Source organism: Gadus morhua, chromosome 23, assembly GCF_902167405.1.
Source record: "Gadus morhua chromosome 23, gadMor3.0, whole genome shotgun sequence".
NCBI classification, from domain to species: domain Eukaryota; kingdom Metazoa; phylum Chordata; class Actinopteri; order Gadiformes; family Gadidae; genus Gadus; species Gadus morhua.
The window spans coordinates 6,958,578-7,010,427 of record NC_044070.1 but is presented as its reverse complement, the minus strand read 5'-3'; the positions used below and the strand labels follow the sequence as shown (position 1 = coordinate 7,010,427).

At 42.5% G+C, this 51,850-nt stretch overlaps 1 protein-coding gene across 1 annotated transcript; it reads left to right on the top strand.

Annotated features, from left to right (window-relative positions):
* The first annotated feature begins 2,736 nt into the window (after positions 1-2,736).
* Positions 2,737-36,474, top strand: LOC115537184 (toll-like receptor 13). Its single transcript, XM_030348900.1, has 4 exons — positions 2,737-2,883; positions 21,683-24,314; positions 35,360-35,477; positions 36,064-36,474. The coding sequence occupies exons 2-4, from the start codon at positions 21,821-21,823 to the stop codon at positions 36,332-36,334; spliced, it is 2,883 nt and encodes a 960-aa protein (XP_030204760.1). The 5' UTR covers positions 2,737-2,883; positions 21,683-21,820; the 3' UTR covers positions 36,335-36,474.
* Positions 36,475-51,850: the final 15,376 nt, after the last annotated feature.

Sequence of the window (51,850 nt, the reverse complement as noted above, 5' to 3'; positions counted from 1 at the left end):
GATAAGCGAGCTCCATGCGGTGTCCGACCACAGGGACTGCTGTACTTTTTCTCCGTAAGGGTTGAAGGTGGTTCTTCTCCCCAACCAAGCCTTCTTGCCAAGGTGCTGTCTGATTTCCAACTGTCCCTGACCATAGAGCCGCAGTTCCTTCCTGTCTCAGCAGTGGACCAGCTAGCACTCTGCCCTGTAAGGGCCCTGTCAGAGTGTATCAGCGCACTAAGCCGCTAAGAAAGTCAGACCAGCTCTTTGTATGTTTTCACACTAGTTGTTTGGGTTCTTTCTCACCGAGTTGTGGACACCCTCCAGCAAGGTTACACCCTTTCGGGCGCTCCTGCCTCCTCCAGGAATCAAGCACAATCCCGCAGCGTGTCGACCTTTTGGGCTTTGTGGCGGGGAGCCTCTTTTGCCATCATATGCTTGGCAGCCACTTGGTCCTCCCACTCCACGTTCACCAGATTTTACCGTCTGAATGTGGCAGCGGGACCCTCCTTCGCGGAGCAGGTACTTGGCGTGGCTAGGACTCAGAGGTAACTCTGAGCCCTAAATTGGTCAGCCTTGCGTCTTGCGGGCTGACCTGGACTGCTTATCTGCACAGAGTTGGCCCTTGCACCTGGCGGGGCTATACCTGTGTTCCGGGGTTGGGTCTTGGATCTGGCAGACCCGCCGAAGCAGCCTTCTGCCTTTCAGGCTTGGCCTTTGCGCCTTGCGGGGCATCATCCCAATTGGCATGTAAATAGTGTACATTTGTAAATAGCTCTTTGGGTTCACATGGTGTTGGGTATGCTTCACATCCGCTGTGTTGCGCTTTCAAAATAAAAACATCCGATATTTTGCGGTATAATTTTTGGGTGGGACAAATCTGCCTGTCTCGAAAATTGGTGGGGACACGTCCCCTCCGTCCCCCCCGGTTCCTACGCCCTTGCAAGTGGGTTCCCCGTACAGTAGGGTCATCAGACGTCCTCTTTTGCCCGACATGTCCTCTTTTTGAGACCTAAAAATGTGTCCGGGCGGAATTTCAAAATTGTCCGGGATTTATTAAAACCTCATACATGTTCACATTGAATTTGTGTTGCGTTTCTCTGGGTCGTTCACAAACTAGTTAGGCTACGCCCTCGATCCCGTACTCAGTTATATTGGTTTTGCATTGGTGGAAGTGAGAAGGGGGAGTGGTGAAGAAGAGCCTTCGGATTGCATGGTTTGATTGTAGAGTTATCCTCATGTTTTGTATTTCTTTTTTTTGTGTTATTGTTTCATAGGGACAAACATTAACACATTTCTCAAGAGAGTCCTGGCCAAGAAGGCAGCATACAAACATTTAAAGTTTCACATTAAAAACAACAAAAACACAAAATTTCACACTAAAAACAAGACACAAAACACAATAAAAAGTCACAAAGCATCTATCTAATTGGCAGTAAGTAAATGGACTGCATTTATATAGCGCTTTTCTAACCATTGGCCACTCAAAGCGCTTTACAATATTGCCTCACATTCACCATTCACGCACACATTCACGCACCGACGGCGGGGTCAACAATGCAAGGCGACAGCCAGCTCGTCGGGAGCTAACAGTCAGGGTTAGGTGCCTTGCTCAAGGACAACAGACACTCAGCTAGGAGGAGCCGGGGATCGAACCAACAACCTTCAGGTTACCAGCCAACCCGCTCTACCTCCTGAGCTACTGCCGCCCGCATATTCCTCTACTGGTGTTACTTCGGCCAATAGCCTATGCAGCGTTGTTTCGGGCCAATAAAGCACATTATTATACATTAGTCACCATGTCTGTTGACACATTTGTATCATACCCCCCCCCCCCAATCAGGTCACCCTAATTTATCATATCAGACCCCCGTCACAACCCTAACCAAACCCCTGCCGCCGCTCTCGCCAACAAAATATCACTCTGAACTCAGTTCTAAACCCGAGAGCCCTGGAAATATGATCTGAGGTTCTTGGACGCAGTGAAATAATCGGGTAATATCATTAGTTATGATACATTTAATTAATATCTCATAATGCATTATGAACACTGCTTCTGAGGATAACGCTTGTTCTCAAGTGAGTATAAGAATTATTATAATTCCTATTAAATCTTTCCAAATTTGGTACATCCAATTTCATAATTTCAGCAGTAAATACATGATTGTTCTTAAGAAACCCTTATTAACCTGTATCTTCCAAGCATAATTGGATTGATGTGGTAAAGTATGGATCGACCTTTTCCTGGTATGTGAGTGTTGTAAGTCATCCAGCCTGCAACTAGAGAAGCTAGCCTATGAGGTGAGAGGAAAGCCAAATAAGTTTAGTAAGATATGGGATAATTCGTGCAATTTCCAGAAAGTAATCAAGAAAAGAAAGAGTCATAGAATAAGTGACTGTAGAAAGGAAAATCCGATGGTTCACATTGATGTGAAAAATATGAGCCGTCCTTTTTACATAATAAAATGTCCGAGAATTAAAAGGAGAAATTATTGTTTGAAAAAAGTTAAGCAGAACTCAGTGAGTGATGTTCTCTAAAGTTGACCAATAGGTCAACTAAAGTTGTCTGGTCGCAAATCCTGGGGATGTGAAACACTATGGTGTGTGTGTGTGTGTGTGTGTGTGTGTGTGTGTGTGTGTGTGTGTGTGTGTGTGTGTGTGTGTGTGTGTGTGTGTCGAAAAAAAGGCAGAAGTTAAAACAAGAAGAGACCGTTCCCAGTGAGGTAATTACCCTTTTCTAACATAACTACTAGCGTTTGCTTCCTCATTTCTAACCCAATGGATCACATACAAAGGTCATTTCCAGCCAGCTTTTGGCAAAAACATCTTATTTTGAGTTCCCATATGCATCGGGAAGGAGACAACAATGAGAAACATTTGTTTTTGCGGAATTTGGTTTGTTGGGTAAGTACATTATAATACACTTCTAAATGCTAATTTCTGTGTGTTTATTATATTATATTTCTGTGTGTTTATTATAGGCCGATATATTATATTTAGTGTGTTTATTATATTAACATATTACACTAAATAATGTTTTTTCTTCATTGTGTATCTGGATTTGTTTATTGTGTTAACAACAAGCAATTACAAGTATTTTGTCGATTGTTAACAGTCAAGGTATAGGGCTGGGCGATTTTTTCGGTTTAATCGATTAATTTGCATTTTTTCTTTCCTACGGTTTGTGAAATGGCTGAACCGAAAAATCGCGATTTAAAAACAGTTCCAGACTCTTCCGATTTGTTTTGCTGAATAGACTCCGTATAGCCTCCTCTCTCACTTTCCAGAACGCGCGCAAAACTCAGCCTACTGCAATCACATTCACCTCGCCCCCGACAGACTTGGGGGAGAGCCGGGTCGATTGAAACACTTTTCAGTTAAACGTCTTTTGCAAAGATGACGTTATGTATACAAATAATTTGTGATCAACAACTCACATGTGTGTTCTCTTAGTTACAAGCAGTGGTGTAGTCTACGTGATACGCAGGTATACGCCGTATACCCACTAGGAACGCACCAGGATTTGCGTATACCCACTTAAAAATGTGCACGGATACGTATCAATCGTCTTGTGACAGATCTTTCACTTCTGTGTTTATTTTTCGGAAATATCGGTTGGGTATAACTGCAATAAAATACTTTAAGCAGGGGAAGTTATCTCCTACATTCACCATTCATAAAATTCCCGCTGCGTGCTCGCGCTCTGCCCTATCTCTGTTACGAAGCGCGAAGCTGCCCCTGCATCTCTGCACGTTAGTTGGCGGGCCGAGCCCCTCCTTCTCGCGTGTGTGTGCGTGCGTGCGTGCGTGCGTGCGTGTGTGTCCAGTCCTCCCATATTAATGTGTAAACCACATAATAAGTAGTCAACAGAAGACAATGTTTTAATCCCACTTTATATCTCCTTGTTACTTTTAGATGAGAACCCCTGACCAGCCTTTCAGACTGGGTGTCAGGCTAGGGAATTTAAAAACAGGCATCCTTGGTTAGAGTGGAGGGAAAAAAAGTTATAGGTAAATGTCAGCCAACATACAGTTGGTATACACAATTGAAATTCATAATGTTAATCACTATGCAAATGAGAGTATAGCTAATCATGGTCATTTTTAAGGTGCAGTAATTTCACACTTTTACACAATTCAATTACTGTATGGTATGTTAGATAACAACAGTAAGAGCTCAAATTAGAGCAATTGAAAGAGTGAAACATTAGTCTCCTGTCATCTCCTTCTCATGCACTGGTTAGCCATGGATGTAAACAGTTCATTCAATTATTTTGAGTAGATTTTGTCCTTGTTTAGCATGTGCTATTGCTACTATAGATATACAAAGGACAACTTGTCATTTTTGTGTTCTATTTGTTCATACTGTTATTAAAACTGATAAACCTACTCAGCTTTCCATGATTGTTGATAATCGTTATACTCTTAAATCAGCGGGTTGTAGACCCCTGCGTTGGTGAGTGTGGTGCGACACCCCATAAGCGCCACACACGTACATGGGTTTCAATGGAATTTGTTTACAGAAAAACAGAAAAAAAAAGAGGTTTAAATCGAAAATCGTCCATTAGTTAGAAAAAATCGAGATTTTATTTTTAGGCCAAATCGCCCAGCCCTAAGTCAAGGGAACTCGCAGGGCATTATACATATAGCATGCATCCACACATTGGTTTTGAACAAAATGTGCTGAACACAGTTGGAACACTGGTACATCAACCAGGGACTCGCGATCAGTGTTGGTCAAGTTACTTGGATAAGTAATTAGTTACTGATTACTGATTACTTATCCAAGAAAGTAATCCAGTTACTTTACTGATTACTTATTTTCTAATTACTAATAATTTTACTAATTACTTTACTTGGTTACCTTTCAAAAACAAACTAGCTATACACAACCTGAATACGCTTTTTTAAAACTTGTTTTTAGTCTCAATCTTTTTAACTATGCACATTGCGAACAAAAAAAATAATTAAATGCAACAGTCTCATTTGAATAAAATCGTTTTGGTGTATACACACACCTTCATTCGAATAGATGTAAATAAAATATAGCAATAAAATAATTAAAACCAAAGTCTCTATTAACATTTACATCTTTTAACAGTTGCAGTGCAGAGAGGAGTAATGCGTTTACCAAAACAGAAAATGCTGTTGCATGCCACATGTCAAAGAGTATGTGTTTGAACTGTGTGTGTGTGGAAGGATGTGTTTCTCTGAGTGTCTGGATGTGAATGTCACTGTGTTTGTGTGTATGGAGGGGACTGCCTCTATGTTTTTGTGGGATTGAGGTTTGCTTCTACGTGTATGTGATCTGTGTGTATGTATGTAGAGCAGGGGTGCCCAACCAGTCGATCGCGGTCTACCAGTAGACCGCCGACAGATCCCAAGTCGACCGCGAGGGGTGAAGAAGAAAAAGAAAAAAGTTTTCTTTTTTAATAAAATAAAAAAAAATTAAATAAAATGTTCACCCTGAGTGGGAGGAAGATTATTGATTATTGTTGAGAAGGTGCCGTGCGCAGACGGAATGGAACCCCCACTGAAGTCCGTATGTTCACGATACAACCCCCCCCCCCCCCCCCCCCCCCCCCCGCTTGAAGGTAGGTTTGCAATGTTGACACTAGGCTGGTAGATCTCGGGAGGTTGGCTACTTGAAAAGTAGATCTTGGGTCAAAAAAGGTTGGGCACCCCTGATGTATACGGAAAAAAAAAAGGGGTCGTGTAACCGTTTACAATTTTTTGTAACCGTTCACACCCCTAGTCCATATGATGAATGAATTTCTTCGATCTCTGCTTCAATTACATCCTAGGTGTGCCTGCCTCTAATTCTCTTACATGCTAGCGCAGCCTTGTAGCGCTGTAAAGTGGAATTAATCCAGTGAACCGTCACTCCCATAAAACGTATATCATTCTTCGTCCAAATGTCAGCAGTAGTGGAAACAAAGTCTACATCTCCGAGTGCAGCCTTCAAATGACCTTCCATCATGTTGTATTCTCTCTCAAGGTATACTACAAATGACTTTCTCTGCGGCAGCTTGACACCGCTTTTGGTTGGTATTTTTTCTACGATGCGTCGTAATGAATCAGAGTCTACAGTGGAAATGGGCAACATCTCCTCGACGATATAGCCAGCAACAAGCTTCTTCAGTTTGCTGACACTGTTAAGTCTATTTTCACCTGTAAGCAGGAGAGGGTCCCTCTGTTGCTGCAGCGGTCATGTCGGGATTTCGGGGGTGTCTCAGTGAGTTTCACATTCTTGTGCCGGCTTGCTAGGTGCTTGCTCAGATTTGAGGTGGAATTTTTCGCTGTAGACAAAATCTTTCTTCCCACGCAGAGTGTACAGCGGACGTTAATGTTTTTTACATCTTTTACCGAGTCAAACTCAATGTAATGTCTGAACTTCCTTGAATTACTATAAATGCTCCATGTTCGCTCTCTCTTCCGCACGCCATGTCTTGCACACACGTGTCCAGGCCTCGACATTAACGGTTGCCCGCTTGCCCGGGGCATCCAGCCAGTCCCCGACCAGTCCCAGGCTGAAGGGCCAGGAGGAGCGACTTCATCTGCTCCATGTCAGATGCCAATTGGTCCACCTTGGAGGACAGCCCGTCCCTCGCCTTCTTTCTTGGGGGGGCACCTTTAGCGGCAGCTCCGCTGTGCCGGAGCTGAGCGCGACCGGGCAGATGTTGGGGGAGCCCCGTTAAGACAGAGGGGTCGTCGGCTATCGCCCGCTGCTCCACCCCTGCTAGCCTAGCCAGTCTAAGTGCCCACGCAAGGGGGCTGCAATTCATGCAGGCACTGGCAGTGAGGCCAGCACTTCCCAGTGAACGGAATCAATTAGCCCGAGCATGAGCGCTGCTGCTAAAAGTAACAGAAAAGCCAAAAAGAGGCAGCGTTACCGGGAGTGAGAACACTGCCTTCACCAGTAACTAACAACTCGTAATCAGCTTGAGCGTAAGCACTGCTGCTAAAACGGAAGAAACAAAACCAAATAAAACGTTACCGGGAGCGGGGGCGAGAGCGCTGCCTTCACCGGTAAGTTCTGAAAAGTAGATGGTGGTTAGAAAAGCAACACACCAGACAATAACTGTACGTCGTCCACACCAGAAGCGAATTGAGCTACCAAATCGCCGGAAGTCATTCACTTTCTATGGGCAAGAGCGACCAAAGTGACCAAAGCGACCAACGCTACCAGCGGCCAAAGTTGAGCGACCAGAGCGTCCAAAAAAAGTTGAAAACTGTTGAACTTTATGCAAATTACTATGACGCGTTTCAGCGGCCAGACACTGACAGCCAATCGTAATGTAGACGCTCTTCGCTTGCGTGGATCCCAGGGAACACTGAACACCGGCACTTTGGTTCCTATACCTACTGTTTTGGTTCCTACTTACTACAAAATGCCGACGGAAAAAATAATCGCGGCTGTAACTGGGCACCTGGTGTTGTACGATCCGAGCCTTTTTCATTTCAGAGATTGCAACAAAAAGGCTCTGGCCTGGGCGGAGGTGTCACAAGTGGTTGGTTGGTCTGTATGTGAGTTAATGAAACGTTTGAGATTATTGTAAAATAGGCGCGATACATATGTAACCGAGATCCTATCATACTAATCTCCCTTGCTCTGAATGGGACGATATCGTTTTCAAATATCGAAAATACATACGTTGTGCAAAGGAATAATACTTGTGCAAAGGAATAATGCACGCATAATGCAATAATAATGCAAATGAATGAAGTGTCACTTCAATGCAGTTTAATAGAGGATAGACAGCTGACAAATGACCATTTAGCAGACGCTTTTATCCAAAGCGACTTGCAATAAGTACATTTGTCATAAGAAGTGAAACGATATATATCGCTGTCAGTGACAGTGATAATGACAGCTGTGTTTTCTGTTTTGTGTTCAATAGTTAATGAGTGCAACATCCATAGTGATTTTTAGGGATGCACGATATATCGGCAATGTTATTGTCATCGGCCGATGTTAGTAATTTTTAACATATCGGCATCGGCTCGATAAGTAAAACTGGTCCGATATTAACAGCCGATAATTATTTCAGTCTAGTTGCCGTTGTTTGTTTTTTGCACATGCGCAGCTTGTTTGGTCATGTGACAATGTCAGTGATGCAGCCAGCAGAGACGCACGAGGAGAGGCATACAGGCGTGTTTGTTCCCTGTGTTTTGTTAACTGAAAATAATCTGAAAGAAATTAAGTAGAAAAAAGAATCAATGTCGGCCGTTTGGACATTTTTTACGGTATCAAACGAAGACACTCGAATTGCAGTATGCAATACGTGCAAAGCCCAAGTAATGCGCAGAGAATGCCGTGTGAAATCATTCAACACCACCAATTTAATGAGTCATTTGAAAACCCGCCATCCAAAAGTTCACATACAATGCCAGGGAGCTAAAGTTGCTAGCAAGCAGCCCAAAACGAAAACCACAGCAGCCGCAGTTGGGAGCCCAATACAGCAAGCATTCGACCAATCAAAGAAATTTGCCAAGGACAGCGCGAAGGCCAAGTCAATCATGAACAAGGTAATGGAAATGATGGCTCTTGACGACCAGCCATTTTCCATAGTGGAGGACCGAGGCTTTCGTCAGCTGATGGAGCACATTGAACCCCGCTACAGCCTTCCAAGTCGCCGTTACTTTTCAGACGTTTCCCTCCCTGCTTTGTACGAAGTGGTAGCCACTAGGGATGGGCCGATAGTCGATTCTATCGACTATCGACGATAGATAGATTCCATCGTCGATCGTCTCAAGTAGCCGATAAAAAGGCGATAATTATATTTTAATAATTAATTTGTAAGCGCTGTGGTAGCTATTTTTTCAACTTAAAAAGCCCTGCAAATTGTAATTGAAATTAACTGGCACCGGTGGAAAACATACTATGTAGCGCTGACCTGCCGTATTCACTCACTGCTGTGAGAGGAGAGGGGAGGGGCTCGAAACCTACCGGTCTGCTCGCACGGCGAAATAACATCACACCCCGCTGCACCATTTCCGGGTCACAGCTGTGGTACATGAGCTGTGTTCGAAATCGTTCCCTATTCACTCACTCACTATTCCCTATAGTGTTCATGATATAGTGCACTACATAGGGAACGAACAAACGAGAATTCGGACACTACGCTGAACATTTCTAAACGTCATTTGCGTCAGTAAATGCGCCGGGTATTTGTGTGACGCAGACAGATGCGCCCAGATCATGTAAACAAACCGGGCACTCTCGAGGAAAGCTGGAGGTTGTATCGATGTTGAATGTTACATTTCCTTGAATAAGGTTTTTCTTATTAATTTTGAATGTTTCATTTTCTTGTTAAATCCCAAATAAATTGTTGATATTTCTAAACGAAAGCCGGAGACTCCATCATTAAATGTATTCGTTTTCGCCGCTTGCGGTTATTGAGCTTCTTCTTCTCCTCCGGAAAAACACGACCGCATTGCATTGTGGTATATGGGAGTAACACGTAGGGAACATCATATGTACACTCACATTTTGGGTATTTTAAGTGCACTATATAGTGCATGAAATTAACCAGTGAGAATCCGAACACTACAAAATAGCGAGCACCCTATATAGTGCACTATATCCGTGATATGGAACGATTTCGAACACAGCTATGAGCTGTGTGTCATCAGCGTGTGTCATCATGACAGCGCCGACGCATCGAAATTTAGGCCGTTTCTCAATTCGCGTACTTGTGCGTGCTCGTGCGCTCGTGGACTCGTGAAACGTCATCAGTCGTTGCCTGAGCACTGTTCCAATTCGAAGCACGCATCAAGCGAGTACTGTCGTAAAACCCGGAAGTGTTCTTGATGCGTGCTCGACCTCGCCGTTTCACCGAGCATGCATCGGAGGTGGCTCGTGTGTACTTGCAATCGCTATAAATCCCAGGATGCATTTCGCACTCGCAGCAGTACGATGGCGGACAATATGGAGAAGACGCACAACTGTAGCTTAAGTTACTCTTAACATATATATATTTATTTATATAATATATAATATAATAATAATAATAATATAAGATAATATATAAATATATATATATAAAGTCGTGTGTGTCTATAGCTTATACACATGACAGGACACGCATATCTTTTAAATTTTTATTCATTCAGAATATTTACATACTATGAAAGAGGCTGGGATTTTGTTTTATATCATTTGTTTATATTGTTCAGTAGTAGTATATGCCTAAATGAGGCCGTAGCACAGTTAACGGACGAGCAGAGGTGGTGACGTCATCGAGTCCGCTGCTGTTCCAATTGCAGGTACGTACTCGCGTGCTCGCAAGTCTGTGCTTGAAGTACGGACTTGCCAAGTACGTACTTGCAAGTCATCGAGTCCGTAGTACGTGTGCTAGGAATTGAGAAACGGCTCTCAATCAGCGGAGGCTCACGGCTCACGCTGGTCCAAGGGGAAGACCATCGTATTCGTTTTTTTAAGAAAAATTTCGAAAAATAAGAACGTGATTTTCTTCAAAGTGATAAATTATTATAAATAATTTATATTATAAAATTGTTATAAAGTTGCCCCCCCCCCGATAGTATCGACTATCGGCGATCGCTAGGGGGGCGCTATCGGACGATGGAAGCTTGTAGACGATTGCCCAACCCTAGTAGCCACACATATCCACAAGCTATTGGACAGCAGTGTGAATGACATTAGCTTCACGACAGATATATGGACCTCCAACATCAGTTAGATGAGTATGTTAAGCCTGACAGCTCAATGGATTGATGACGACTTTGAAATGAGAAGAGCTGTGTTACATGCACAAGAATTTGCTGGGTCGCATACATGGACTGCCATAGCTAGTGCATTTGACGGCATGTTTGCTCAGTGGAAAATACCGAAAATGTGCATGTTGTGCTTCGTGACAACGCACGAAATATGCAGAAGGCAATGGACGAGTGCAGTGTTAAAAGCCTGGGCTGCATGGCTCATTCACTGCAGCTGGCAGTGCATGACGGAGTGCTAAGCCAGCGAAGCATCTCTGATTGTGTGGCTATTGGAAGGAAAATAGTTGGACATTTTAAGCACTCTCAACTTGCCAGCTCTCGGCTGAGAGACATACAGAAAGAGTTGGGCATGAAAAACAAGATGCTACAACAGGATGTCGTAACCGGATGGAACAATACTTTTTTCATGATGCAAAGTCCACTTTACTACTTGGCAACGATCCTGGACCCGAGGTACAAAGACCGCTATTTTGACACCGTCACCAAGCTAATGGCAGTAAATATGCTTCAGATGGAAGTGGACAAAGTGATGCACAGCGACAGTGCCACGGGGACACCCGACACAGAAGATCCGCAGGAAAAGAGGTGGCGTACTGAAAGTACGCGGCAGTCGCTACTGGACATGCATGATGAAATTCTGGAGGAAAACTCAACAGTGCAACAGCTGGCGGGCCTAACAAGCAAAACAAGTGTGCAGGTATATTATTATTTATTATATATATAGTACTTTTTATCAATGTACTGTAAATTCTCTAGATCTACTAAATTAATTGATTTACTTAAATTAAAAAGTCGATTGTGTAAAAGTATCTATTTTAGTAATGCTACACTGCCCCCTTGAGGTTGACCTATAGTCCTGGTCATCTGCTCAGAGCAGAGTAAAACAAAACTTTTAAGGAGAGGAGGATAATGTTATAATGTCCTGTTTCCTGAGAATTTTCCAGGCATGTAGTTAAACACTTGACTTGTCTATATTCCGATAGGTGCATGGCTATCTGAGTGAGCCCCCCATCCCCAGAAATGAGAGCCCACTGCAGTATTGGAAAAGCAACATGTCCCGCTTCCCTGCCCTGGCCAAAGCAGCACGCAAGTACCTTTCGGCTCCATGTACAAGTGTCGACAGTGAACGTCTCTTCTCCGCTGCATCACATGTTGTCGATGAAAAGAGAAATAGGATCCAATGCGAGAAAGCAGAAATGCTTCTCTTTGTCAAGAAAAAATTGCCTTTGCTGGTGAAGTAGGCCTGGACTAACCCTACAGTAAAACACTTTCAATGTTTTCATTATTGTTCGTCATGGTTCAAATTATTGTTCAGTCATGGTTCTAATATTTATGTTTTTGTTATGGATGCCCTGTTGTTGAAGAAACAATGTATTTCAAAGTTTTGTTAAAATAAAGAAATAAATTACTTGTCTTTTTCATATTCACAGTGTTGACATGTTCTTCAGTATACAAAATCATCATAGAAACTTGTTTTTATACCAATATCGACATCGGCAAATATCGGTTATCGGCCATAACAGCAATATTAATATCGGATATCGGTATCGGTCGAAATTTTCATATCGGTGCATCCCTAGTGATTTTGATACAAAGTGATGATAAGCGGGAGTACCTATAGAAAATATTTGCGAACTAGAACGTTCTTAAGCGGGAATCATTAGGGGTCCAAGCCAACAGGTTGGAACCCTATTGTTTTTGTAAGGATTATTATTAGGGGTCCAAGCCAACAGGTTGGATCCCTATTGTTTTTGTAAGGATTTTTATTATTCTTCACGCCTTAGAAGTGGTACCACAGCCCAAACCGTAAATGGTGCACACACGCCAATTTCATGACTAGATCCAGGTACGGCACCGCTATTCAGATAACCAAATCCAGACACGCCGGTCACTAGGTGGCGCTATACCCAGGAATACGCGTTTGGGGCTATAACTCCCACACCGAACCTCCCACAGTCAAAAACTTGTACCCACATATTCACTGGAGTCTGCTGCATCTTTTGGCATAGGCCACGCCCATTTGCGTCTATAATTTTTTTTCCGCAAAATCGCGAAAACCGCTAAACTGTATTTTCGCTACTCCTCCCACATTTCTTGACCAATCAACACCAAACTTTGCACACGACATCTTCAGACGCAAAGATGAGTTCGAACACTTTTTTGATCCGACCTTCGACGACGAAACAGTAGTGTTTTAAATATTGGTTTATTAGCTAAATTAGACGTGGAAAATCTAAAATCCCAAAAAATCCAAAATTAGACATCAGATCGAGTCCAAATTTCACAAACATGTTGGTGCTAACCTTAATGGCGTTCGAATAAAAATTCGGAAAATTACGCCCTAAGGGGGCGCAATAAACGAGGAAATTGTATATCTTGTAATTGGCCCAAGGAATGTTCTTCAAACTATAAGTAAACCATCAAGGGGCAAACCCGAGTCTATATAGAAAATATGGCCAAGAATTATTAATGTGGGCGGGAGTTATTTGGCAAAGGAAAATTGTCTTTGGAAAATTTCGCCAACAGGGCGGCGCCAGAAAACGACGACATTGTATATCTCCTATTTGGCCAATGGAATGTTCTGAAAACGCGTTTTAGGCGATAACTACCACACCGAAGCTCCCACAGTCAAAAACGTTATACGCACAGATTCACTGGAGTCAGCTGCATATTTTGGCATAGGCCACGCCCATTTGGGTCAGTATTTTCTATCAGTAAAAACTATTTTGATCCAACCGTCGACGACTAAACGGTAGCGGAAAATGCGTTTGGGGCCGAAACTCCCACACCGAACCTCTCACAGTCAAACATTTATATGCACAGGTTGTTCACGGTAGCGTTTTGAATACTTGCTTCGCGTTGTGCCGTCGAAATTCACATTTCTTGTCGCGTTGTGCCGGCAAAATGCACATATTTTGGACCCCTGCATAACTGCTTGCAGTTCTAGTTTTCATTTGCTCTCATACCACCAATCTAACCAACCAATCGCGTGTAGTCATGCTTTAAACAAAACACGTTTTTGAAATCGTCACATACACAAACTAATCGAAATGACAAGGGACATCTCTTGTCTATTATCCCTCCATTCCCCACTATTCACGGAGCCTGAGGGGAATCATTTTAAATTAAATAGTCTAGATAGATAGATAGCCTTGTCAAGTCTTTATTAATACCAAACGACACAAATCGTCGGGAATTCATTTAGGTGATTCGGATCACACAGGAGGACTGTAGCCTACAAGACCACACAGAACAAGGGAGACAAGTCTGACTGGACATACACAAAATACATCACATTAAAACTACACATGTTGATACATGGATAGATAGACAGATAGGCCTAGATAGATAGATAAATATGTTCCATTATTTGCCTTGCGGAGCCAGCCAGTCCTGTCCTCCTATGCAAATTAGCCATGTGCGCCAATGTCAATTTGTTTGACGAATGAGTGCAGATCATGATTTGCAGATGCAGATCAGTGAAACATATTTTAACTATCCTACTACAGCACGCAACGTTTTTTTGTTCTCGGTTGTAATTACATCTGATATGCTTCCACTACATCAGCCTTTTAGACCACTAAGAAGCTCCGAGACCAATCTGTTAATTATCCCCAGAGTAAACACAAAACATGGGAAAGCAGGATTTAGTTACTACTCAACAAATAGCTGGAATAAACTCCCAGAGGATTTAAGACTTGCCCCAACTCTGAGCACCTTTAAAACAAGACTGAAGACTTTTATGTTTGCTATAGCTTTCTGCTAAATAACTTTGCCTTTATTTTCTATTTTAATACTAAAATGCCTTTTTAACTTTCTATTTTTGCATATGTTTTTCTTTTACTTACCTATTATTTTATTTGATTGTATGACACTGTTTATATGTGAAGCACTTTGAGTCTGCCTTGTGTATGAAAAGTGCTATATAAATAAAGTTGCCTTGCCTTGCCTACATTTTAGGAGTTTTTTTAATATATATATTGGAGGGGAATCACTGTCCTACTTGCTGTCGAAGCACTTTATCCAACAAGCAAAACCGTCTCTGCAATATGGCCAAAGTGTATTGGAGTTCACTCTTTGATATGGCTGTCTGTACTAAAAGCATACGGCTCCTTTAAATGCGTCTGCAAAATTGAATTGTACGTCATGAGCGATTTGAGCGACCAAAGCGAACTGAAATATTCGCAGCAAAACTTTATGAGTTTCTGGTGTGGACGTACAGTAAGGGAGTTGTGAGCTAACCTACATACATACTACTAATATAGTAGTATGTATGATATACGGCAAATTTAGCTCAAAGGTGACATGTTTGCATGCTTGTAGAGTAGACATGCAGTCTAAAATACTTTCACATGGTTACGTAGTACTGTATATTAGTGATGTACAACGCATTCCAGAGCCTTTTACATAAAGAAATGTTAAAGCATCTTTAACCTTGCTTTATTGTTTTATACTATATTTATGCTCATTTGGCACCATACCCTCCTGAGCGTCCTTTGAATTGGTAACCCTCTTCTCTGTTCGTTCTCAAGGTTTCTTCCCTCTGGGCTTGGGGAGTTCATTTCTTTCATTCCATTTTTGTAATCTTTCTATGTGTTTAATCATTTTTTGTTTTGATAATTGTATAATTTTAGTGATACATTTTATACAAAAATAAGTAAGGTGATATTTCAATCTCATTTTAAGTTAGATGAAGAAGATTCATATACATACTGTTTATTTAGTTTTATATTTAATTCCTCTATTATGCTTTCGCAATTTCCCCACTATTGTTGAACCTTTTCCAATCTGCTCAGTCCAAATGTAGAATTCAGTTGTCTTTAGGGAGTGGGTTGTGCAACACGTCAAGTTTTGGAATCGTGCCATTAATAATGTAATTCTTGGATTGTTTTCAGTATCACCTGAAAGTCATTTTGGATAAATGAGCCCTTCTAACTGACTGAACATACATATAAATCAGGAATACTAGCTGACTAAATATAAAGAAGGGATATTTATTTTATTGGATGTTTATTTGACAGGGACAATGCACAATATATAATTGAGCAAGATAATAGCCACAAGGCTAATTTACATCTGTTGTCCCTGGACAGCAGTTGATGTTATAGAACATTGGTTTTCAAACTGTGGGGCGCGCCCCCCCTGGGGGGCGCCAGAGTTCTTCAGGGGGGGCGCGACGTGAGAAAAAAATAAACCCGAAGAAAAACCTGAAAGTCGATGATTCAAATCATCAATCGTACTTCAACTGTAGAAGTAACCTAACTAAATCAATTTTCAACCGTTTATCTTCGTGCAAACCATTTAACAAATCTACACACTTGTATCTTCAATAATATCGAAACAGAATTTCGATATAATCTAAAATTTCTTCAGAACCACCGTTTTAGTTTTATACCGCTTCGTTTTCAGCTGTTTTCATTGAAGACATCTGCCCATTCTGATACACCTACTTCTAGACATCGTAACTCATTCATTTTTCAACCGTTTACCATCGTTCAAACCATTGAACAAATCTACACACTTGTATCTTCAATACTATCCAAACGGAATTTTGATAGCATTTATACTTTTTACAGAATCACAGTTTTAGTTTCAGACCGGCATCGTTTTCAGTTGCTTATAATAATTTAGGTCACCATAGCAACGCCGGTAAACAAACCCCGCCGAATAGTCGAATCTCTGGACTGAAAAAGCAGATCTGATTCGACTCTGAAAATTCAGAGTGGGGGACCCTGAATGAATCTGTGTAAACTGGCAGTTTACACAGATTAAGATGTTCAAATGTATTTAAAAAAGGTTAAGCTAAAACATGCTTAGATAAAGTTGTTAAATTGTGTTAAGAAATGTGTTAAAAAACGCACAAAGATGTTGCAATGTTTCAGAAATATGTTTAAAATGTTTAAAAAATATGTTTAAAAAATATGTTTCAAATGTTTAAAAAATATGTTTCAAATGTTTAAAAATTATGATCAGAGATGTTTAAAATGTGTAAAATAATTAAGATGGCTTTCAAAATACAGGTCTTTGGAAAAAAATTAATTGGGGGGGGGGGGTGGGGGGGCTCAGCTGAATATTTTTTCTCTGAGGGGGGGCTCACTCTCTCACACTTTGAAAACCCCTGTTATAGAACAATTTAAAAGACAACATGCAATGAGTGGGGACAATGACTCAAACACACATCACAGTGACATGTACAGAGTAAAAAAATTGAGTAATGAGAAAAACATGAAATAGGATAAAAAATAAACACTGACATAAATCAATGTCTAGAAATGTTCACAACGTTGGTTTGCTTTCAACCATTTCTTAAGGCCTAATTTAAAGGTGGTGGGGGAGGCGCTTTGTCTGATACTAACAGGAATGCTATTCCACAACCCTGGTGTTTTCACTGAGAAGCGGTATTAATTGATGCTTTCTCAATCTGTCCTCTGATGTGGCCGAGTTCTCTGGTTCAGGATTATCTCTGTAAGCAAAGCAGTGAGCTGAATCAATAGGACTCAAGGCAGTATTAATCATAGATATTGAAAGTTTACTCAGATGTATTCAGCATATATACAGTTTGTTGAAGAGAAGACCACGACCCTAGGCATCGTGATAAGTCTAGGCATCGTATCTGTTATGTTCAGGGCTAACAAATAAGAGCGGAGCAAAATAGACACTTTGTGGCACAGATGGTTCATAATGAGAATGATACATAGATGACACACGATGACACAACTCCAACAGAGAAATACATTCTAATAACACGACACACACACACACACTCACTCACACACTGCTTTGCCTGAAACGACCAGTTTCTCCTTTGCCTTTATACATAATTTTTTTATGGTTTAAATCGAAGTAGGTCTATGAAGATGACTCAAATTCATTCTGTTCCTGCAAAAGGTAATTTGCCACATCATTTGTTTGAACGTGGTTTTTTTTTCATCAAGTAGGCATTTATAAGACACACATTTTCATGAAAACTCTAACCCAAAGCATAAGGATGCTATGCCTCAATTAGTATTTCGATAGCAGATTGTGATGACCAGTGTTGACAGTTACCTTGAAAAAGTAATATGAATACTGATTACTCCTTTCAAAAGTAACTAAGTTACTTTACTGATTACTTGATTTTAAAAGAAACTATGTAAAATTACAAGATACTTTATGAGTTACATTCAGCAGCTGCTGTGCTGACGACACCCCCTGCCACATCGAAATAAAAATGACAGCCGGTATTGCCAATACTCTGTTACGCCGCGTCCTGCTACGCAGTCAAACACCAGGGGTTGACACTAAGGTTTCAAAAGCACTTGCCCATCGGGCAAGTACAGGTCAGGTTCAACTTGCCCGAATGTTATTTTCACTTGCCCAAATTATAATCAGAATCGTCAGCGGGCCTCTTTTTGCCAGGCTCCCGGCCTGGTTTTTGAAAAACCCATCCTAGCTCAGACTAGAGCTGGGACGATCAGTCGACGTAATCGACTTCAAAAATTCGTCGACATGAATAATTTGCGTCGACGCGTCGCCTCCCCCCCGCCGCCACTCTGACTCCAGTCGTGGCGGTAAATATGCACCAGAACGCTAGTCGCCAATCGTTTAAATTCATAACAATGGCGGCGGCAAGCAGTAGCGGGAGCACAGAGGCTGGTGGTATAAAACTCGGCCAAAAGCCGAGCTCCGAGGGTTTGTTTACCAGCGTTGCTATGGTGACCGGTCTTGCATGTTCCAACGGTTTATTAGGTATCTAATAAGCTGTCTAATCACTTCATTCACTGCCTCTTCCGTGGTCATTACAATATTATGAATAGACTTTGTCGGGTTCGGATTTTATACTCTGGTGAAAAGAGAACTTTTGTCATGTTATGTAGTTCTAGTCTAGCTGTTGACTGTCGAAATTCCACGATCTAGCAACCAGTTCTAATTGGTAAGAGAACTTTTGTCATGTTATGTAGTTCTAGTCTAGCTGTTGACTGTCGAAATTCCACGATCTATCAACAAGTTCTAAGTAGTAAACACACACTACAAGTTAGCTAACACCTTCGAATCACTGCCAGAGACCGCACTGCGAGTGAGTGACAGAAGGCAGGGCTATATTTGCGCTGAAGCGATGCGTGTCTGTTTACTCACTTTCCGAGAGAAGAGAAGACAGCGCGCTGATCAATTGCAAATACTTCTATTTTGTGTGATGTTGCGGAACAAAAGGTTGTTCTGCAGCTTATAAAAACACTTGAATAAATAACCTTTATATTAACATCCACCCAAAATCCACTTGCCCGTTCGGGCAACCAGAAATCAATCTCAACTTGCCCAAACATTACTTTTAGTTGCCCCGGGCAAGCGGGCAACCGTTAATGTCGAGGCCTGAACACCTTCATCTAATGGCCACTTGACGCCACTGTACCCCATTCTTCCGTCACACCTGTCTTAAATCAGCAATCTCCACTGACTACTTCTCCACTCCACTGATCTCCATCCAGCCGGCGCCAGTTCGTCGTTTACAACTACCAAGTTCGCATCAGTCCTACCAGCATTCTCTAATCCCAGTTCGGTGTTCCCGTTCTCTTGCTAACCCTCTTCCCTCTTCCCTAGTTCTCCGTCTGTCACTCTGCCTACCTGTTGCCGAACCCCTGCCTGCCCGACTACCCGCCTGTCGCCGAGTCTTTGCCTGCCTGACTGACTGACTCCCTGTTGCCGAACCCTCGCCTGCCTGACTACCGCTTGCTTCGCCCCAGCTTGTGATCTACCCCGTGTCCCAATAAACCAGGGCTCCGAACCGGTTCAAGGAACGAAAACGAAAACCGAAAACGAACGGAATTTTACGAGGAACGGAAACAGAAACTAAAACCAAATGGTCTTCAACTGTTCCGGAACAGAAACGTTATTCTGAAATCCCCAAAAGCGGTTAATAACAGGTTTTTTCGTTCTCTATATAGCCTATACAATTTCACAAAAGCATAGCCTATTTCATGAAAAAATATAAATATTTCCGGTAGCCGCGTTCACTTCGCCGCCCGCTAAGCTCAGTTGTCACAAATTCCCACCACCACCCTGGCGAGAGGCGATTTGGAAGCAACAGTTGCACTGAGCTCTATCTTCGACAAAGGTAACGTGAGCTCAATTAACCGAGTCCACTATATCGCCTTTGCATTGTTTCTTGTTGGTGGGCGTGCCCTTAACCAAGTTTCATTGACATGATCAGACAGCCCGCCCGCTCCCCGATGACAGCCCTCACTGCTGTCCACACACAGCTATTTGATAAATGATATGGTTATAATATATTATAAAACACTTATTTCAAAAATCGAGTCTGACTGTCAATAACAATTAGGGCTGGCCCGAATGCCATTTTTCAGGCTTCGAATACTCCAAGCGAATATTCGAATACTCATTCCAGAAAAACACGTCAAAAACAACATTAATAATCCCTATATACTCCCTGGAACCGATTTTGACAGTATCTGCATATTTTGTTGAAGATTTAATAGCTTTTGAACGTTAATTAGTAGGCCTAAGTAAGTTGGTGTTACTTATTTTTTCCCCGTGGAAGCGAACAGCTGTTGTTCCGTACCAAATCAGCTGTCCTCTGCCATCTCAGCCCTTGCGGGAGCTTTTCAATTCATTCTGGAACGTGCATCTTTTCAGGGAATTTGTACAATAAATCCATAACAAATACTGAATATTGATTGTCTTATGTGTCCATATTATATCTATTATATTGACCGGGTATTCGCAAGACGCCCACGCTCTGCAGCAAGTCATAGTTGATTTGCGCGGCGCTGTACAGCGAACGTAAACAAACAACTAAGCTAAGGTTAGCATTTCACTAAGCATTTCTTTTCCTCCCGAGATCCCGCTAATGTTGGTGTCTCGCTTCTCTGCTTGGTGTCGCTTATAGTTTGATTCCCTCGCTCTGGTAACGTCACGTAGGCCCTACGTGAAACAACGAAGCTCTGAATACTGATTTAAGCTTTGAATACTAATTTTCCCAAGGAGTATTTGAATATTCGAATAATTCGGGCCAGCCCTAATAACAATGCGGGACAACGTCTCAATTTGCGGGACGTGTACAAAGTAATGGAAATGCGGGACTGTCCCGCACAAAGCGACACATCTGGTCACCCTTTATCGACCACAAAAATAGACTAGGCCCAATAACACTGCCGGAACGTTAAGAACAAACGTTATTTTACGTTCCGAACCGGTTCAGGAACGATATGTTGGTGGCGGAAGGCAAGAACGAAAACGTTAAATATACCGGTTCCGTTCGGAGCGGAACGATTGAAAAAAAAAATAGTTTTCAAGCCCTGCAATAAACCCCGTTTCCTTTTACCCTGTCTCTGCCTCCCTGTGTCCAGCGCTTGGGTCCCCTCGCCCCGCTCCTTAACATACTCACTTTATTGGAAGTGCAACGTCAACAATGTATCTCCTGACAATTTAAGTTTAACTTAAAAACAATTTCCTGAAATAAATAAATAATAAAGACAGTCTTTTCTGACTTCGCAACATAAATACTTTTTTTTATAACATAAAATAAAGAGTCTTTCTGTTTCTGTTCCACAACATTTTGTATGTCAGTGTGTATTGGCCAATCCGATTTTGACAAACAAGTTCTAGAGTGGTCTTCAGAATAAATAGCATGTGTAACATAGTATATTTCGTATTCTATGAACACTACATTGACCGTAATCCTATACTTCTAACTCAGAGGCAAGAAATCAAAAAATATATTTTATTTTATAAGGAAAATGACATAAATACTAGTAAGGCATAGTGATTAGGATAAGTAACTTTAATCGTATTACTGGTTTGGAAATAATAACGCATTAGATTACTCGTTACTGAAAAAAGTGGTCAGATTAGAGTAATGCGTTACCAAGTGTCGCATTACTCTAATCTGACCAGTTATTTCTTTTTTTTGTTACTGGAATCACTGGTAATGAACGCTGTTTGTGTATCTCTGTGTGTCTGTTTTACAGATTTTTGGGATTGGTGGATTTAACCTGATCCCTTGGATTGAAAAAAATTAACGAACAAAACCAAAGATCCACTTTGTAGGACTGGAGATCCATTGTCTTGGAAATTATCAACATTAACAAACATCTTTGTGTGCTGGAATGAAAACGGAAATGGCGATGCCAAAAAGGGGAATTAGTTTGTGTTCATTTGGAATATTATATCTGAACAGTCTTATTTTTACAACTACCAGTTACGCACTAAAAGACTGCAGGGTCACACGGGAGACGGAGGCCAACTGTCAGACGAACAGTTTAAAAGTATTTCCAAAGGACATTCCAGCAAGATTCACAAGTATAGACCTGTCTCATAACAACATTTCTAAACTAAATAATAGAGATTTGAAAAATTTACCAAATCTGTTGCGCTTGGACCTGAAACGCAACTCTATCTCCAAAATTGAATCTGGCACTTTTGTGTGTCAAATCTCTCTAGAGGTGTTGAATTTAAACAGGAATTGGCTTTCTGTGCTAAAGGAGGGTATGTTTGATGGCTTAGTCCATCTCACAGAATTGCATCTGACTGACAATCATATTTATGTAGTTGCACCGGCCTCTTTCAAGTCTCTGAGGAAGCTTACGCTTTTAAACCTAGGTCATAACAAGCTGCGCAAACTCTGCCACTTAACAAATATCTTACAAAATTCACCACATTTACAAACCCTGAACATTAATTCAAACAAAATTTCCAAATTTCATTCATGGGAGCTGTCAAATACGTCTACAGAACTTGTCTCACTTGATTTGTCTCTAAATCATCTTAAGTTCTTTAGGGTCACTGCAGATATCTTTCCCAACCTCACAAGTTTAAAGCTTAAGGATAAGGGTAAAAGGAAAAATATCGTCTGGGAGGTGAGTGACACATCGTACCTTAGTGGTGTGTCTAAACTAGATATCAGTGGGATTCACTCCTCATTACATGGAATACTGGAAATTCTGGAGACATTTAACTCCTCACTGATGTATCTGAAGTTAAACCATTTTAATAAAAACCTGCGGGTTCTCGTCAATTTTTCCTGCAAAATGCAATTGCTGACCTATCTTAATCTCCGAAATAACTGCATCATATGTATTAGATCAGACATGCTGTCCTTGTGTACTAATCTGAATAAGCTGGACTTGGGGGAAAATAAGATATCTGACATCTCTGAAAATTCATTTCAATCTCTTTGGCAGCTTAACATTTTAATTATAAAGTCTAACCGTCTCACATCAGTTCCCCATGCCGTAAGGAAAACTCGAATCTCAGAACTGGTTCTCAGCTTCAATAACATCAATGTTCTTGGCTGTGATGATTTTGCCAATATGACCCGTCTCAGAAATCTTCAGCTCAATGATAATCGTGTCTTGGTTCTAAAGGACTGTGTTTTCAAAAATTTGGTCAATTTAAAGACCTTAACATTGCAAAACAACAACATTTATAAATTAAACAGTGCCTTCAAAGAAAACATGCCAAATCTCCAAGTGCTTGATTTGTCTAACAATCAACTCGCTGATCTAGATGTGGGGGAATTTAAAGGGTTGCATTCCCTCGAGAAACTGTCATTACAAGGAAACAAATTAAAAAAAATTAAAAAGGGGACTTTTTCTGGACTGTCCAAACTTAAGTATCTTACTCTTCAATCAAATAAAATAACTGAAATTTCAAATGCTATTTTAAAAGACTTTGAAGCTTTGAAGACATTGAATTTGATGAGCAATCACATTACATATGTATCTGAAAACCCTATTGATTATCCACCATTTGCTGAGCTTTCACAACTCGATACATTGCTTATTTCAGCTCAAAAAGGAAATCATAAGAACAACCTTCCTCAAAACTTTCTTCAAGGCCTGACAAATCTGTCAGTACTCAATATCAAGAATGACAAGCTTACATCCCTTCACCCACACATCTTCAACTATACTCCTAATTTAAATAAGCTTTATTTGAGCTCAAATGATTTCACAGACCTTCCCGACAATTTATTTTCCCCGATTCAAAAACTAAAAGGTCTTTATATTTCAGGAATAAACCTGAGGTCTCTAGATTTTCTGCTCCTTGCTAACCTCACAAAGCTGAAGTCCTTGCAGGTGAGGAAGAATGCTTTTTCTGTGATTAGAGAGCCAGTGATGCTGTCTCTGTCAGCCCTTGAATACCTGGATTTGCAGGGTAATAGCTTCACCTGTAACTGTGACAACGCGTGGTTCCTCCAATGGGTTAAAACCAACAAGCAAACACAAGTGTTTGATGCATACAACTTTGAATGCAACTACCCTCCAAACCTCAAAGGGAAAAAACTTTTGGAGATTGACATCCGTTCTTGTACAGTCGACATTGGCTTCATCTGTTATATTTCAACGGCATGCGCGGTCATCATGACCATAGCAGTCTCCTTCACCCACCATTTCCTACAATGGCATCTGGTCTACGCGTACTACCTCATGCTGGCGTTCCTCTACAACTCAAAGCACAAGAACAAGCGTGCTCATCAATACGACGCCTTCGTCTCCTACAACGCAAACGACGAGGGCTGGGTGCTGGGGGAGCTGCTGCCCAAGCTGGAGGACGAGCAGGGCTGGACACTGTGTCTGCACCACCGAGACTTCCAGCCAGGTGAGGAGCCCTATCCCGAACACCCTCTGCACCTCCATTAGCATACATGCTAGCCTACACTATTTCATACAGTATATCGTACATGCCAGTGGATATGGTATTAGATACAGTGGCGGCTGGTGATCAAAAATGTTGGTGGGGCACCGTAATAGACAGGGGGTCTGGGGGTCTGGGGTTCCCCCCCCGGGGTTCCCCCCCCCCCCCCCCCCAATAATTTTTTTTGAATTTAACAGATTTGATTTCCTGTATTCTGGTGCATTTTGGGGATGACCACTACCTATTTACCTACAATTCATTCAGATTCATAGCCTACATCCTGACTTTCAGGGCCTGGACAAGCTTACACTGCAAATGGAGACCTACTTTATGGCCATTCCACCAGCCATTGCTATTTGACCCATTGTTGTTATTCTGATATTGAGACAAATCATGATCACTGTCCTATAGCGTCCATTTTTTGTGAGTCTCAATAGTCACGTTTCCATCTAAAAGGTGAAGCGAATCTTTAGAAAGTTTGCAAAAAAGAAATTTGAATTAGGTGCATTTCCATCAAGTGGTTGGAGCGGAAAACTACACACATTCCAGGGCTTGTCGTATCCTTTTGATAACATCCTCTCTTAGGTCCTGATATATAGTGGAATTGAGTTGTTTTCCATCTAAAATAACGTTTTTTTCTTCGATGAGAGCAAGGAAAAGTTTTACCTCTTCAGCGGTCCACACGTATCTATTATTATCGCAGCCTTTATACCACGGATACTTCAGAGTCTATAGCATATAACCACGTTGTCTGATTAGTTTAATTCATTTCCCACAATGTACGAGCTCTCGTTTTGAAGACTGAACAGACAATTTGACTGGAATTACTTAGTAGGTGTCCATATATCAGGGATTAATGGACACGGCATAATTAAAGGATATGCAAACATAGACGTCCTATATATATATATATGATATAGGATGTCTATGCATACAAATGCTTAAAATATATACAAGTTGTTGTCGGCAGGGTTGCTATGGCCGGTCGTTATGCGGAAATCAGAAGGACGTTGTCAGTCCTGTTTGTTCAATGTTCGCTACTTCACAACTGTTTCGAAAAGTGTGTTTCCATCTCCCATTTTGCGCATTTACTCTCTTTCGCATTCCTCAAAAACCAACTCAAGCGAGTGGATAAACTTTATGCGAATTTGCAGATTTTTGTGCGAATTCTTGTGTTTCCATCACCGTTTACTGAATCGATACTTCAAAATGTGCATAAAATCAGGGGGATGGAAGCGCAGCTAATGTCTACTCTACTTGTTTATATGCTACAGGCCGAAAGACTATATTTATATGTAACTTACTTGCTCCTTTAAATTGCTCCTTTAATGGATTGGTGGCATTGGGGGACAGGTCAATTGACTGGTCCCTACTATCACAACCGCAAATAAAATAACAAGTCAAAATAATCCTATCATCCCTCCTCCCACTTCTTTTCCTCCCAATCTTCATCCTTAAATTCTTGCCTCTCCCCATCACATTTATAAATCTCATTCTTGACTTGATGCCGTTTTTCGCCCTGTAAGAGTAGGAGTGGTCTGTGAAGTTACCTGTCCAACTAGAGGATTGTGGGGCTTTGTATCTTGTCTAATGCCAACTGGTTATATTCTACTCACTCGCACTCTTCTGTATGACCAATGTTGCATATTCTCGAAGAAAGTTGTCCAATCCCGGGTTGCTTTAACTCACTTCATTTATTATAAAGTCGTCGGCATGTTTCGGTATGGTAACTGAAGCTATACGGAGGGAATTGTTTCTAACGCGAGTGAGAGGAAAATACCGTGATCTACTTCAAGCCCCCCGGGCTAAGGCCCGGGTGGCTTGCTGCGCCGTCTACCTATTGAACTCTGGCCTGTTCACTCAACGTCCTCCGTACAGGACGTCAAGTGGGTGTGGCCTATGAAGTGGGCGTTGCCTAGTGGGCGTGGCCGGGGTGACGTTATGGCTTCGGCTTCTTCACTTAATTAAAGGTGAAGAGGGAGCAGCCTTCAATAACATCATGCTCCCCTTGTGGCTATGTGAGGGTAACGCAGCTTATGTTTGGTCCTGCATCATTGGGTCTATGTGTGGGTGGCTTAGATTCTTAAAATACGTAACAGTCCCTCCTTGGTCATCTTAGCTGACCATACAATAATATTTTAAATCATAAACACCATTTACCACACCGAAAACATAGTCAAAGTAGGATCAATCATCAACACCATCAACCGTCGCGGAAAGACCTCTTGAAGAGAGGGGAAAAACCACTACTTGTCCCCATAATACTGAGACGGCATTCACGTTGTGGGTCTTATTAGAAATACAGGTCATTATTTAACAATACAACAATGAACACAAATCTTCTTAACATACAATCACATGGCCAAACAGCACACAAACAAAACTATCCATAGAAATCCTGAGCTAATACTTTTTGGTCATGTGCTACAAGGTCATACAATTTTCATCATGTGCAAAAGTAAAGTAAAAATTGGTAGTCATAATACAATTTTAAAAAATTCAAGATTATTGATAGCCTAGCATGGATTCGGGTGGTTCAGGTGATCTTCGTGCATTGGTTCGCTGTTACATGTGGGTGGTTTGGGCATGGATTCTGTCACCGTCGGGCCTGTAGTTCATGAACCCAAGACTCGTCCCTCCTTGTCAAGGGCTCAACTCAGAGAGGTTACTCCTACATCATGGGAGCCTCCAAACAGGTTCTCCGTCGTCGTCGTGTCAGCAACAGGTGGCCTGTAAACAACCGTCTCAAAGATCAACAGTACCATTATCAATGCAGCGATTCAGAAATAACGGGTTGCACTCGCAACCAAGCAATACTACCAAATAATAAACATAGTCTGGTATGGTTGTTTTAAAATGTGTTATTCAAGTAAATCCGGGATATTGATTATCTTAAATACAGTCGATTCTACTAGAATAGTATAGGTGTTGACTATTCTACATATTGCAGCTGGATAGGGTCGGGCCCCTCAGGTAATGTAAGCCTGAATGGCACTTGGCACTTCTGTAGCGCCCACTGCTGTGGTGATCAGCAGATGCAGTAGCCCTCGTGCGCAGGGAATACAAAGGCAGCCGGTGACAATTAACACGGTCTCTGCATTTATTCCCGCGACGGGCACTTACTGGATTCTGCCTTTCCACCTCCCAGACATATTCTCCATCCATCCTGTGAAAGGGTCATTAATGCAGGAGTTCTCTGCCAATTCTAACCTGAGGGATTGTAATCATACCAGTGCCCTGGCCACCAACCCATCCGGTGCGATTCAAATCCTGCTGTTATTTGATCTCCTCATGTGACTGTTAGTCCTTGCTCGGCGGTGGTAGTTTGTAGGCTCCGGGTGTGTCTGCATCTGGTTCTGGAACTTTTTGCTTCTATTGCAGAAATACAAACTCATGTACAGCAGTTAGTTGTTCAAAAACATATTTCCATGAATTCTAATTTTAATTGTTTTACAGTATCTACTTTGGTTTAATTTCACACTACATCCCTCCTTGCGCATTGCTTCAGCCATGTGCATTGAATGACAACCAAAGATAACAACACCGTAGTTCAACCAAGTTGCTATAACCAAAAAGATGTAAAAGGGAATTAACAATGTTAAAATTTGCATGTTCAATATCACTTCTGTGTTAACCGTATTTCATAATAACAGTTACCTTCATCATACTACCCGATTGTCCTACACTAACTATGCATATTGGATGACCTAATCTTCATTTATTCTACCTATTGCTCGCATTTGATGTTGTCCACACTTTGATTCACTCCTATGTACATCGCATACCACATCAAACGTGAATACGCCTTATTCTCTGCACAATATCCTATTGCGCCACTTTCTGCATACCACATCAAACGTGAATATGTCTTAGCAAAGTGAAGTAAAGTAAAACTCAGTTTTATCTTTACTTATTTTATAGCTACACATGTCCCGGACACGTTCATTACTATTTCCAAAACAGTTTTTTTAGCTACGCAGGTCCCAGACCTAACTATACCATTACATGAACAGTATTTATTATTATAATTATCTAGTTTTTTGTTGGTCAACATCAAATCGATACATTAATTCAACCTTCTGACTTACTGACCCACCCGATTTCTCCCCGTGTGAGCCCGCGAATGACAACTCTCCCGGGGCCTCCCCATGAGCCCCACCGCCACCACTCCCCGTGTGAGCCCGCGATTGTACTCTCCCGGAGCCTCCCATTGAGCTCCACCGTTACCACCTCAGAACTCTGCAGGAACGATTAGTCGATTAACGCGTGGCTCGGAGGCTCGGAGTGCAACAATCCTACGTCTTGACACCTGGTGCAGTCGACGTGTGGCTCGGGGGCTCCCAGGAAGTGTCACAATCCTACGTCTGACACCTGGTGAATCTTGAGCTAGGTCAATCAAAACCGTCTAAACTAGGTAGAATAAAGAGTCATCCAAACTTACAACAATATGCACATCTTGGTATTAAATATATGGTGATATTCTATAAACAAAACAAAAACTGAACCTAAAAGAAAAATTCAGAAGTTATCGGTTGAAACAAATGTTATTGTAATTGAACTACAGCAGTTGAGCTAACTCCCGCCTTGTGCACCGGTTAAAACCATGTGCATCATTTATTAATTAAACATATTATTTTAGCAGTTGAACCCTGTGTCTATTTGAACCATCCTGGTTCTCTAATATCATTGTGCATGACACAACCCGTGTCTATTGCACTCCTGTTTTGATACACAAAACGCATGAAAACAGACAGAAGGGCCCAGCAACCTTGAAAAACATAATGTCTGAGTGTTTGGCATTCGTTACTGCATATACTGCTATTTCCTGAAGAGAGAGAGAGAGAATATTAAGATCAATGCACACAAACACAGGTTGCAAAGGCTAAATTTACATCCTGGTTCCCACACATGGCTAGGTGTGAGGGTGGGAGGCCTCTCTATTGTTAGTTAAATCGAAGCCCCCGTCCCACCGTTCCCGATCTTCTTTAAGCAATATGAATAAGGAAGGGTAGGGGAAGAGTGTTTGCAGGGACAAAGGGTGGGGAGGGGGGGATCCGACGACTGGACCTGTGGACAGGGGGATGGGGGGTCTGACTACTGGACCTGTGAAGACTGGGACAAAGGGAGTGGGGGGGTTTCACGATAGGATCTTCTAGAGGGAAGGGGGGGGGGGGGGGGAGAAGAGAGAGAGAGGGGGGAAGGAGAGAGGGAGAGAGAGAGAGGGTGGGGGGGGAAGAGGAGGGAGAGAGAGGGGGGGGGGCTCCCCGCTGCTCTTGGTCTCTGCAAGACCCAAGATGGCGGACGTCTGGACAAAGGAAACCCACGTCACGAAGACGCGCCGTATCTTTAACACCCCGTGGTTACACTCTACGGCTGCGTTGTATACTAATCAAAATTGCACATTAGATTTGAAATGAACCGGGAGGAATCAATCCAATTTGAACTCCTTGGCCAAGCCTCCGTTTTAATATGCAACTAAGCTAGATTAACGTTAAAAACCTGACCTTTCCTCACCCCACCGTAAAGAGTTTGGAAGTTTGTGGCCGGTAATAAATAAACCTTATAGTGGCCCGGCTTAACTTCGGCGCTTTCACTATTTACCTTAGATGGTCTCGGCCTAACTTCGAGACATTCATCAATTACCTTATGATTACCTTATCTCGGCTTAACTTCGAGACATTCATCATATAAATCAAAAAAACACAGGTACTACGTCTCCCACGTGGTACAGACAGACACAGAGACAGAGACAGACAGACATAACACACCGGGGGTCCCTTTGTGCAGGCTACCATTGCCTTATCAAACAGCCAGGAGCGCCCAGGTAAACAAGGGGATGGGGGGGTCTTCACAGTTCCTTGCAACCGTTGATCTACACGTGTTGTTATGCTAGGCCTCTGCAGCAGCACAATCGGACAGTGGCTAAAACAAGCTTACACCTAAGTGTTCTTATAACCAATCCTATTTCAGATTTAATCTTTAAAACAATGATTTATACTTACCTCAGACGTGTGTGGCCTGTTGAAGTTGTTTTAGCGTCGCGCCCCCCGGGATTTTCGAGACTTTCGTCCAAACGTCGCGGGTCACCAAATTGTTGCATATTCTCGAAGAAAGTTGTCCAATCCCGGGTTGCTTTAACTCACTTCATTTATTATAAAGTCGTCGGCATGTTTCGGTATGGTAACTGAAGCTATACGGAGGGAATTGTTTCTAACGCGAGTGAGAGGAAAATACCGTGATCTACTTCAAGCCCCCCGGGCTAAGGCCCGGGTGGCTTGCTGCGCCGTCTACCTATTGAACTCTGGCCTGTTCACTCGACGTCCTCCGTACAGGACGTCAAGTGGGTGTGGCCTATGAAGTGGGCGTTGCCTAGTGGGCGTGGCCGGGGTGACGTTATGGCTTCGGCTTCTTCACTTAATTAAAGGTGAAGAGGGAGCAGCCTTCAATAACATCATGCTCCCCTTGTGGCTATGTGAGGGTAACGCAGCTTATGTTTGGTCCTGCATCATTGGGTCTATGTGTGGGTGGCTTAGATTCTTAAAATACGTAACACCAATATAAAAAAATCGAATGTGGCGCAAAACAGGGTTCTAATTTGAACAGATTTAGTTTGAATCTGCACTACTCAGATTATTACATTGGGTTTGACCCTTTCTGACATTGTGTATTTGACCTATTTGTATTCATCCCAAGGCTGCTACTACAAATAATCGTACATAACTGTCTCCTCTACTTTCATTTTCTCGAATATAAATCTAGTTCAAATAAAATGCAGCAAATATCTGAGCTGGTGCATCTTTGAGTGCCGCGATCACGTGACTGCACAGTTACTAGGGATGCACCGAATTTTCGGCCACCGGAAATTTTCGGCCGAAAATGGCTCAAAAGCGAATTTTTCGGCCGAAATACTTTTATCAACGAAACAACACGGCCAAAACAGAAATTTGTGATAACGCAAACAAAAAGCGCGGCCAGCACACGCTTGTCTGCATAAGCGCCAATATGTCTGCGGTGTGGAAGTTTTTCAATGTTTCTGAGCAAGACCCACATATAGCGATTTGCAAAAATTGCAATGCCTTGATTTTAATGAAGTTAGTACACAGTCATAGCCATAAATGCAATGGTACTAGGGTTGTATTACCGAGTATAAATGGTATAAACTTTGAAACTAGGTCAACCGCCATCTTCTCCGTCAACCCTCCTCTCACACTCGGTGACAGCGTCTGGCAGCGCGCCAATTCTCGGTTGCAGCGTCTTATAACTTTCTATATACAATAGTATAATATAATTGTATATATGATATCACGTCCCAAAACTCTGTGCGCCCCCGGATGGCCGTAGCGGGGGAGATCTCGTAGGGATTGGGCTTTGCAGGGTTTATTACCGGCGTTGCTATGGTTACCGGTCTTGCGTGTTCCAACGCTTTATTAGGACGCCTATCTATTAGGTTTGTATATATATTTTTTTATTAAAAAACACATCAAAAATAAAACAGTGCAAAGACAACTGCCGAACTTTAAACTTTTTTAACCTTATACCGTATACCGCGACAACCCTAAATGGTACTAATAATTGTCATAATAATTTCTTTCGGTGTTTCGGTTTTCGGTAGGGGTGTGACGAGATCTCGTGCCACGAGATCTCGCGAGATTAAACTCGACGATATTACCCGTCGCGTTAAAAATCGGTCTCGCGAGATTTCAAAAAAAAAGAAAAGAAAAAAAAAACCCGTATTACCGTCGAAGATGCCCCCGCCACTTTTAAATGATTTGTTTGTCAGCATTTTGGGTACCCGGCGGAAATTATGAATGGCAGTAGAGTGACTGATACGACACGGACAATACCAAGACGTCAGTGACATACTTGGTCAGACTCTCTGTTTGCACTATTTGCACTCTGTATTGACGGAGTAGAACTTTGATTTGGTTTTGCACATAATATTGTTTGCACTTGAAAAAAAAGAGAATTATTTAATTTACTTCAACTTTTATAAATTTTAGTTTTAGTTTCAATTTCATGAATGTTAAGAGTTATAATAAAACATTACAAAATGCATGTGCAACTCGGTTAAATAAAAGTCTGTTGGTCCAGTCATATATTTTGTCATTGTAGTTTTCTTAAAATCTCGTCTCGTCTCGATCTCGTGAACCGAATATCGTGTCTCGTCTCGTCTCGTGAGCTGAGTGTATCTTCACACCCCTAGTTTTCGGCCTTGGTTTTCTCATTTTCGGTTTTCGGTTTCGGCCAAGAATTTTCATTTCGGTGCATCCCTAACAGTTACATTACTTGAGTTCAAGCTCAAAGCTGTAAAATGTAAAAACAAACTTGCAATCAGAGTGTATAAAACAAAATGGAAAGATTTATTCCCCCGCCTGGCCCTGTCCCTCCAAAGACAGTTCCAAGAGGAACTGTGGCACAGACACCAAAGACACAGCGAACATACGATTCAGTATGGATTTACAAGTGTGATGGAATGCTACGAGGAGAAGCCGGAATGTCTGCTATGTAGTAAGGTCCTGTCTGCCGAGAGTATGAAGCCAAACAAACTCAAAAGACACTTTGAGTCACCACCCAAAGAGCATGTCGGCAAACCAAGAGCTTTTTTCGAAAATAAATTTGCAGACCGAACAAACAGCAAGTGTAGTATTTCAAAAAGGCTGTGACTGCTAGTGAACGGGCCCTGAAAGCTTCTCTTGAGGTGAGCTATCTCATAGCTAGGAATTAGAGATGCGCGGATGGGCTATTATTTCATCCGCAACCGCATCACAAAACGCTTGATCCGCCCGCCATCCATCCGCAACAATTGTTTTGACCAATTTTCAAAACCGCACCCGCCAGCCATCCGCCTGTTGTTTTTAGGTATATGCGCTGCTGACGCGAGGCTAGAAAGTTCTTGCCTGTTCTTGAAAGGAGACTGATCCAATGCCGCAAAGATATTTAAAGGATAAAGTCCCTAGTATGAAAGCCTATTGGCTATGTTGTAGCCTATCCCCAGAATATTATCAGTGAAGTGACGTCTGTCTCCGATCGATGCACAGGGAGAAACTTTAAAATAGCCAAGCACATCGGCAAACCTGACCTTACCATAGGCTAGTAGGCCTACACTTTTTCATCATTGTAATAAAACGCAATTTGGTACACCATTTTAATATGGTAATATAGCCTACTGTGTTGTTTTTTTTGCAAAATGAAAGATAGCCTTTTAAGGAAACGCCGACTCGAGCCTATTAATTCCGAAATTTCACCGCATTGAAGGCTATATAGGCTACTGTAACAAGCCCAACACTTGCCTGCTTGCCTTGCAAATCAAAGTTTTCCGACTATTTTTCTTACCTTCTTTCTTAGGTGTTGATGTTACTGAGCTAGAAGTTTAACTTGTTCTGCACATCTCGTGCTGCCAATGCCTGATGTCACTTCTGAGTCAAATCACTCCATCATCTCTTTGAAATTCCATATTCCACGAGTGGTAGGCTACAATGACTGGCTGTTTTAAAATATAACTTATACGAAACAAAATAACCCAGGCAGTTTCATCTACTGTCTCATAACTTGCAGGTTTGTGGAGACGGGACGGACGGATCGTCACTTAATTTAAACTTTTTTGCTTCCGTTAGAGTGTGTGTGTGTGTGTGTGTGTGTGTGTGTGTGTGTGTGTGTGTGTGTGTGTGTGATAGAGAGGCCAATTTACTGCCTGATGAGAATTGGATTATTTCAAAATGTGCTTTGAAGTAGGTAACGACATTTAACAATGTGTATATATTTTTGAATTTCGTTGGTTAAACCGCCAACCGCCCGAATTTAATTAAAATATTATTTTTTGTCACGTCACCCGCCCGATCCGCGGTTTAACCGCGGAGTCCGCGGTTGCAACCGCCAGCCACATAGCATTGCTGAGACTTTAATATTGCAAGCTGCCATCGATATGGTGAAAACGATGTGCGGGTAGGAAGAAGCTAAAAAAATAACTAAATTGCGCCCATTGCAGACATACTGCACCAGGTCGTAAACATAGTGAATTACATCAAGCCACATCCTCTGCGCGCACGTCTGTTTGCAACACTGTGTGCCGACAAGGGCTCTGAATATGAAAACGTACTATTTCACACAGAGGCACGGTGGTTGTCGAGAGGTTACCAGCAGAAAATGTGCCTCCTTGCATATATACCGGACATCTTTGGAAAATTGTAAATTTGGGCACTTATCCTGGCTACTCTGTATTTGTTCACAGTGTAACAAAACACGTTCAAAAATAAATTCTAGATAAAAAAAATGTCTCTGGGGTCGCCAGAAATTGTTGATGTCAAAATGGGGTCACAGCCAAAAAAAGGTTGGGAACCACTGCTATAAGCAAAGGTTAGGTTGAACAAATTCAAAATAAATCTCTTAGATTCACAGAATATTATGATTTGTTGAAATATAAATAATTTAAAGGGCATTTTGCATTATTCACATGAAAACCAATAATATACGTATATTTTGAACTCATTATGAAAGCACGAAAATGTCAGTTTATTGTTTAGACTATAAACCAAGTCATTATATCTAGTTTCATCCACTTATATTTAATCAGTGGTTTTGGCTCCAGAAGAAAAATGCTTACAGAACAGAAGGGCTAATGACAGTAACAATGTTACAGTCGTTTGCATGTAAACTATGGTTAAAAAATGGCTAACACTGATCAAGAACTGTGTGTTTCACTTTCTTCAGATTAATTTGTTTCAACCAATCGTGTTGCTTGAGGAAGCATGGCGTAACTCCGCCCATAACAGTTGTTGGTTTCTGGCCAAGGCTCTGTGCTGTCTCATCCAAGAAGCTCTGAAAAAAAAGTCGCTCTGCTTGATCTGAGCTAACTGACTAACCTACCTGATCTTAAGCAACGGCCGTTTGGCTATTGTGAGAATGGACCCACATGGCTGGAAAAGCTAAATATATTATAACAGAGTTTAGACAATGTATAATAATAATATAAAATAATGAATAATGTATTGTAAATAACCAATGCTTTTCAGGCAAACCAATCATGGAAAACATTACAGACGCCATCTATGGCAGCCGGAAAACCATCTGTGTGGTCAGTCGCGATTACCTTCAGAGTGAATGGTGCTCCAGAGAGATCCAGGTGGCAAGGTAAGAACCCTAAGTTTACATGCATCCATTGCCCCAGTTTACATCCATAGGGAGTGGTTTAGGGCACTCACGGCTTATTTCTGACCAATTGGGGTATCTTTGTCGCAACTGGTTTTGGGAATCGATATTGGCTATGAATCACAGGTACTTCAAATGCAACACCTTTGGTGGAGAAATGTAGGAAGGCGAGGGGAGAAGAATATTGCTTCAAAATCTTTTTTTTCATCTCTCTTTGCAACTCTCAAATCATATTTACACCAGCTTTAAGGCCTCAGTAGTGAGGTAAACCCATAGGGCATATGTCACTCTATTACACTAGCAGTCCAATTCAACAGTGGAAACATGCTCCCTGCTACAGCACTCAGCTCCATTAAAGTCCAGATGATCAGAAAGAATACTTGAGTAGGGTAAGCAAGTATGGACCAATACAACCATGTGGATGCTAGGTATGGTTGGTGCAGTATTGGTTTGAGGGTGGGTGCCCAGGGGCACAATGAGGTCCTCATAGGGGTATGAGCCCAGGCCAACCTTCCCCTGAAGGTTAATCCGCTCACATTCAACCATTCTCCCTGTTTCCATTCCCCAGCTTCCGTCTGTTTGACGAGCAGAACGACGTGCTGATCCTGGTGTTCCTGGAGGACATTCCCATGCAGCAGCTGTCTCCGTACTACCGCATGAGGAGGCTCCTGAAGAGACAAACCTACCTGAGCTGGTCCCGCGCAGACGCACACCCAGACCTGTTCTGGGAGAAGCTCCGGCAGGCCCTGGACACCCAGGAGCACCCAATGGGAGAGCATCTACGGCTCACCGTGGAGGACGGACCCCCTGGAGAGAGACCAGACAAGTCAAAGGTTTAGAAATGCTGTGAGGGGGTTTACCTTGAGACACCCGGGGTCTGTCTCTATGGAGGGAAAGTGAAACAGTTCCCCTTGCTGGCTTTGTTAGTTTAAACTCATTATTGGCTGTATCTTCTTATTCTGGTTATTTGTACATCTGGTGTTGATTTGTTTTTGTATGCATTGTGATTCTGGATCCACCGGTCTCACAGAACTATGGAAAACTAAAGGTATTTATTTACTATGGATGTTTTCAAATTATTTAGAGATTATTAACCTGTTGTATAACGATATTGACTCTGGGGCACGCGCCTGCTCCGATGTAGAGTAGGCGTGGCCTATATGACGTAGAACATGCTCTGGTGGATATGATCTGAGAGCCGGCTTCCGGCTTCCTCATGTGTGATGATGCTGCCATCTTGTGGCCATGAGCAGTTATTACAGTTTATATGTTTGGTCCTGCTCCCTTGTGGCTATGTGCAAGTATTACAGCTTACGTGTTTATTTTCATGACACCTGCGGCACCCTGAACTCAGCGACCACGCCCACGGTCACCACAATATTAATAACAACAATATTGGAATTGAAAAATTTAAACATACATGAAGTAGATGCAGAACAGTGTTGTTAGACCTTGTTCAGTGAAAGGGTGGGGAAAGAAGCTGACTTTGTGTCGGCTGGTTCGGCGAACAGTGCCCTGCATCGCCTATCACAGCGAAGGAGGTTGAACAGTTTGTGACCAGGATGTGAGGGATCTAGGCCGATTTTGCTTCCCTTTTCCTGACCCTAGACTGGTACAGGTCCTTGGTGGTGGGAAGGTCAGCTGCAATGATTCTCTCCGCAGCCCATATTGTCCGTTGCAGTCTGGCCCTGTCCCGTTTGGTGGCTTACCCAAATCAGACAGTGATCGAGGTGCAGATGACAGACTGAATGATGGCTGAGTAGAAGATGGTCAGCAGAAGATTAAACTTCCTTGTCACAGTATATCCTCTGCTTGGCCTTTTTCTGGACGGAGTAATTGTGGGGACACCATTTTAGGTCCTGTGAAATGGTTGTTAGTGTAGACGGAGAAGAGCAGCGGGGAGAGGACACACTCCTGTGGGGCGCCATTGCTGATGACTCTCAATCATTGCTGCCTGTCAATCAGGAAGCTGATGATCCACTGAAAGGTGGTGGCAGGCACTACAAGCTGGGTGAGCTTCTGATGAAGGATTTCAGGGATGATGGTGTTGAACGCCGAGCTGAAGTCAACCAACAGGATCCTGGCATACGTCCCTGGGTAGTTGAGGTGGTGCAGTATGTATTGCAGTCCAGTGGCGGCTGGTGGAATTTAAAGTGAAGGAGGAAGGGCTGCTCACTTGGTTGCCATTGGCCTGCTTGCACTGTTGCGTGCATGGCGGCATAAGAATGTGAGACTCAAGTTGTTTCAGGGTGTTTTGGTGAACTACAAAATAGTAGGGAGGGATAGTTATGTGAATAAAATTGATACAAAGCCATCAGTGGCATCATTGTTATTTGAAAGCTGGTGGACAGCATGTCTTTGAAATGGACTTCAAGGGCAGAAGGAAAGGATGCAAAGCCTATTAGTCAAATCAGGCCTACTCTTGATTTGTAAAAGTAAAAAAAAAAATCTGGGCCTATCGTTGCCCTCAATGACTGAAGTTACTGGTTGTAATTTAGCTATGTTTATTTTCAGTTACAATTGTTTTAAGAAAGGATTCAAGACCAAAAGTGATGCCATTTAAAATGCTTCATGCTCTGAATCATTCACCCTTTCGACACCCTTTCCACAATATCAAACAGAACGGTCTGAGTATCAAACTAGTAAAAGAACAAGAACATTATTTCAAACAACCTGATCTATAGCATGGTGCATAGCAAGGAAAGCAGCATAGCAGCACCAACATGATCTTGACACTTGACACTCTTGACGCAACGTTTGGTTGCCCTATCAATATTTTTCACATCGGTGAAACCATGAACAGCCCACGTTGGAGATTTACCATTAATCATTCATAGCAAACAGGGCCAGCAATACAGTCGATTGCTAGTAATGCTACCAGTAAGCCATGAGTACCTAGAAAACCATGTAGCACCCACAACATTGACGTTGCGATTACTTTAGGTTTAGGTGATCTCGATTTTGGGAAATTGTCTACCTTTTTCTTTGGTGTAACTCACCAATGTAACTCAATGAATAAAATGCGTTGTGTAATAAAATATGAACAATGTCCTCTGTTTCCAATGTTTCCATTGTAAACTTTATTCGCAAATGTTAGAATCTCGCTATCGTCCAGATGATTTCACCTGCTTTGCGTCTCTTATGTTGTGTTACTGAATCCTTGGACGCCAGCCTTCCGAGTTGCACGTTTGACGTCACTTCCGGTCTCGGAGCATGCATAGCGTTCCTGTTTGTCTTTGTGATTGTGTCATCAAATTGGGGGGGCGTGTCGATGTTCCCCGGGTCCTACGTTCCCCGGGTCCTACGTTCCCCGGGTCCTATGTTCCCCTCTTTGTATGAGACTGGAGAACATAGGACCCTTTTTTTAAAAAGGGTCCTGTGTTCCCCAGTCTGTTCCTTTTTCCACCATTACTGCCAAATTCCGAGATAACCAAGATAACCACCATTGCATGTCTTTACCTTTTGTGGAAGAGGGAGAGACGTCGGAGAACCCGACGCAGTCTATTCACAATATTGTAATGACCACGGAAGAGGCAGTGAATGAAGTATTGATTAGACAGAGATTTATTATATAGGCCTAGAGGTGTACGGTATAAACGGTGCTGAAGGTATACCGGTGTGAATTTGCGCTACGGTATGGATTTTGACGTTACCTCGGGACCGGTGTGACCGGTGGACAATGTTGTGTGTAACGCGTAACAAAGTAAGTAATGCGTTAATACAGTTCCCTAACTACTTTTTCATGTTAAAAGTAAAGTTACGAGCAACTACTGAAAATATGGTAACGAAACATAGTTCCTTTTTCAATTCGGCACCACGTTACTTTTCCCAGGGACAGATTGAAAGCGATACTGCCTTCTCAGGCAGTATGCTATTGCGCAAGTACGCAGGTGCGCAGCAAGCGCTCCTGCGTGCTTGCGCAATAGTCCCTTCACGAGCTCTCATTCCACAACGTACGAGACAGACGCTGGTAGCGTGAAGCCGTCTCTGCAATCAGACATTGCTTCCGCAGGCATTTTGAAAGCCAGTCCTTACAACAAAATGCCAGTGGTGGAACGAGATGACAAACGTTGTCACTGTTTACCTGTCTAAGGAAATGGCTCTCTTTCAAAATGTCGATAGAAAGGGCTTTAAAGAGATGGTCAAAACACTCGATCCCAGGTACGCGTTACATGCCCGCACACACTTCAGCCAAATTGAGATGCCAAAACTATACGGCAAGGTCCGCAAGCAAGTGGAGAAACAAATCCATACTATTAAACATTAGTGTTTTTCAGAGATGGAAGTAACTTCAGAAAATATTTTAATTTTTTTTATGCGGTTTTGCTGCCTTTCCAGTATTTTACCCCTTCAGAGGCATTTATATCGAAATTAGAAGATAAAATTAACATACCGTGATATAATACCGTTACCGTCTATTCCTCAAATCATACCGTGATATAGGGCTGAACGATTTATCGTTTTCTGATCGAAATCACGATTTCAGACAACGCGATCTCGGGATCGCCTAACCCTGCGTTCACACCAAAAGATGCAAAAAGTTGACGCGCGTCACGATCCCATTCAAAGTGAATGTAGAGACGCGTTGCTGCTTTGCTGCCGCAGCATTTGCTGCCGAGAAAACCGGCAGCAAAATTTGATTTGCGGCGCGTCAAAATCTGATTTGCAGCGCGGCATGCCCGTGCACGCTGCCGGGCACGGGCGGCGGGCGGCGGGCGCGTTCACGTATTTTGCGGCGCGTCAAATGCTGCTCGAGTTTAAATATTTCAACTTTTCGGCAGCAAACGCGTGATGACAGCCAATCAGCGTTCAACAGCGTTGCCACGGAGGCGTTGCCACTGAGTGACATGCCGTAACAGCCAATCAGTGTTACTCCCTTGGAGTGACCTAGAGTTCACTACCGTTACATTTATTTAGTAACTTGAAAAACCCCACAAATCAGCATTCTGTAGTGTAGTTGTGTTTACAGTTAAACTAAACTATAGTAGTATGTGTATGTATAAGGGGCTAGCATAACAACCCCAAACAAAACCCAGTTGGGTGCCAGGCAGCACCAGCCTTCCAGGCTCCGAATGGTCTCATGAACCCATAAACGACGGGCATTCCGACGTCTCTCACTCTTCCACAACAGGTAAAGACATGCAATGCTCGTAATGTCGGTTGTGAATGAATTCAAAAGCACCGCGAAACTTCCCGCGCGGCAAAACTGCGGCGCAGCAAAACGTTTGCAGCGCGTCAAAACCTTTGCTGCGCAGCAAAACGTTTGCAGCGCGTCAAAACCTTTGCTGCGCAGCAAAACTTTTGCTGCGCCGCAAAACTTGATTTGCCGCGCCGCAAAACTTGATTTGCCGCGCCGCAAAACCTCGGCGTCAACGCGTTCGGGCAGCAAATGCATCTTTTGGTGTGAAGCAGGGCTCCAGAGTGCGACCTATTAGGTCGCATATGCGACCTAATATCTTAAAGATCCCATGCCATGCTATTTATGGATGCTTTAATATAGGTATTAGTTGGCTACAAACACAGTATTCAAAGACGTCCCCGAAATTCAGCCGTGGTGCAGAGTTACAGCCACTCCAAACAAGTCGCACATTGAGCTTCCCCCAAACGCGCTGTTTCGGTGGGCGTGTCAAGGCAGGTCAAGGAGGGGGGTGGGGGTGTGGCCCTGAACAGCTTGTAGCCACAGTACAATGCGCTCTGGTTTCGGTGGGCGTGTCAAGGCAGGTCAAGGAGGGGGGTGGGGGTGTGGCCCTGAGCAGCTTGTAGCCACAGTACCATGCGCTCGCCGCTCTGTTGACGGTGGATGTATCGCAATGGCTCGTAGAAACCCATATTATACATAGATATCTATATAATATAATATAATATATGATGTATATTATCACCTGGCCCTGCATGCGCTCTGTTTACGGTGGATGTATCGCAATGGCTCTTATAAACCCATATTATACATATCTATATCATATAATCTATAATATATATTATCACCTGGCCCTGAGCAGCTTGTAGCCACGGTACCATGCGCTCTGTTTACGGTGGATGTATCGCAATGGCTCTTAGAAACCCATTTTATACATAGATATCTATATCATAATATATATTATCACGGCCAAAAGCTGTGTGAGCCTCCAGACGATCAAACGACCGCGTCTTCTTCAGATTGATGTGGAAGTGGAAGAACCAGAGACGTCGGAGAACCCGACGAAGTCCTTTGCGTTCATTATATCGTCTGCACACAGGTTTTGGCCGTGATAATATGTATTATTTGATATAGATATCTATGTATTATGATATTATTTAGATGTAGAGCCCCAGGACTGTAACGCTGCTGGAGTTGTTTTTAGGATCTAAACAACACGTCGGACTCTCGTCTCTGGTATTTCTACAACGAGACTCGTAGTGGGGGTTATCTCAGCCATGGTTGAGAATGAATTGGGGGAAAGGAACTTTGGATTTGACTCCCTGAAGTACATGAACCACGACATGGAGGAGAAGGGGATTGTTGGCCGCGAATGTATCCCGCTTGAGCCCTGCTTCCCGCCGCCTCGGCAGCGGTCAGCGCTAATCACCGCCTCCTGAAGCAGTGGTCCATCGGCAGCGAGGCTCCGGCGGGAGACGACCGCGGTCAACAATCCCTTTCTCCTCCATGTTGTGGTTCGTGCCTACTTCAGGGAGTCAAAGCCAATGTTCCTTTCCCCCAATTCATTCTCAACCATGGCTGAGATAACCCCCACTACGAGTCTCGTTGTAGAAATACCAGAGACGAGAGTCCGACGTGTTATGCGCCATCACACCAACAGCAGAACGGTTATCCAAATAACAAGGAAGTGTACAACACTTGCGTTATAGTCCTGGAGCTCTATATCTAAATAATATCATATAATACATAGATATCTATATCAAATAATACACATTATCACGGCCAAAAGCTGTGTGCACGTCCAGACGATATAATGAATCACAAAGGACTTCGTCGGGTTCTCCGACGTCTCTGGTTCTTCCACTTCCACATCAATCTGTAGTAGACAGAACCGCGCGCTGCCTGCTGCCTGCTGCCGGCGCAAGGCACCACCGCCCGGCTGCCCGCTGCCGGGCGGTGGTGCTTCGCGGCGGTGGTGCCTCGCGCCGCGGCAACCGGCAGCAGGCAGCATGTCGCAGTTCATGTACTTCGATGTCGTTCTGCCATTGCATTCAAAATTCTGTAACTAGCCTGTTACTACGAACTAAGCAACTACCATACACGTATTAGCATTTAGCACTAGCTCAATCACGACTCCTTCAGAATTCTTGTGGGTGGTTACGAACCAACCAAGTGGGCAGGGCCATGAATAATAGTTTGACAACGCTACGTCACAGTGTCACCTTATCCAGATTGGCTCATTTCTTCTGCCTTTTTCCTTTCATTGCCTATTGCATTCAGCAGACACACTGCATAGATTTCAAACTTACCACAGCTCACAAACTTATTCAGACCTATATTATTTAACAAACAGGAAAAATGTGATTTTAATGGCATGGGCTCTTTAAGGTGCGAGTTAAAATTGAATGAGGTCGCTCCGATGCTACTTGCAGGAGGACGATTGAAAAAAAAAAAAAACGTTTTTGTTTTTTTTCTTTCTCTCTCAACTCCCGCGGTTGTGGTTGATAATAAAATCGTACTTTCTGGCTCATTCCTGCGAGTCCACTACTCTCTCGCTGCCTGCCTGTCTGTCTGCACCTTTTAAAGTCTATGGTCTGCACACTACACGTGCACAATCTTGCTGCGCACGCAGCACGCACAAAAAAAGTACACAAAGCAGATACAATATGAAGCGGTCGATAGTCGATTATTTTAAGAAAAAAAATGTGCCAGAGGAAACAAATGAGGCTGTTGTTTAGTGGTGCAACAGTTCACGGGTTTCCCGTGATCCGTACGGATCAGCCCTCACGGTTCGGTACGCAAGTGATCCGCGGATTGGCTGATAAAAAAAGCAGTTGTTTTTTTTTACCGGAAACAGGAACCGAAAGCGGTCATATTTATGTTTGGTTGTAGTCTTTTCGCTCGGTTCTCCGTATCAACAGTAGGGCTAGAACCGAGCGAAATTATCCTTGCAATGAGCAATGAGTCTTTCAACCGAAATCAATGGATTTACAAAATGCCAAATAAAACACGACAAACTGTATTTCGCTACCATACTTGATGAAAAAAAAAGAAGATGAGGATGTCTGCATTGTCTTGGGAGAGTGTAGTCTCTAAACTCTCCCCAGGGAATGCAGACATCCTGAATTTAAAGTTGTAAATCCAGAGTTAGGGATTATTTAGTATCCATGTTAAAAAGAAGGAATAATGCCTCAGATTGCAATTTTTTAAAATATTGACTATGCTTAAAGGAAGCATTGTAGGCTACTTTATTTTGTTTTTACACATTTGAAGATTTTATTTAAAGTCACATTTGTCTCGTTATCTTTTTTGCTGTTGTTGATCCGAAAATGATCCGACCCGTGACTCAAAAACCGTGACACGATCCGAACCGTGAGTTTTGTGATCCATTGCACCCCTACTGTTGTTGGTGGTGGTGGAGAAGGGTTAGCAGAGGAAGCGACAAGAATCTCAGTTTCTTCTTCTGAAGACGACAGTGACAGGTTGGCGAAAAAGGATCTACACAATTCAAAGTTCAGTCATTAAAATTACACAACGAAAGCCAAAAGCACAAGACGTGCAGGGACCGCTGCATCACACGAAGCTCCCAGCCCCTCCCCACCTCATTTAATAGGATAGATGAGAGCAATCGCTCGGCGGAGAATAAAGAAATGATCATCAAGTTTAACACCGCCTACAACATCACTAAAGAGGAACTCCCGTTTACAAAAAATATATATATGGTGCTACCTAATTTGTTCTGGTGCTACTAAATGAAAAGCTAGGTGGCACCAGTGATACCTGTGAAAAAGTTAGTCTGGAGCCCTGGTGTGAACGCAGGGAAATACACGTTTTTTTCGGTTTTACTGTGCGTTCACGCGTCAACGTAGAGACGCGAATCAGCCGAATTAATATAATATAATTGTCTACATCATGGCCAAAAGCTGAGTGAGCCTCCGGATGGCCATAGGGCTGGGAGCTCTCTTCGAGGGGTTTGTTTTCCGGCGTTTGTTTACCGGCATTTGTTTACCGGCGTTGCAATGGTTAACATGCGTTCAACAGCGTGGCCACTGAGTCACATGTGTAACGTAACAGCCAATCAGCGTTCAACCGTCAAACTCAGTGCAGTTCAGTCCGGGGTGAACTGCAGCATGGATGAGAAAGTGAATGTTGCCGTTTGCGACTCCCGGAGCTCTATATAATAGAATATCGACTGAATATCGTAATATAATATTTGTATATATAATATCACGGCCAAAAGCTGTGCACCGCCGGACGGCCGTAGCGCGGGGAGCTCTCATAGGGATTGGGCTTCTCGGGGTTTGTTTACCGGAGTTGCTATGTTTCCGGTCTTGTGTGTTCCAACGGTTTATTAGGTAGGCCTATCTAATAAATCTCTGTCTATTCAATACTTCATTCACTGCCTCTTCCGTGGTCATTACAAAATTATGAATAGACTGCGTTGGGTTCTCCGACGTCTCTCCCTTTGTTGTTATACTCTAATGCACGAATTAACTAAAAGAGCCATCTTTGACTGTCCTAAAAAGTAGTAGTACTTTTCTAAGTTAAGACAGTCAAAGATGGCTCTTTTAGTTCATTTGTAACAACTGCAATTGGTCAAGGACATTTATGTTTCTTAATAAATACATTTAAAATAAATTCTTCACTTTAGTTTTCATTCTTACATTAGAGTAATGGCATGTAATATTTTAATGGTATGATGTCATGTTTGTAAATATTACTGTACATAATGAATATTGCACTGAAGCTTGATTTGAAGAAAATCGTGAAGAAAATCGAAATCGCAATATCTGCCAGAAAAATCGCAATGCAATCTTTTCCTGAAATCGTTCAGCCCTACCGTGATATACATTTTAGTCCATACCGTACAGCCCTATATAGGCCTACTTAATAAACCGTTGGAACACACAGGCCGGAAACCATAGCAACGCCGGTAAATAAACCCTGAGAAGCTCAATCTCTACGAGAGCTCCCCGCGCTACGGCCATCCGGAAGCGCACAGAGCTTTTGGCTCATATATAGAGCTCCGGGATTCGCAAACGGCAACAATCACTTTCTCCTCCATGCAGTCCGGGGTGTGGTTTACCCCGGACTGCACTGCAATGAGTTGGCCGGTTGAACACTGATTAGCTGTTACGTTACACATGTCATTCAGTGGCCACGCTGTTGAACACTGATTGGCTGTCATCACGCGAATGTCGCGTCAAAGTTTAAATATTTTTTAAAGATTGATAGATTGCGGGGAACATAGGAGAGACATTCACACACCCATACTATAATTTTTTTGGTTTGGTGCGGTATCTTTTCACATTGCAATCGCAACAGTCTCAGAATTTGTCCACAATGCACATGTGAGCAAAGATCGATAAATCATTGAAAAAAAAAGGTCTGGGGCGGGGTAAAGTGGTGAAGGTAAAAATATGGGAGAAAAGCGTCTGTGAAAATAAATAATCATGGATATCCAGCGGGCTGCACTCATTGTGCTGATATTGATTTGTTTCATACAGTTGTGGACCGGTCAAACTCCTTTTCCCTCATCCTGGTGCTGAATGTGTTAAAGGCAATTTTACGTGTGTTTTCAAGCATACGTTTTATGTTGGTGTCTGACCAATTATCCAATAGACATTCCGTCTCCTCTTTGCTCCATGCAGAGCCGCGACTCGTTTTCACCCGACGGTCCGACAATGTGCTGATAGCCTTGGGGTTACCACTAATCAAACAATATTCCCATAATGTGCGCAGCTGAGTGGGTGCCTGTTACGTCCAAAGAGGCATTTTCTTTTTAGAATTGGATCAGACCGAGGTGCGTTCGCTTCCACATCTCAAGCGAACCGCACCAGGGTTAATTTGGAAGCAAACCGAGACCAGCTCTTCAGGGAGGTCTCGGCCGGCTGATTTGGTGCGCATCAAAGTGAGGTGTTTGCATTCACACCACCGCAAACGTACCGAACCAAGGGACCAAACTCATTTAGTGCGAACTAAATGTTGGTTTGAAAGCACGAATAAACTTTTGAAACAGAGAAGTATCGTCATGTAATCCATTGATTTCAACAATATATCTGTACTCTAAATACCAAATATTTCAATTGTAACCGTAACGGAATACAGTTACTTATAATTTGTATTCTGAATATGTAACGCCGGTACATTCAGTTACTCCCCAACAATGCAAACACATGCCCAAAAGAAGAATTCCACCCACCATCTCCGTCCACTGACTACTAAGCTCCAAAATCATAGCTTTCTCATTGACATTATCACGCCTGTGTATGTGTTTGTGAAACAAGTATTAATAGTTCCCGCTGTGTTTTACTTGAAGAAGGTGTTTGTGAAATGAACATTGTAAAGGTCTTTATAGATCCCGGTGTGGTTTTATCAAAGAGGTGTGGTTATAATTTAAATTGTCAGTACCATATCATTTATTACTTTGATCTGGATCTCCTTATAACCTAATGCTAATCTTAATGAGGATGAGGACTATTTTATTATACTTCATTTCATTATACTTCATTTCTTTTTGCGAGCTGGTGGGGCCCCATGTTGTGCAGAATGTGCCGTTTTTTTTTTTCCGCCCCTGCACTTCAAACAGTATGAGTCCGCCACTGCAGTACTATACTATAAAATACTAGCCTGCTTTGACTTGGCACGTAAGCTGACCGCCATTAGAATATTGGAGAATATATATATTTTTGCTTCCAGTAATCCATAGCTCATTGTTATTGCTTATTCACCCCTAGTGCTACACGATGCCCTTTTATATTAGGAACTAAATGCAATCAATATCAGCAATCAGTGGCGTAGCATAGTTGTGCTAGGCCTAGGGGCAAGATCGCACTGGCCCCCACCCCCCGACCCCCCACCAAACACACACACACACACACACACACACACACACACACACACACACACACACACACACACACACACACACACACACACACACACACACACACACACACACACACACACACACCCTAAGCCAACACAACGTGAGAACGCAAAATCATCATCAGAACCATGGACAGAGACTTAGCATCCCTAGATCACACGTCAAAATCCCGGAAACATTATTAGGACAACGTACACCTTATTTGCAACACACTGCCTACTATCAAAAACAAAACATAAATACTCCATTCAGCTGACCACACAACTACATTTCACAAACAGCGCAACTATGGCCTAATCAAAATGGCCAAAGGTAACATACTCAATAACCAATAATAAAATAACAACTGCTCTTACCCGTTCAGAAGTTAACTCTGCGTGCCTTCTGTTCAGCAAACTCGTTGATAATAGAGGTGAAATCCAATTTTCTTGCGCTTTCATTCTCGATGGAGAGTATGGCCAATACACTCAATCGCTACTGTGCCATGGCGCTCCTTAGGGAAGACTTAATCAATTTTAACTTGGAAAATGACCGCCCTGCCGTGGCTACTGTCACTGGTATGGTGAGGTACAGCAAAAACGCTGCGCAAACATTCGAATTGCGCGCATCCTGAGGTGTGTTCAAGTTCAGCGAACATAGGCGAACGTTCGCAACGAACGCGTTGACATTAAACAATTAATTTTGAACGATTTTTGAACACCGTTCTAAACAAACTGTAAACGAAAAAAATGGATACGAAGGCCATGGTATTAGCGGCAGCCTCCATGTTAATGGAAGAGTTTACAGAAGAGGGTTTGCAAGTGGTCGACCTCGTTGAAAGCCTACTGCAGACAACCAGTACGGAAAATTCAAGAATAGAGGGCTACGTCACCGAAGTTGTACCCACTTACTGCAATATAACGTTCAAATCGCATTTTAGGATACAAAAGACAACAGTTGAAGTAAGGGTGTAGATAGGCTATATGAAACGTTTTATCTATTGCTTTCTGTGTAGGAAAGGAGTAAATGATTTCAATATAGTTTAGTTTAATGCCATTGCAACGAATGTCACGTAGCCGAAGTGTTTGTGGAGAACTACCTATTCAGACAGTTTGCCTATGTTCGTAAATGTTTGCTTGCTTATGTCCGTTTAACGGAAAATGTTTAAAATCGTTCGCGAACGTTCGCCTATGTTTGCGATTCTGAACGCACCTCAGGTCTTTCTTCTCTTTACGTTTGTAGCACCACTTCTAGCTTGCTAAGCATTGCATTGGTATGGCTTAGCTTTTAACAATATGTTAGAGTTGGAGACACTAGCTGTGTTCGAAATCGTTCCCTATACACTCACTCACTATTCCCCATATAGTATTCATGATATAGTGCTGTGCACTATATAGGGAACGAACAAACGAGAATTCGGACACTACGCTACGCTGAACATTTCAAATCGTCATGTGCGTCAGCAAATGCGCCGGGTATTTGTGTGACGCAGACAGATGCGCCGCACTCACGAGGAAAGCTGGGGGTTGGATTGATGTTGAATGTTACATTTCCTTGTTCAAGTTTTTTTAAATTAATTTGACTGTTAAATTTTCTATTTTAGATTCCGAATAAATTGTTGACATTTCTAAACGAGACTCCATCATTAAATGTATTCTTTTTCGCGGTTAATCAGCTTCTTCTTCTCCTTCGGAAAAATACAACCGCATTGCATTGTGGTATACGGGAGTAACGTGTAGGGTACATCCATGGGTACATCGTGGTATGTACACTCAAAACATCACGTTGATTGGTCGAACAGATTTCCGAGCAGGCCCTATTCTTTTGTAAATGTTGAAAATAAAATAAAATAAATGAAGTAGCCTAAGTGCGATTGTATATACTTTTTGATTCGTGTCCAAAATATCACTACTGTAACCAAATGACATACATTAAGGAAGAGGAAGAGAAAATATATGAGCCACCCTGACTGTGTTGTTATGAGGGAAGAGTCTATATAAAGCCGTCAGTTCCTTCCTACTATCACTTGTAGATATCTTGTAGATAGCTGCGTTAACACCGCCGTCAACACCCTGACATATCATCCAATGTCTTCAGACCAAGACAAATCTGAAAGAAAACTTTCCTACTTTAACCAGCTACTTGGTTTTGTCAATTTATAGGAACAAACCAATAACAACAAATCAATGGTGAACTCCAGCCATACTCTTCCTGCATGCTGATTCGTCAGACACAAGAACACCCAGTTTAATGTATCTTTATAGGTCAATATTCCTACAATTCAGGCGAAGACTTCTTGTACCAAACAGCCAGCAGATGCTGTTTTATAGTCGACTATGTACCTGACACAGCCTCCATTTACAGTAGGAATATTTTAGACCTATTTATATGAAAGCAGATACCAACAATATCATCAATAACAGCCCTGTATATAACAACTGGTCCCAAGATGGCCCTTCCATTAAAGCTTTTCTGGTTATGGAGAAATCGATGCAGGCACTGCCCTTCGAGGTGGAATAATTCCTTCTTGCTGACCTCGTGTTGATACGCGTTAGCGCCAGCGAGTGATGAGCGTGAGAGACTCATAAATAACGCACAGCGGGGCGGGGGCTGCCCGATTTGACGCACACAAGATCAATCGGACCGCTGTGGAGAGGTGGAGACATGAAGACTCAAATAAGGATACAAAGCAAAAAAAAAAGGAACAAGAGAGAAGTCAGCTCGCTTGGCACTCTATCAGATCTTAATCAGAAAAATATGTATTGCCAGGTAAGTTGGCACATATTGTGAATTTGTGCAAATGTACCTGGCAATGAATAAAAGTGGACTCGTCAAATCCTGCAAAGTACACCAGAGGGAGCCAGAGAATCTCAACCAAACATTTTTTCACTTCTCCGCTCAGCTGCTGAATACTTTCACTTGTCTGATTGCAATGTTCTTGTTACTTTCCCAATCATGTAATCAGGCTTTTAATCTACACTTTTAGCATTTTCTGTTTTTCCCTCTATACCGCTATCAGTTGTTCCCTTTATTTATTTCTGGGGGGAAATGATAACGTGAACACTGAAATTAACTTCTGTCTGCCTTTTAAAGGTTTTGACTTCATTTCCTCTGCAGACGTGGTACTCCTTATCAATTGATCGAGGCCCCGAAAAATCCCTGATATTTCTGCTTCCCTGACGTTTTTATCTGCTTCATGCTCCAACGGGAAGGCCTATGGGACTTTAGGAAATGAAGTTCAGCTTCATATCTGCTGCATCTGCCTACAGGGTTAGAAAATGATTTAATGTTATGCAGAGAAATTGTTTGCTCTTGTTATTTTTAAGACACCCACATGTCCAACCAGCACCTGGGAGCAAAAAAAGGTAACATCTCAAGAACACAGATTCTAGCGTGAAGGGAAATGTGTGATCGGAAAGGCAATTTAAGTGAAACAATTCAAGCAAACTAATCTTTGCCGTCTTTGTCACTCAACCTATAATATGGAATTAGAAAAGTTTGAAACAGCATTTGTATTCATTTAAAAATAAGTAGGCCTAAGAAGAATTTGAATTTGCTGAGCGAATCAACATGATGTCTTGCAAACCTCGTAAAAATGCTTACCAGTGAGCAGAAGAAAATACTTTTACTATAATAAGAATATGCACAATAAGTCATGGCGGCCTTGTCCTAGCTCTGGTTTTTAGTCCACTTTTGTCATCACTTGTTTTTTCAAACCCCCTGCTATGCAGTCTTTCATTTTAAATTGTCTTGCTTTGGAATCCCCTCAGCGACCGAGCTGCAGATGATTTAAAATCCCACCATTCATTTTCAAACTTTTGCACACAAGGTGCATTACGTTTCGGATATTTAATGTTGCTCTTGCACAGTTGTTGCCTCACTTATTTTGTATTCTGAACTCTGTTTAGGGGTCGTAGTCAACAACTTAAAGGTATTTACTTTGCACTGCACTGGTCTGGCAACACTATGAATTCACCGGCTGTTTTAAAATGCAGTTATTTATTCATTCAATCATTCGAATGCCTTACCGAGCTTGTCCCAAAATGTCTTGGGATTCAAGTGTTAAATATATTAATTAATAAATATGTTTCTTCAGACCGTGAGGAAATGGCGACCACTGCAGCGGGAACATCTGAAGATGCCCTCGTCTAATGTTGTTGAAACCGGTCGCGAGGCACCACCGCAGCGGGGCGGTGGTGCCTCGGCGCTGCCCACTGCCCCCTGCCGAGGTAGTGGTGTCTCGGCAGCGGGCAGCGGGGCTCCGGCGGGACACAATCACGGTCAACAATCACGGGCAACAGTCCCTTTCTCCTCCATGTCGCGGTTCAGTCTACTTCAGATTGATGTGGA

Bases quoted from the DNA above. Each gene is read 5' to 3' on its own strand.
- LOC115537184 (XM_030348900.1), top strand. From the start codon at position 21,821: ATGAAAACGGAAATGGCGATGCCAAAAAGGGGAATTAGTTTGTGTTCA. The intron at 24,315-35,359 runs GTGAGGAGCCCT...AATGCTTTTCAG, and splicing joins CCACCGAGACTTCCAGCCAG to GCAAACCAATCATGGAAAAC. The intron at 35,478-36,063 runs GTAAGAACCCTA...TCCATTCCCCAG, and splicing joins AGAGAGATCCAGGTGGCAAG to CTTCCGTCTGTTTGACGAGC.